The sequence below is a fragment of the Lampetra planeri genome, chromosome 9 (assembly GCF_965212315.1).
Source record: "Lampetra planeri chromosome 9, kcLamPlan1.2.h2, whole genome shotgun sequence".
Classification (NCBI taxonomy): domain Eukaryota; kingdom Metazoa; phylum Chordata; class Hyperoartia; order Petromyzontiformes; family Petromyzontidae; genus Lampetra; species Lampetra planeri.
Genome location: NC_136115.1, coordinates 11,015,773 through 11,074,492, shown reverse-complemented (window position 1 = coordinate 11,074,492; position 58,720 = coordinate 11,015,773). Strand labels below are relative to the sequence as shown.

Below are 58,720 nucleotides of genomic sequence, written 5' to 3'. Positions count from 1 at the left end.
ACCAAAGAGTACATCTCAACCACTTCTACAACTATTACCACTACCTCAATCACTACCGCCAACAAAAACACACTTGATAAACCACTGTTACTGCCAAGGCAAGGACTGCAACGCAACCACTGGTCACGTCGATTGCCACAGCTGATAGCGTTCCGGGAATTGATACCACTGTCGTGTTTTTATTGCATGCGGACAACTTTTTCTTTATCTCCTGCGTCATGTTTTAGTTTTTTGTTTGCTGCGGTTACACCCGATTCAAGAGCCGAATGGCTCACAGGGCTATACCTAATAAATGAACTTGAACTATTCGAACAGAACTCCTCGGCGTTCAACACCACGTGGCTCCGCAGCAATTATCCCGCTTGCGCTGCCAGCCTGCTCTTTCTCTCACGCTCCTAGCCTCTCCACTGCTAGCCTCTCACTATACACTCTGCTAGCTTCTCCACTGCTAGCCTCTCGCTATACACTCTGCTAGCTTCTCTACTGCTAGCCTCTCACTATACACTCTGCTAGCTTATCCACTGCTAGCCTCTCACTATACACTCTGCTAGCTTCACTACCTATCACTATACACTCTGCTAGCTTCTCCACTGCTAGCCTCTCACTATACATTCTGCTAGCTTCACTACCTATCACTATACACTCTGCTAGCTTCACTACCTATCACTATACACTCTGCTAGCGTCTCCACTGCTAGCCTCTCACTATACACTCTGCTAGCTTCTCTACCTATCACTATACACTCTGCTAGCTTCTCTACCTATCACTATACACTCTGCTAGCTTCTCCACTGCTAGCCTCTCACTATACACTCTGCTAGCTTCACTACCTATCACTATACACTCTGCTAGCTTATCCACTGCTAGTCTCTCACTATACACTCTGCTAGCTTCTCTACCTATCACTATACACTCTGCTAGCTTCTCCACTGCTAGCCTCTCACTATACACTCTGCTAGCTTCTCTACTGCTAGCCTCTCACTATACACTCTGCCAGCTTCTCTACTGCCTCTCACTATACACTCTGCTAGCTTATCCACTGCTAGTCTCTCACTATACACTCTGCTAGCTTCTCTACCTATCACTATACACTCTGCTAGCTTCTCTACTGCTAGCCTCTCACTATACACTCTGCTAGCTTCTCCACTGCTAGCCTCTCACTATACACTCTGCTAGCTTCTCCACTGCTAGCCTCTCACTATATATTCTGCTAGCTTCTCCACTGCTAGCCTCTCACTATACACTCTGTTAGCTTATCTACTGCTAGCCTCTCACTATACACTCTGCTAGCTTCTCCACTGCTAGCCTCTCACTATACACTCTGCTAGCTTCTCTACTGCTAGCCTCTCACTATACACTCTGCTAGCTTCTCCACTGCTAGCCTCTCACTATACACTCTGCTAGCTTCTCCACTGCTAGCCTCTCACTATACACTCTGCTAGCTTCTCTACTGCTAGCCTCTCACTACACACTCTGCTAGCTTCTCTACTGCTAGCCTCTCACTATACACTCTGCTAGCTTCTCCACTGCTAGCCTCTCACTATATATTCTGCTAGCTTCTCCACTGCTAGCCTCTCACTATACACTCTGTTAGCTTATCTACTGCTAGCCTCTCACTATATATTCTGCTAGCTTCTCTACTGCTAGCCTCTCACTATACACTCTGCTAGCTTCTCTACTGCCTCTCACTATACACTCTGCTAGCTTCTCTACTGCTAGCCTCTCACTATACACCCTGCGAGCTTCTCCACTGCTAGCCTCTCACTATACACTCTGCTAGCTCCTCCACTGCTAGCCTCTCACTATACACTCTGCTAGCTTCTCCACTGCTAGCCTCTCACTATACACTCTGATAGCTTCTCTACTGCTAGCCTCTCACTATACACTCTGCTAGCTCCTCCACTGCTAGCCTCTCACTATACACTCTGCTAGCTTCTCTACTGCTAGCCTCTCACTATACACTCTGCTAGCTTCTCCACTGCTAGCCTCTCACTATACACTCTGATAGCTTTTCTACTGCTAGCCTCTCACTATACACTCTGCCAGCTTCTCCACTGCTAGCCGCTCACTATACACTCTGCCAGCTTCTCCACTGCTAGCCTCTCACTATACACTCTGCTAGCTTCTCCACTGCTAGCCTCTCACTATACACTCTGATAGCTTTTCTACTGCTAGCCTCTCACTATACACTCTGCCAGCTTCTCCACTGCTAGCCTCTCACTACACACTCTGCTAGCTTCTCCACTGCTAGCCGCTCACTATACACTCTGCCAGCTTCTCCACTGCTAGCCTCTCACTACACACTCTGCTAGCTTCTCCACTGCTAGCCTCTCACTATACACTCTGTTAGCTTCTCCACTGCTAGCCTCTCACTATATATTCTGCTAGCTTCTCCACTGCTAGCCTCTCACTATACACTATGTTAGCTTCTCTACTGCTAGCCTCTCACTATATATTCTGCTAGCTTCTCCACTGCTAGCCTCTCACTATACACTCTGTTAGCTTCTCTACTGCTAGCCTCTCACTATACACTCTGCTAGCTTCTCCACTGCTAGCCTCTCACTATACACTCTGCCAGCTTCTCCACTGCTAGCCTCTCACTATACACTCTGCTAGCTTCTCTACTGCTAGCCTCTCACTACACACTCTGCTAGCTTCTCTACTGCTAGCCTCTCACTATACACTCTGCCAGCTTCTCCACTGCTAGCCTCTCACTATACACTCTGCTAGCTTCTCTACTGCTAGCCTCTCACTATACACTCTGCTAGCTTCTCCACTGCTAGCCTCTCACTATACACTCTGCCAGCTTCTCCACTGCTAGCCTCTCACTACACACTCTGCTAGCTTCTCCACTGCTAGCCTCTCACTACACACTTTGCTAGCTTCTCTACTGCTAGCCTCTCACTATACACTCTGCTAGCTTCTCTACTGCTAGCCTCTCACTATACACTGTGCTAGCTTCTCTACTGCCTTTCACTATACACTCTGCTAGCTTCTCCACTGCTAGCCTCTCACTATACACTCTGCTAGCTTCTCTACTGCCTCTCACTATACACCCTGCTAGCTTCTCTACTGCTAGCCTCTCACTACACACTCTGCTAGCTTCTCTACTGCTAGCCTCTCACTATACACTCTGCCAGCTTCTCCACTGCTAGCCTCTCACTATACACTCTGCTAGCTTCTCTACTGCTAGCCTCTCACTATACACTCTGCTAGCTTCTCCACTGCTAGCCTCTCACTACACACTCTGCTAGCTTCTCTACTGCTAGCCTCTCACTATACACTCTGCTAGCTTCTCTACTGCTAGCCTCTCACTATACACTCTGCTAGCTTCTCTACTGCCTCTCACTATACACTCTGCTAGCTTCTCCACTGCTAGCCTCTCACTATACACTCTGCTAGCTTCTCTACTGCCTCTCACTATACACTCTGCTAGCTTCTCTACTGCTAGCCTCTCACTATACACCCTGCTAGCTTCTCTACTGCTAGCCTCTCACTATACACTCTGCTAGCTTCTCCACTGCTAGCCTCTCACTATACACTCTGCTAGCTTCTCTACTGCTAGCCTCTCACTATACACTCTGCTAGCTTCTCTACTGCCTCTCACTATACACTCTGCTAGCTTCTCCACTGCTAGCCTCTCACTATACACCCTGCTAGCTTCTCTACTGCTAGCCTCTCACTATACACTCTGCTAGCTTCTCCACTGCTAGCCTCTCACTATACACTCTGCTAGCTTCTCTACTGCTAGCCTCTCACTATACACCCTGCTAGCTTCTCTACTGCTAGCCTCTCACTATACACTCTGCTAGCTTCTCTACTGCTAGCCTCTCACTATACACCCTGCTAGCTTCTCCACTGCTAGCCTCTCACTATACACTCTGCTAGCTTCTCCACTGCTAGCCTCTCACTATACACTCTGCTAGCTTCTCCACTGCTAGCCTCTCACTATACACTCTGCTAGCTTCTCTACTGCTAGCCTCTCACTATACACCCTGCTAGCTTCTCCACTGCTAGCCTCTCACTATACACTCTGCTAGCTCCTCCACTGCTAGCCTCTCACTATACACTCTATTAGCTTCTCTACTGCTAGCCTCTCACTATACACTCTGCTAGCTTCTCTACTGCTAGCCTCTCACTATACACTCTGCTAGCTTCTCTACTGCTAGCCTCTCACTATACACTCTGCTAGCTCCTCCACTGCTAGCCTCTCACTATACACTCTGCTAGCTTCTCTACTGCTAGCCTCTCACTATACACCCTGCTAGCTTCTCCACTGCTAGCCTCTCACTATACACTCTGCTAGCTTCTCTACTGCCTCTCACTATACACTCTGCTAGCTTCTCCACTGCTAGCCTCTCACTATACACTCTGCTAGCTTCTCCACTGCTAGCCTCTCACTATACACTCTGCTAGCTTCTCTACTGCTAGCCTCTCACTATACACTCTGCTAGCTTCTCCACTGCTAGCCTCTCACTATACACTCTGCTAGCTTCTCTACTGCTAGCCTCTCACTATACACTCTGCTAGCTTCTCTACTGCTAGCCTCTCACTATACACTCTGCTAGCTTCTCCACTGCTAGCCTCTCACTATACACTCTGCTAGCTTCTCTACTGCTAGCCTCTCACTATACACTCTGCTAGCTTCTCCACTGCTAGCCTCTCACTATACACTCTGCTAGCTTCTCCACTGCTAGCCTCTCACTTTACACTCTGTTAGCTTCTCTACTGCTAGCCTCTCACTATACACTCTGCCAGCTTCTCCGCTGCTAGCCTCTCACTATACACTCTGCTAGCTTCTCTACTGCCTCTCACTATACACTCTGCTAGCTTCTCCACTGCTAGCCTCTCACTATACACCCTGCGAGCTTCTCTACTGCTAGCCTCTCACTGTACACTCTGCCAGCTTCTCCACTGCTAGCCTCTCACTACACACTCTGCTAGCTTCCCCACTGCTAGCCTCTCACTATACACTCTGCTAGCTTCTCTACCTATCACTATACACTCTGCTAGCTTCTCTACCTATCACTATACACTCTGCTAGCTTCTCCACTGCTAGCCTCTCACTATACACTCTGCTAGCTTCACTACCTATCACTATACACTCTGCTAGCTTATCCACTGCTAGTCTCTCACTATACACTCTGCTAGCTTCTCTACCTATCACTATACACTCTGCTAGCTTCTCCACTGCTAGCCTCTCACTATACACTCTGCTAGCTTCTCTACTGCTAGCCTCTCACTATACACTCTGTTAGCTTCTCCACTGCTAGCCTCTCACTATATATTCTGCTAGCTTCTCCACTGCTAGCCTCTCACTATACACTCTGCTAGCTTCTCTACTGCCTCTCACTATACACTCTGCTAGCTTCTCTACTGCTAGCCTCTCACTATACACCCTGCTAGCTTCTCTACTGCTAGCCTCTCACTACACACTCTGCTAGCTTCTCTACTGCTAGCCTCTCACTATACACTCTGCTAGCTTCTCCACTGCTAGCCTCTCACTATACACTCTGCTAGCTTCTCCACTGCTAGCCTCTCACTATACACCCTGCGAGCTTCTCTACTGCTAGCCTCTCACTATACACTCTGCTAGCTTCTCCACTGCTAGCCTCTCACTATACACTCTGCTAGCTTCCCCACTGCTAGCCTCTCACTATACACTCTGCTAGCTTCTCTACTGCTAGCCTCTCACTATACACCCTGCTAGCTTCTCCACTGCTAGCCTCTCACTATACACTCTGCTAGCTTCTCTACTGCCTCTCACTATACACTCTGCTAGCTTCTCCACTGCTAGCCTCTCACTATACACTCTGCTAGCTTCTCCACTGCTAGCCTCTCACTATACACTCTGCTAGCTTCTCTACTGCTAGCCTCTCACTATACACTCTGCTAGCTTCTCCACTGCTAGCCTCTCACTATACACCCTGCTAGCTTCTCCACTGCTAGCCTCTCACTATACACTCTGCTAGCTCCTCCACTGCTAGCCTCTCACTATACACTCTGCTAGCTTCTCTACTGCTAGCCTCTCACTATACACTCTGCTAGCTTCTCTACTGCTAGCCTCTCACTATACACTCTGCTAGCTTCTCCACTGCTAGCCTCTCACTATACACTCTGCTAGCTTCTCTACTGCTAGCCTCTCACTATACACTCTGCTAGCTTCTCTACTGCTAGCCTCTCACTATACACTCTGCTAGCTTCTCCACTGCTAGCCTCTCACTATACACTCTGCTAGCTTCTCTACTGCTAGCCTCTCACTATACACTCTGCTAGCTTCTCCACTGCTAGCCTCTCACTATACACTCTGCTAGCTTCTCCACTGCTAGCCTCTCACTATACACTCTGCTAGCTCCTCCACTGCTAGCCTCTCACTATACACTCTATTAGCTTCTCTACTGCTAGCCTCTCACTATACACTCTGCTAGCTTCTCCACTGCTAGCCTCTCACTATACACTCTGCTAGCTCCTCCACTGCTAGCCTCTCACTTTACACTCTGTTAGCTTCTCTACTGCTAGCCTCTCACTATACACTCTGCTAGCTTCTCTACTGCTAGCCTCTCACTATACACTCTGCCAGCTTCTCTGCTGCTAGCCTCTCACTATACACTCTGCTAGCTTCTCCACTGCTAGCCTCTCACTATACACTCTGCCAGCTTCTCCGCTGCTAGCCTCTCACTATACACTCTGCTAGCTTCTCCACTGCTAGCCTCTCACTATACACTCTGCTAGCTCCTCCACTGCTAGCCTCTCACTTTACACTCTGTTAGCTTCTCTACTGCTAGACTCTCACTATACACTCTGCTAGCTTCTCTACTGCCTCTCACTATACACCCTGCGAGCTTCTCTACTGCTAGCCTCTCACTATACACTCTGCCAGCTTCTCCGCTGCTAGCCTCTCACTATACACTCTGCTAGCTTCTCTACTGCTAGCCTCTCACTATACACTCTGCCAGCTTCTCCACTGCTAGCCTCTCACTATACACTCTGCCAGCTTCTCCGCTGCTAGCCTCTCACTATACACTCTGCTAGCTTCTCTACTGCCTCTCACTATACACTCTGCTAGCTTCTCCACTGCTAGCCTCTCACTATACACCCTGCGAGCTTCTCTACTGCTAGCCTCTCACTGTACACTCTGCCAGCTTCTCCACTGCTAGCCTCTCACTACACACTCTGCTAGCTTCCCCACTGCTAGCCTCTCACTATACACTCTGCTAGCTTCTCCACTGCTAGCCTCTCGCTATACACTCTGCTAGCTTCTCTACTGCTAGCCTCTCACTATACACTCTGCTAGCTTCTCCACTGCTAGCCTCTCACTATACACCCTGCTAGCTTCTCTACTGCCAGCCTCTCGCTATACACTCTGCTAGCTTCTCCACTGCTAGCCTCTCACTATACACCCTGCTAGCTTCTCTACTGCTAGCCTCTCGCTATACACTCTGCTAGCTTCTCCACTGCTAGCCTCTCACTATACACTCTGCTAGCTTCTCCACTGCTAGCCTCTCACTATACACCCTGCTAGCTTCTCTACTGCCAGCCTCTCACTATACACTCTGCTAGCTTCTCTACTGCCTCTCACTATACACTCTGCTAGCTTCTCTACTGCTAGCCTCTCACTATACACTCTGCTAGCTTCTCTACTGCTAGCCTCTCACTATACACCCTGCGAGTTTCTCTACTGCTAGCCTCTCACTATACACTCTGCTAGCTTCTCCACTGCTAGCCTCTCACTATACACTCTGCTAGCTTCTCTACTGCTAGCCTCTTACTATACACAAGACAGAGTCTTCTCGACAGACCTGTTCTCCACCTGATGACGGCTGCTTGCGTTGTGGCCGAAACGTCGTGAGAATAATTGTATTATGTTTTATTTTTAATTTTTTATTATTTCCATTCTACGTGACTTTACCGAAAGAACCAAGAAGATGAATCCCTGCAGTCACGAAAGCTTTAAATCGAAGTATTTTCGTTGTTTAAGTTGTATCAGGGACGTGCGGTCAGGGGAGGCAGGGGAGGCCAAGCCTCACCTGTCATACTCCAATGAAAATAGCTGTTACGAAAAGTAAATAATAAAACAAATATTAAGATTTCTCCACTAATCTGTGTTATAAATGTCATTTCTATATGATTCCAATCATTTTTTCTAGTCAAAATCGCCAAATTTGTGGAGCTTCGCTGCAAATACAGGGAGAGACGAGAGGTGAGGCAGCAACGCGCTCAGCCTCCCCTCTGATTGTGCAACACCTCAAAAACTGGATGGAGCGCGGGCAATAAGCGCGTGCCTGTTACTATCTCAGTATGTCACCAATGTAATGTTTGTAGACCTCTTCATTTCATGTCCTCGCCTGCCATAGTCCAGGTAACTTATTTCACGTATGTGTATAAAGATATTTAGGCCCGTTGGTCTCGTCATGAAACTGCAATGAAAAAGCACCAGGGGAGGCAGCTATCACATCTGCCTCACCGAGGGGGGCGTGTCAGACACGCCCCCTAAGTGAGGACACGCCCCCTCAGTGAAGACACGCCCCCCTCAGTGAGGACACGCCCCCTCAGTGAGGCAGCTATGACATCTGCCTCACTGAGGGGGGCGTCTTAAGCCCACATCATTGACGCTCGCTCTCCCTCCACGTTAGCCAGCTCTAGCAAAAATTTCCAGCGGCTGTAAAAATAGAAAACGTTATATCTAACCTTCAATTTTTTTAAATCAAAATTGGACTTTAAATCAAAACAAGGCGTGATAAACAATGGAAGACCAATGCCTGAACGTAAGGACCAACTTCAAATGAAGGGATAGAAAATAGCACGGTCGTTTCAAATGGAGTGGCACCAACGAAGCGACTGGCTGTGTGGCTGTGCAACGAAGAATCGCCTCTACTGCTTCCCTGCCTTCTGTTCTCCACTGTCGACAACGTTTGGACTAACGCGGGATTTTGTGACTTGAAAAATCTACCAAGGAGCCTCAACAAAACATGAAAAATCGGCAACTCACATTCAAAGCCAAATTGCTTTAAAAACTTTTGGAGCTTCAAGGATAGATCTGGCTTTGAATGAACAGCGGAGATTAAATATCAGCATCCACAATGCTAAGGTAAAGGAAACCCGTGAGGTTTTTAAATACCGTATTAAAGCGACCTACTTCCTAGCCAAACAGGAATTAGCATTTCGTGGTAACGATGAGAGTGCAAGCTCTTCTAATCGTGGCAACTATGTGGAGCTATTACATGCTTTTGCTGAGAAAGATGAAAAGTTAGCTACACATTTGGAGACATCCACTGTGTTTTCTGGCTTATCAAACAGAATACAGAACGATTTAATCGAAGCAGTCGGTGATGTAATTATAAATGATATCAAAGAGGAGATTAATGCAGCCCCATTTGTTGCAGTCGAAGTAGACGAGACACCGGATGTCACAAACAAAGCCAAGTTCTCTGTAAGTTTGCGTTATGTGGCTAAAAGTGAGGTGACTTGTGAGGTGAGGGAGGCGTTCTTGGGATTTGATGATGTCAGTGATAACAGACAAGCACCGGCAATTGCTGATTATGCTTTGGGAGTGTTGGGGAAATATAATTGCGTTGAAAAGCTGGTAGCTCAGACATGACGGAGCCTCTGTGATGGCATCAGATCTTAATGGGGTGCAGGCCAAGATGAAAGAAAAGGTACCTGAAGCCACGTTTACCAATTGTTATGCACACAAATTGAACCTGGTGCTCTCGCATTCAGCAAAATGTATGCCTGAGTGTAAAACATTTTTTAAAACAGTTGAGGGACTTGCGACGTTTTTCAATAAGTCGACCAAGCACACCCACCTACTGGACGATGTTGTGAAGCGACGTTTACCAAGAGCAGCGCCCACTAGATGGAGCTCAAATTCTAGATTAGTTCAGACGAACGGCATGTACCAATCTGATCTGCGTGCTGTTTTCCGGATTATGAGCGAAAATCCCGATGGTTGGGACAATGACACCCTGATGATGGCCGCCGGATATGATCTCTGGCTGTCAAAAGCATCAACCTGCTTCTTCATAATGGCATATGAGTGCATTTTCAATGAAACCAATGCACTCTTTCGTGTGCTGCAGAATAAAGTAATGGACGTTTGATCCTGCTGTGCGCGAATCCGCGACACAATGGGAGTTGTGGAACGCCAGAGACAAGAGTTTGACAGTTTCTACGATCGATTCGAGAAGAAATGCGTCACACTTGGCCTGACAGACAATGCACGAAGTAAACAACCGATTAGAGATGAGAGGTAAAGAATGTTTCATAACATTCTGGACAATATCAGTGTTCAAATGAAAGCTAGGTTTGATCATTTCGGTGAGCTAACTTTCCTCGGTCTGGTTGATTGCACGCAATTTTATGAAATGTCACAACATTTCGATGACACCAAACTGCAGAGCCTATCAAAATGTGCAAGGTACTTTGACTTTGTTAGACTAAAGGCTGACCGTATCGGATTGTATTGTTCACAAATGGTGAGGAACGAAGGCAAATCACCCGGACAGCTACTCAGCTTTTTGGCCCAGAATGATCTGATGCCGACGGTTCCCGAGGTGACAAAGTTACTCCAGCTGGTGGTTCTCACTATACCACTACAACAGCGTCAGTTGAAAGGTCGTTCTCTGCTTTGAAACGTCTCAAAACAGTCGGAATCGGACTGACCAAGGACGAGTTTCATCCCTGGCAATCATCTCTATTGAGACGGAGAGACTTTTAAAACTAAAAGAGAATAAAGAGGACTTCTACAACAAACTCACTGACATATTTGTCCAGAAGGATAGGCGAATCGACTTCATTTACAAGTAAAGGTAAGACCATGCAATATATATTTTAAGTTGTGTTGAATGAGTATGAATAGTGGAACTGCATTCGCCTATACATCGTGAATCGAATACGTAACTTACCTGTATGCGTGTGTTGTAAAAAATGCTGATATGAAATATTAAACACACGGCCGCCTAACCAATAGTCATTGTGCAACCTGCCAATTGAATGGTGAATTTAAGCTACCTCTATAGGATTCATATGTGTGTAAATCTGGTTCTGATACTAGCCAGTGCCTCCCCAACCATTCACCTCACCGCACGTCACTGAGTTGTATGTAGTGTATAATGTACCGTATATGTAATATTTGACACAAATCAAGAATAGCTACTTTTTTTGTCACGCACGTGGTGCCACTCGCCGGACAGGTGATAGTCTTTGGAGTGGTTTTGTCCGATTGGCTGGTCCGGGACCGCCGGTTGGAAGCATCCGGATAATTGTACGCCGGATAATTATCGACGATCAAGTGTACAACTATAGCACACGAGTTTTTTTTGCCCGTCCAAGGACGGGTGTATATTGCAGTAAATCTGAAATATTGAATAGAAAAATTGTTCAGCTAATGATTATTAATGAGGGGAGGGGTGCGGCATGTGGAGTAGGCCTCGGCAAGACAAGGTAAAAGTTAAACGGTAAAAAAGAACAAGAGAAACTTTACCCTACCTTTTACCTTACCACAATACAATCGCGCTACCCTACCTTTTACCCTTTAGCAGGTAAGGTAAAAGGTAAAAAAAGAACGAGCCTACCTTTACCTTACCTTTTACCCTTATCCCTTACACATTTCGCGATTACAGGGTAATTACTGGGGTAAAAAACATGGAATTTTTTTTTACGATAAATGCTAGTTAGAGTGCTTTATTCATTTTTCGATTTAAAGCTTTCGTGACTGCAGGGATTCATCTTCTTGGTTCTTTCGGTAAAGTAACGTAGAATGGAAATAATAAAATAATAAAAATAAAACAATAAAATAATTCTCACGACGTTTCGGCCACAACGCCAGCAGCCGTCCTCAGGTGAAGACCAGGTCTGTCGGGGAGACAGCGTCTGAATGAAACAGCACCATGCTTGGAGCGTATATTTAATCTGGGTTGGAAGGGGGGGAAAGGGTGCCTTGACAAAATAATTTGCATGTCAAGAGGAATTTAGCATATTTATGGGAAATGCAGGTATGTGATTAGTACTACTTATGCTCGTGCATTATGCAGGATTAGCAGCATCAAAAGGAGGGGATAGGGGTAGCATTAATAAAGGGAAGGAGTGTTAATAGTATGTAGCTGCAGTAACTAAAACCACCACGTAAATAACTAAAGTATAAACTACATAGTATCACCAGTATACTAAATATACTCTACAATAAGCTGAGTTACTACCAGTAAGTAATACATTACAATTCTACGTCGTAAAACATATAATATGCTTCCATCTAAACTGTATTCTCTTACATCACACAAGTCTACACCGTACTATATACTGCCATAGACAAACCCAACATTAAATTATATACTGTATTGCTATAAACCACCTTATACATTGTAATATTACACTATGTATTATTCTACCCACCCTAATGTATATCACACTTCTGTATATGGTACAGTGTATAATAACAAATAGTATAAAAATTATATGCTTAATACAATGTACAAAGTAATGTATAGTATCGTAATTATATAGTGAAGGATGTAGAGTGGAGGTTGTCTGGTGCCAAGATGTTGAGTGGAGTTTGTCTGGTGCCAGGATGTAGAGTGGAGTTTGTCTGGTGCCAGGATGTACAGTGGAGTTTGTCTGGTGCCAGGATGTAGAGTGGAGTTTGTATGGTGCCAGGATGTAGAGTGGAGTTTGTCTGGTGCCAGGATGTAGAGTGGAGTTTGTCTGGTGCCAGGATGTAGAGTGGAGTTTGTCTGGTGCCAGGATGTAGAGTGGAGTTTGTCTGGTGCCAGGATGTACAGTGGAGTTTGTCTGGTGCCAGGATGTAGAGTGGAATTTGTCTGGTGCCAGGATGTAGAGTGGAGTTTGTATGGTGCCAGGATGTAGTGTGGAGTTTGTCTGGTGCCAGGATGTACAGTGGAGTTTGTCTGGTGCCAGGATGTTGAGTGGAATTTGTCTGGTGCCAGGATGTAGAGTGGAGTTTGTATGGTGCCAGGATGTAGTGTGGAGTTTGTCTGGTGCCAGGATGTAGAGTTGAGTTTGTCTGGTGCCAGGAGATTGAACCACTTATACGGGGAAGTTTTAAGCTTATCTTTTTTCTCTCTCTCTGGGTTTTTTGTTTTCTCTCTCTGCCTGTGTCCTCTCTTTGGAATTTTCACACTTAAATTCTAACTTGGCAATCTTTGAAATACGTAATCAACCAGGCTATGCGTTAATTGTGTGTTGACCGACTCTCTGTTGCATTACATTACATTTCGATAATTTGCTAGGTTATTTAATTTTAGTGTGTCTCTCTCCCGTTAACCTAATTTTAAAGCTTGCGTACCGTACCACACGTCGTCGTACTCATTGACATGCTAATTTTTCTTTGCCCCCTCCCTCTCTCCGCCCCCGCCCACCCTCTCTCTATTTAAGGCCTCGTCACAGAGACGATCTCTCTCTTTGTGCCGATACGTGTTCTCTCTCTGTGTATCTTTGTGATATCTGTCTGCTTATATGTCTGTCTATAGTTTTCTGGTTAGATTTTTGTTGCTATTTATTTTATATCTGATGAAGATTGCTTGTGTTGCAATCGAAACGTCGTAGTATGCTATTATTTAATTTATTATTTTATCTTTATACGTGACTTCACCGAATGAACCAAAGAGTGGTGCCAGGATGTAGAGTGGAGTTTGTCTGGTGCCAGGATGTAGAGTGGAGTTTGTCTGGTGCCCTGATGTAGAGTGGAGTTTGTCTGGTGCCCTGATGTAGAGAGTGGGGCTTGCCTGGTGCCAGGATGTAGAGAGTGGGGCTTGCCTGGTGCCAGGATGTAGAGAGTGGGGCTTGCCTGGTGCCAGGATGTAGAGAGTGGGGCTTGCCTGGTGCCAGGATGTAGAGAGTGGGGCTTGCCTGGTGCCAGGATGTAGAGAGTGGGGCTTGCCTGGTGCCAGGATGTAGAGAGTGAGGCTTGCCTGGTGCCAGGATGTAGAGAGTGGGGCTTGCCTGGTGCCAGGATGTAGAGAGTGGGGCTTGCCTGGTGCCAGGATGTAGAGAGTGGGGCTTGCCTGGTGCCAGGATGTAGAGAGTGGGGCTTGCCTGGTGCCAGGATGTAGAGAGTGGGGCTTGCCTGGTGCCAGGATGTAGAGAGTGGGGCTTGCCTGGTGCCAGGATGTAGAGAGTGGGGCTTGCCTGGTGCCAGGATGTAGAGAGTGGGGCTTGCCTGGTGCCAGGATGTAGAGAGTGGGGCTTGCCTGGTGCCAGGATGTAGAGAGTGAGGCTTGCCTGGTGCCAGGTAGGGGTCGGCACGGTTTGAACCGACTCAAACTGGTTTCAAATTGAGCAATCCAAACCAAACCAGCGACGACTGAACCAAACCAAACCAAAACCAAACCAAACTAAGCTAAACCAAACCTCTTAAGTTGGCTTGAACCAAACTAGTTTGAGCCGGTTCCACCCTGTCCGAGCCAAACCGAGTCGGTTTTCGTAGCCCCAAACCAAACCGAACCAGTTCAAACAGAGCCAAACCAAACCGATTTGGTTCGGTTCAAACCGCGGTTTGGTGGTTTGAGCCAAACCGTGCCGACCCCTAGTGCCAGGATGTAGAGAGTGGGGCTTGCCTGGTGCCAGGATGTAGAGAGTGGGGCTTGCCTGGTGCCAGGATGTAGAGAGTGGGGCTTGCCTGGTGCCAGGATGTAGAGAGTGGGGCTTGCCTGGTGCCAGGATGTAGAGAGTGGGGCTTGCCTGGTGCCAGGATGTAGAGAGTGGGGCTTGCCTGGTGCCAGGATGTAGAGAGTGGGGCTTGCCTGGTGCCAGGATGTGGAGAGTGGGGCTTGCCTGGTGCCAGGATGTGGAGAGTGGGGCTTGCCTGGTGCCAGGATGTGGAGAGTGGGGCTTGCCTGGTGCCAGGATGTGGAGAGTGTTGCTTGCCTGGTGCCAGGATGTGGAGAGTGGGGCTTGCCTGGTGCCAGGATGTGGAGAGTGGGGCTTGCCTGGTGCCAGGATGTGGAGAGTGGGGCTTGCCTGGTGCCAGGATGTGGAGAGTGGGGCTTGCCTGGTGCCAGGATGTGGAGAGTGGGGCTTGCCTGGTGCCAGGATGTGGAGAGTGGGGCTTGCCTGGTGCCAGGATGTGGAGAGTGGGGCTTGCCTGGTGCCAGGATGTGGAGAGTGTTGCTTGCCTGGTGCCAGGATGTGGAGAGTGGGGCTTGCCTGGTGCCAGGATGTGGAGAGTGGGGCTTGCCTGGTGCCAGGATGTGGAGAGTGGGGCTTGCCTGGTGCCAGGATGTGGAGAGTGGGGCTTGCCTGGTGCCAGGATGTGGAGAGTGGGGCTTGCCTGGTGCCAGGATGTGGAGAGTGGGGCTTGCCTGGTGCCAGGATGTGGAGAGTGGGGCTTGCCTGGTGCCAGGATGTGGAGAGTGTTGCTTGCCTGGTGCCAGGATGTGGAGAGTGGGGCTTGCCTGGTGCCAGGATGTGGAGAGTGGGGCTTGCCTGGTGCCAGGATGTGGAGAGTGGGACTTGCCTGGTGCCAGGATGTGGAGAGTGGGGCTTGCCTGGTGCCAGGATGTGGAGAGTGGGGCTTGTGTGGTTTATAGCAATACAGTATATAATTTAACGTTGGGTTTGTCTATGGCAGTATATAGTATGGTGTAGACTCGTGTGATGTAAGAGAATAAAGTTTAGATGGAAGCATATTATATTTTTACGACGTAGAATTGTAATGTATTACTTACTGTTAGTAACTCAGATTATTGTAGAGTATATTTAGTATACTGATGATACTATGTAGTTTATACTTTAGTTGTTTACGTGGTGGTTTTAGTTACTGCAGCTACATACTATTAACACTCCTTCCCTTTATTAATGCTACCCCTATCCCCTCCTTTTGATGCTGCTAATCCTGCATAATGCATGGGCATAAGTAGTACTAATCACATACCTGCATTTCCCATATCCCCTCCCTTTAATGCTGCTAATCCTGCATAATGCACGGGCATAAGTAGTACTAATCACATACCTGCATTTCCCATATCCCCTCTTTTTGATGCTGCTAATCCTGCATAATGCACGGGCATAAGTAGTACTAATCACATACCTGCATTTCCCATATCCCCTCCTTTTGATGCTGCTAATGCTGCATAATGCACGGGCATAAGTAGTACTAATCACATACTTGCATTTCCCATATCCCCGTTTTTTGATGCTGCTAATCCTGCATAATGCACGGGCATAAGTAGTACTAATCACATACCTGCATTTCCTATAAATATGCTAAATTCCTCTTGATATGCAAATTCTTTTGTCAAGGCGCCCTTTCCCCCCCTTCTAACCCAGATTAAATATACGCTCCAAGCATGGTGCTGTTTCATTCAGACGCTGTCTCCCCGACAGACCTGGTCTTCACCTGAGGCCGGCTGCTTGCGTTGTGGCCGAAACGTCGTGAGAATTATTTTATTATGTTTTATTTGTATTATTTTATTATTTCCATTCTACGTGACTTTACCGAAAGAACCAAGAAGACGCTTTATTCATATAGAATACTCTCAAATCGGGCGTTCAGGCTGTCGACGACATCCGTCCTCCATAACCTCCTCGTCCCAGTTGTCTTGGTCGATGGCGATCTCATCAACAACCTGATCAAGTTCGTCATTGCCATCATCCTTGGACGGACGACAGGCAATAAGATCCTGCGCCGCTCCAGCCCAGTTAGACAGAACCTTCAGGCAGCCAGCCGTGATCCATGAGCGCAAGCACATGAACTTTATGAAGAGCATCGTTGACAGCGACTGGCGAACGCATGTGAACTCCCGCCCGGCTCCGCTATTCGCACGTTCACAGGGAGTTGACGTCGCCGGCGCTCCCAAGTAGTCGCAGGCCATCTTGTAGTGGGCGGGGAGCAGCTCTTTGCGGAGAGACCACCACTGCATTACGTCAATGAAGGCGCTGGCGGTCGTGACGCCCATGCTCAGCAAACGATCGACTTCATCGCCATCGTCTATGGAGTTGCCGACGTTGCTAAACAGGGTGCTGAACAGCGACCGCTCCTCCATATGGGCAGCAACTGCAGTCGGCGAGATCGTGAGCACGTCCGAGTAGCGATGCTGCAGGACAGAGCAGATCGTCGCCTTCAGTGTAGCCAGCTCGTCTTGGTCTGTCGTTTTCGGCAGCTGTGGATTCAAGTAGGATGCCACAATGGCGGGTTCCTGAACCAGTAGGTGGCGGTACTGCACCAGTTCGGCCTTCATCCCCGTCGCAGTCAAGGGCTCATCGATCGCTCTAACGGCGGCTTCACCGTGATCGCAATGACGGACGAGGTGCTCCAGGTCACCGGCACGAGATCCAATGTCGAATTGTGGTCCGCCGACAACGAGGCCATGAACTGGCGCGGCATTCGCAGGAATGCTGTCACGCCCTCGATGTTTGCCCACTGCAGTTCAGATAAAGCACCGACACCGATCACATCCTGGAAGCGCGCCATGATAATGTCCAATGGGACACGCTTCTTGAAGGCGTCGTCGCCCATGTCAAATGTCGAATGCCACCTGGTCGGCGAGTCCTGGTGTGTCGGCTCCTTGCTGGCCAGCTTGGCGATCTCAGCCTCGCGGCGGTACGACTGCCGGACGACCTTGCTGCACCTGATATTGACGAGCGCCTTGCGCAGTTCGGCATTTGTTGACTTGATCAGTTTTAGAACTTGGACGACACCGATCTGGACGGATTGATCTGCAAATCGAATATGGTGGCAAGCTCGCCACTGCTCATATCCGGCGTCCACGTTGACCAGGGCGAACAACGTCTTGACAGCACTGTTCGCATCGGAGCCATTGTCGCTGGTGACAGCGAGCAGCTTGGTCGAGATATTGTGCCCGAGGCTTTGGAGGTGCTCAAACAGAGCGGCCCCAATGCGCTTGCCGACACCCCTTGCGGACTGCAAATCGAGGATTGTCAGCAGCATGGATTTTGACGCACCAGATTTGCTGTCGATCCAGTGCACCGTGACCATCCAAAATCCCTTCAGGTTGCGGTTCGACCACCCGTTGATGGTGAGCGAGTTGGCGACGTCCAGGTTGGAGAAGAACGCCCCGAGGATGGGCAGCATGATGGCGTGATGCTCGACAATCCTGCGAATGATGGTGCGGGTCGATGGGCCCTCGTATCCCTGCGTCAATGTGTTGACCAAGGCCTTGAACTTGTCGCTGCCGGCGGCTCGCAAAGAGATTGCACCTTGGATAACAAAATCCACCACCGCGTTCTCAAACTTTACCAGGAGGCGATCCGGGATTGCTGGCCGGCTCAGCGTTTGCTGTATTAGGCGGCTCGCCGACGCCGACGTCCCGACCTCGCTGCCTGGGGCGAGCACGTTGTGTTTCTTGAGGTGGGCTTTCCACCCCGACGTGTTCGTGTGGGTGGAAAACCACTTGCGGCAGTGCACGCACTGCCGCTTCCCTTTCTGTGCATGCGGATCACCCTCCATCCAATCGTGTGTGTGCTCCAACAGGAACGCACACAGCTGCCTTTTTCGATTGCTGTTCGCAGCAACCCCAAAAAAGCCATTGCTGGCATCCTCGTCCTCTAGTATCTCGACCTCAAGAACGTGGACCGTCTCCATGTGCTCCGCCATCACTTTAAAATGGAGGCCACGGACTGCGTCACTGCGCCACGGAACTTTTAGCGGTAAACAAGGTACTGTATTTACTGGGTAATTATTCGCCCTACCCTTACCCTACCGGGTAATTCTTCTGAGCTACCTTTACCCTACTCTTTACCTTACCCCTTGGCATGTCGAAAACTTTACCCTTTACCTTTACCCTTTTACCCGGTAATAAAGGTAATTTACCTTACCTTGCCGAGGCCTAATGTGGAGTGCGCGACCTTCTTGTGCGTTAGTGTAAATTTCTACGTATGCATGAATATTAATGAAAGGGGGGGGGGGGTGGGCTCTTTTGCAGTGACGTCACGCACGGATGTAGCACTGTGCTGCGTACATTTATGTGTTACTGTCACTTTTTGTAAAGAAACGTCATTTTAAGCGACTTTGCGTAATAAATCATTTAATTTAGCTCGACCTTCCTCTGCGTTAGTGTAAAAATCTACCCACTCATGAATATTAATGAGGAGGGGTGGGCCTCATGTGGAGTGACGTCACGCGGGGGGTGGGCCTCATGAAGAGTGACGTCACGCGCGAGACGGACAGACATTTCTGGGTGATTATAGTAGTAGGTAATAAATGTTGGTTTGCTGTGCCGCAGAAGGCGTCAGTAGAAAGTGAGACTTGTGGAGAGACCCTATTGTCCAACAGGGTGCTCCGATGGTCAGGGAGACGGGCTGGACGCGTTAGAACAGGATAAAATGAATCCACGACAGAATGAATGATATCTTATGTCAATGGTGAACGTAAGCCAATCAGCATCAAGGGGCGGCCTAATATGAATTTTTTCGGTCCACAAATCGTCTCTTTAGATCCAGAAATCACGTGCTATTCAGAAATCGTCGGTTTCGATCCAGAAATCACGTGACAGAAATCACTTCAACAATTACAAATTTTGTATTCAATTATCACAGCTTGATCCATGCTTTATCCATGCTCGAACACATTGGCACATGTCTGCAAAATATCATGGCCATGTTCGATCTGTACTCAATCACATACACCAACGTACTCGAAATGTCATAGCTCGATCGGAGCTCGATCCGTGTTTAATCAGTGCTCGATCCGTGCTCGAACGAAGTTCACGACAGATATAAAAAGTACAAACATCCTAAGATTTTATCAACAAGCAAACATATTAACATTAGAAATCATAAATACCGATATTTATTAAAGACTTTTAAGAGCATATTAAAAAATTATTACCATTTTCATCCAGTTCTGCCAAACTCAAAAAACCTTCCTGTAGGAACGTAATTTAATCTTGACTTAAAGCTTTCGTGATTGCAGGAATTCATATTCTTTGGGTCTTTTAGTAAAGTTACGTATATAGCTTGTTTTTTGTTATTTTCTTTGAACCTATCTACGTGACTTTACCGAAATACCCAAAGAATATGAAAACGTAATTTTTGTTATTTGCCATTTTTATCTGTATCCAATCAATATAATCAATTGCTATGCGTCGCCATCTCCGTTGAATTTCCTTGGGGTACCTATTTATCCATTGTTCAACAAATGGTTATGAATTTGTATTATCAGCTCGCCTTCATGTACACCTGGCGGGCTGTAAATGTTATTTAACATATCGGAATTTGCTTTGATGATTTTTGTACATAGTTAATGATTCCATGTCTGTCCAAGGCCAACCGTGCATCGTTGTAGATGCTTCAAGTAAACCACAACAGAATAAATCATATGGGCTAATGTTTTATATTTTTTTGCTGTTGAACATGTTCACAAAGCAGATGTCTAACTCGCCCTGCTATCCCAAAGTTTACACAGCGTACAATGCAAATTTCTAAATATGCAGCTTGATTTGTGATGTTTATATGGAAGTTGTGAACTTTATTTGCATTACATTATTTGACCTGCTGCACCAGGGTAACCAAACATGAAACAGAAGAGCAATGTGATGTCTTCCCTCCCTTTGGTACAAACAATGTGATGTTTCACAACTGTAGATATGACTTCTAGAATTATCCTCAAACTGCACACGACATGGGTAGGTTTTTACAAACACACCAAGCAGCTGGAGATGAGAAAAAAATTATCATAAAAAAATACTTTGCTGTAAATTGTTTTGTTGTGTTTACAAAAAATTATAATTACAATGATTCTTTCAACGTGATTTGCCCAATGAATATAACATTTTAAGTCGTTCACATTCGAAACCGCTGTAACACCACAGTTTGATTTGTGCCTCGGGGTGGCTGCGAAGGCGTCCGAGTGAGAGATGTCCCCCTTCGTACGTTGCGATGAGCTTCTAGGATTTTAGCCACGCCGTTTGAGACCCATTCAGGGCGGTGGAAAAGGTGCACGTGGCTGTAAAGAGACGGCGTCACAACCCTCGGTTGAACTTTGCAAATGTAGCAAGGTCACGGTCTGCATGCTGTAAGAGGAAACAAGTGATGTTACAGTTGCCACAGATAACAGTGAGACAGTGAAGACACAACGAAACACGCTCTAATGAAACGCGAAGTAAACAGTAGGCCTTTCTACTTTGTATTTATGTCGCCAGTGAATAGAGATCAAAGCTTTTTGTGTAGGTGGGTGTACGACAGTACGTGCCGTGATTGTACAGTATGCGGTATTTTGTTTGCCTTGGCTCATTTGTTGAGTCGTGTCAGCTGATCTTTCATTGTTTTTTAGGCTTTTGGCAGTGTCCAAGGGGTTGTGTTGTGTGGACTTGAGTGTCATGGGGGCAGCATTTGAGTGCTTTGTTTTTTTGTTTTGTATTGTTTACGAATCCCTACCGTTGATAGATGAGACAGTTCAATTACTTTCACGGAAAGGCCAATAACATGACGAGGTTTTTCTTAATTAGAACACCATCTTTTCAGAGGTCACTCACAACAGCCTCGCCTAGTGGATATATCACGAGCCGCCACTGCTTTTAGGTGGATATTTGAAAAGACGCAAACGTGCTGAAGGAGAACGTGGCTTTTAACTAATCGTGAGTCGAAACTGATGATTAATCCAAGTGTTTAACTGCTACCGATGCCCATGTTAATGATGTTGATGATGATGTTACTGTTGTTCTTGACTTAAGACTGCAGGAATGCATATTCTTTGGGTCTTTCGGTAAAGTCACGTAGATAGGTTCAAAGAAAATAACAAAAATTAACAAAAACTACGATGTTTCGATAGCAAAGAATACTGTTGTTCTTACTGCTGATGGTGATATCACCACGAAGTAAATATATCAATTGGTTCAAGTTAATTTATTAGGTATAGCCATGTGAGCCATTCGGCTCTTGAATCAGGTGCAACCGCAACAAACAAAAAACAAAAACATGAACAAAAAAACATCTTAAAGTGGATATGTGACTGAGTGCAAACAGAAAATCCAAGAAAAGACAGCTAAATATTGCAGAAAAAAACACCGTACACCATCGCTGTGTGCAAAAATCCCAGTGGGATGCAAGTCAAACAACCAACAACAACCACAAGACAACTTAGATTAAGGCCATCAGTCTAACTCTGTACTACAACAAACAAACATCACCAAACCGAAACACTTTTCGAAAATCACCAAAATAAAGCCATAAAAGCAACGAAACAGTGATCATAGGAACTGTGACCGTATTTTCACAATAAAAGACGAAAACAACATGTACTACCAAACTCTGCAGCCATAGCTGGCTGCATGAGTCACACCACAACAGCAGGAGCATCAGTCGGAGTGTCAACATTTTTCAATGCACCTTTAAAATCAGCACACTAAATCAAAACACAGAGCAAACTCACAGGCCGGGTGCCTCCCCCGCCGGCGCTGCCCTCCAGGGTTTTAATCGGCGGACATGAACCACCGTCTCTCCACCCCTCTCCCCGCTCTGGATCAACACCGTCCACAAAGTCGGCTGCCCGCCCATCCAAATGCATATTTAGCTGCTGCAACGCTTGCGTGTCCGTCCAGCCATTAATATCCTTAGCATACGTGAGGTTCCGGGCAAACGATTTCCCTGCCCGGTAAACACGTACCTTATTTTCGCTTGGGGTGGGGCACCTCTCTCCCTTGGAGGCGTGGGGGGGGGTTGTACCACTTCTGACACCATTCTGTGAGGGCCGACGTCTGCCCCACCGCCTTCGCTGGGCAGGTGGGGGACTTGCCACCGAGGGGCCCTTCGGATGAAAACCCGTGGTGCCAGGTGATCCCCCGCCAGGACACTACGTGTGTGTGTGTGTGCGGCATGTGTGCGTTCAGGGCGGGGTTAGGGGGGGGGGAGTCGCGGCCTTTGCGGAGTGGCTTTGCGGTCGTGGCACCACAATTGCCTTCTCATTACTCATGGATGCTTGGCTTTGCCGAACAACATATGCTAATGATATAATTTGCAGTCTGTGGTGCTGTTCACAGCAGGTGGAGGAAGTGAACCAACCACTAGTAATATATCTTGCAATTCAAACTGCTGATTGTTCATGTTTAAATCACGTGAACGCAAGACAGGAAAAAAAAAACTTGACCTCATTGTTTACTTCTGTAGTGACTGTACCTGTCACTGTGTGGTGGCGGGACTTGCGAAGTCACGGCCAGTAATGTTGTCATTGCGGGCAGCCAGGGTTGCGGGCTGCGGTACCAACAGACCTGTTGTCACGTGACCGGACGATACTGGAGGGGGGCCACCGGTGGACGGGGGGCCAAGGGGCGGTCACGTGGTCCAGGGGAGCTCTCGGGAACATTCGAGAAGGAGCTCGAAGAGCCTGGAAGGTGGGCGGGGCTAAAGGCGGAGCCAGCCCCAGCCCGGGAGCATATAACGAGAGCTCCGTGAAGAGCTCGGGGTTCTTCAAGTGTTGGTGTTCGAAGGTCCACGTCGGGGAGAAGAAGCCTCTAGCCACGCGGTCCGGGACCCAGTTTCTGGTCCGGACCGGGATAGCGAACCGTGTCTAGTTCTGCCGTAGCGTGGCTAGATGGGCATTCGAGACCCGAGCGTAGGTTGTGTTATGTTCGTGCTGTTGTGTGAATAACACTGGTCAACACACTTTTTCTGGCATAAGGTATTCCAACGGGTTTAAAGGTAATTTTGGGGTGCTGATTTTAAATCTGGCATCACTTTTTGTCTATCACATCAGGTTTTTGAGATATCAAATATTGCATTTTCAATAAAAACTGCAGAAGAAAAATATTAAATAAATGTGGATATCTACATAAAATTATATTATAAACACACTATCCTAAAAATACAGCACCATATTTTAACACTAAAGCAGTCACTGACTCGCAACAACTTGCAATCATAAGTGACAGAGTTAATTTCGGGTAAAATCAATGAAAATGGGGTATGCCAATAGCATAAAATGACATGTGATAGAGCAAATCTGAGATCATATTTGTCATCAGCACCCTGAAATTAGTCTAAAACAGCTGCAAAAGTCCAGGTGTAATTAGTGATGCTCCCAAGATAACGTCTGTGACTTAGTTGGACTCACTACACTTCTGATAAAAATTTTGTTACATATGGAAAGCATTGTCGTACAAGATTTTCACTTTATTCTTACAATCATCACATATGTCATGTCGAAAGAACACATCACATCGTGATCAACTGTCAACACGTGATTTGCACCACAAGGCTACACTGCATCACAGCCCTGCAGGATTTACTATTCCACTTTGTACTAGTTACGTGGTCCTTTCCCGCACATTCAATTAGCACGATTAGCTACGTACGGTACGAAATAAGTTCTACATATATATACATACACTGCAGGCAAACATCACTTGCTGTTATTGTAGCAACATTGGATACCAGTGAGACACGTTTTTTTACTGTTCCACTTTAGAGAGCTGTTTAAAGCAATGGACCTTGTCCAGAAAAAAAACTTCTGATTCAAATGTGTACATGTGTTTGTATGCCTTGTGTGGATGTTCTGATTTTCTTGTGCTTATCTTGTTTCACCCTCGATGGAAACTTCTAAATTTTTCACCCGCTCGATTTCGCCATTAAATGCCTCAACTCATGTAATTAACCTCAAATACGTTTTTCCGTGGCAATTCTCAAATTTTTGGAAGATATATAGGTTAAATGTAGTTTTATCAAATTGATTTAAAAAGCGAAGATACATCATTGAAACATTAATATAAATGTGTGTATCTGTATGTGTAAAATAACTTTCCCAACATTTTTTAAATTGACGTTCCCTTATTATAATTCACGATGCATTGCATGGGTTCATGTATGTGCGCACGCACTTGTCCAATCATCTTTAATCCTGAAAAGGGCCGAGTGAGGTCTGAACGATCTCTAATCGAGTATGGATCGAGGACAGATCGACCTCTGATCAAGCACGGATTGAGCCCCAATCGAGCATGGATTGAGATTCAATCGAGCACAGATCGAGCTTTGACATGTTGAGTATGTTGGTCTATGTGATCGAGCATGTAACAAACATGGATCAAGGATGACTATGATATATTGAAGACATGTGCCTATGTGTTCGAGCATGGATCAAGCTTTGTTTCATAAACAAATTGGTCGATTCTCGTTCAATCGACTATTGGATCGTTCAAAACACGTCGATTCCTGTTCCAGTAGTCCTTATATGGGCATAGACCTGCCCAATTACTCCATATATGGGCCTAAAGTATTAACAGGAATTTTCATTTATTCTGTCGCGGATGCATTTTATCCTGTTACAGCGCGTCTACTATCTGCTTGCAGGAGTTGCCTGGAAGGCACTCTGTTGTCATTGTAAGAGAGATCACCAAGGTTGTGAGTTACTGCTCCCTTGAAAAATCTAATGGCAGCCAATGGATAGGCCTAACCATAGCCCAAACTGCAACCCTATTCAATCTTTCTTTCCTGGACATGAGGCACGCCAAGTAACGCATCCATAACAAAATAAACTCGGATTGCCGGCAGCAGTCTGTCTCACAAAAAGGTGGACAACTGGATTCAGGAAATGTTAAACAGGTGGTGGGAAATATTTTATAACACAGGTTGACACTGATTACAAGTCATACACAAACAAATGAAAGTAGCAAATGAGAACTAATCATTGGCCTGGAACAAATTAACTTTTATAGAAACATATCAGGACAATTACATTTACGAGTAATTTAATCACATACAGTACTATAGAAATGTATTTTGCTTGAAGAAGCAATTTTAAAAAGCCATTTTTGACTTTAAAAAAGTATATATATAAGACCAGAATCACAATCCACGCTATAAGAAAAAAAGCAATTAGCCACAAAATATAAGCCTATTCAAACAATTACAAATTGTATTGGCGAACTTTCCCTTAAGCATGCTATCACGTCTTTATTTAATATGTAAAAATAATGCACATTTAAACAATAATTTCTTGATTAAAATAATTATGAATGCAATCAAATTATACTGGCTAAACAGAATGGAAATCTGTCAAAAAGCTTGACAAACAGCACTAAGCTTGATCAAAGTTAAGTGCTCCTGGCTTTAATAAAAACATTATTTATGCAGTTCTGCGATGTCCCAGACAAATTTCAAATCGCAGCCTTCCATCTTCTTAGCATAGACCGTATCGAACGCCTCACTCAACTCCACGGTGAATTCACTTTTCCAGTTGCCAACTGTGCCTGAAAAAAAACAGATGGAAAGATTTAGAATGACAAAAACCACGCAAGTGTGTTTGTGTGACTGCACTGAGTGGTAGTGGAACGGTGAGCGCGCTGGGCTACAAACCCGGCGACTCGAGTTTGATTCCTGATCATGGCCAGTCCTGGGCCCTCCTAGGTCAACTACAAATATCGCCACAAGGGAGACAAAGGCGGCGAGGCATGGTGTTGGTCACCCATCCCATTGTCTGTTGTTCTGGCCCAAACAGGTGCTCGCTAAGAACATTGGCTCCAAAAGTCGGTTAAGGGGGATCTTTTTCTTTGGTTCTTTCGGTAAAGTCACGTATAAAGATAAAATAATAAATTAAATTAAATACTAGCATACGACGTTTCGATTGCAGAATAATTCCTGCGGTCACGAAAGCTCCAAATTAAGTTTGGGGATCTTTTTCTTTGCACTGATATATCAAATTCTTTGTGTTGTGCTGGATATAATAGTCACCTACATGGCATATTGTGGGGCACCTCAGTGTGGTTCTTTGACAATAGGGATGATGTAAATGTGATGTATCATGACCAATACGTATTAACAATCCACATCCCTTGTTCACTTTATCTAGCCGAGTGGTGTTGTGGTTACATGTTCCCACCCCGCAGATTCAATTCCAATCAGACTTTCGTTCCAAGTGTAGTGACTGGCTCAGAGACAATAAGAGAAGGAGGCACTCTGTTTATTAACACGGCCTGACAGTAACACTTAGTAACTACGGTTCCCAGTCAGGACAGCTGGTAGACTGCCTGACGGTGAAGACTCCAGCAGCAGCACGACGGGATCCCACTCCAAACGACAGCCCCGAGCTCCCCTCCCGGGGTCTCTTTTACTGTCAGCGTGCCCTGGCTCCGCCCCCGGCCACGCCCCCTTCTGGGACCTACTAGCGGGTTCTCGGTGTGCCCTCTCCGTAACCCCCTAGATCCCTCTCGGGTCTATCACATGGCCTGCTGTCAGTCAGGGCTGCTGTAAGCTACAGATCCCCTCCCCTGCCAGCAACCAGCGCTATGCTGCTACGTGACCGATTCTACGTCATTACAAAAGTACCACTTGGCAGTAACAAGACAGCAATAGTTGTTCTGTGTCCCACCAACGAAAGTGAGCAACACCTCATATCTTTACTGACCAGGGAGATGCTTTAGCAGATCTTGCATGTCACAGTTTTGAACATTTTACCTTTTCGCATGAATGTTCCAACATTATGGTCTAGCCATTTGTTAGGGACGAGCGAGTAGTTGGCCATCGGGCTCTTCTTCATGCTGGAGAAGGTGCAGTGCTCTGCGATGGTGTCCAGGGCCGACTCGCTGAGTGGGCGCTCCAGGAAGTCTGCAATTCGCTTCACGCTACCGCGCAGATCCTACACAGGTGCTCCACGCCACCCCGACACAATCATTCGTTTAGGATCGTCAACCGTCAGATCGAAGGTGTCTCCCTGCCCCCAACTCACCACAACTCAAACGAGTGTGGAATGCTGCCACTGGCTTAGGTGGCCCTGGGACAGCAGTGCAAACCCCACGTGTCTGTCTAAGAGTCGCGCTATTTTTCTTTTATCATTGGAACAACTTTTATTCACAAACGATTTGGTTTTCATGATGGTAAACTTCCAATCCTAGATTAGACACATTTCGAGTATTGCTGTGGTTAGAGTGTCTGGCTCACGAAAATAAGTTTACATCCTGATCAGGAACTTATTTGGCACATCATCTCTCCACAGTGTATCAAATGAGTGCCCTGTTGAGGACAGTTAACAGTGGTCAGTTTGAGGATAGACTGGCTAAAGCATAACATTGCGTAAATACCACACACAGCTTACGACTACCAATGGAGATGAGCACTGCACCACAGCTCCATTGAGCAGGGAGACACTTTGATCTTCGCCTTGACACACTGCACATGATAACAGACACTTAAGTGTGTACGACGTAACACAGATGCTTTACAGCTGACGACACTAACCATAACCATGCCTTCAAACGAGATCATGAAGATGTTGGGGGCGTCCTTGTGTTCGTGCCATCCCCGTACATGGGTGAACCACGACCCTCCCTGTAATTGAGCTGCGGAAACATAACAAAGACATCAGACAATGAGATGTCAACGGTTTTCATACATGCAGTACGCATTTACATCATAGTCAAACTCCCCCCATTCCCCCCCCCCCAAATATACACCAAAAAACTCACAAACAAAAAAGGGCTCTGCAGAATGTTCCCGTGTTAAGATATCCCTTTAACGAAGCCCCCAAGATTACCACATAGCTATTCAAAATATGTGGTAATTGCCCACCCTAATGTTGAATTTTACACATATGCAAAATAAGTGTTGCCATCGTCAATCAGGAACCCATCTCTTCATTTAAAACATGCAATAAAAAGACTTTTGATTCTTCACGTCGTTGTGAAAACGACCCTGTAGAACGCTGATTAGTTATAGCGCTCTTTATTCTGGAGACATTTTTTTTTAAGAAAAAAAAAGAAAATCCAAAAATCTTTACGAGTGAAAGCACGCAGCAGCAGCGGCTGTCTTTGATTCCATTTGCTCGGCCAAGGAGAGCGACAAACACTCCGAGCCAACCAGCTCCCCACGATTCGATTATCACGATTCGTGGTCACGATAACATTTAAAATATATAAAAAATGTTACCAATTTTATTGCAGTGTTTGTTATGTAATGTTAGTCCAGTACGCTCTAAGCCACGCAGCACCCGCCAGTGTTTTTACTCAGTCTTGGTTTCCCTCTTACTTATCTTCGCGTGTTTTGGTGAGCATTTTAGACCCATAATCTCTGGAAAGAGACCTGCAAGAATTAGTGCTGCAAATGTGACCAAATGTTCATATTCTTAGGTTTTTTCTCATTTGGAATTTTTTACCTACGTGACTTTACCGAAAAAAACCTAAGAATATGAATCCTTGCAGTCACGAAAGCTTCAAATATAGAAGTGACCAAAGGTGTCAAGGCAAAGTATCACTTTGGATGCTAAAATGCAAGTGATGAGGCGAGTCGAGGCGGGTGAGCATCAGATTGATGCACTGGTGAGCACAGTACATCATACTGACGTTATAATTACAATAAAAAAATATATTAAATAATGGTTACCATCTGTATTATTAACGCTGCTACCGATAACCCAACAAAGCCCTCATGTTTTGCTTATATGTAAGAAACAACACAATCGGGAAAGCATCCCCATATATGATCGCTTTCGGCACTCATTCAATAAGCGCTAATTTATCCCAGAAACCACCTTGAGTGCTAAGCGAGGTCTGCCTGTATATATTGATTTATTCTGATAGAGTTGAATGCAACAAACCTTTATTGCTCACAAAATTGTGGAAACATTCTTCAAGAGTTCCCGTATCGGCAAGAAACTGTGCAAACTTTGAAAAGTGATGAACTGACACCATAACATCCTTCGGGTTGCGAGTAACATAGATGGCCTAAAATACAGAGACAAATAAGTAGGTGTGAATTACCATACACATCTCAAACAGATGAATCAATTTAATCAATGTTATAACCATATAAGGACCTCTGAGATTGGATTACACTGGTCAACAAAAAAAAAAATTCTGGCCTGGACTTTTGCAGCTGTTTTAGACTAATTTCCGGGTGCTGATTCCAAATCTGATCCCAGATTTGCTCTCTAACATCATTTTTATGCTATCGGCATACCCCATTTTCATTGATTTTACCAGAAATTAACTCTGTCACTTATGACTGCAAGTTGTTGCGAGTCAGTGACTGCTTTAGTGTTAAAATATGGTGCTGTATTTTTAGGATAGTGTGTTTATAATATAATTATATGTAGATATCCACATTTATTTAATATTTTTCTTCTGCAGTTTTTATTGAAAATGCAATATTTGATATCTTAAAAACCTGATGTGATAGACAAAAAGTGATGCCAGATTTGGAATCAGCACCCCAAAATTACATTTGAACCGTTGGAATACCTTATGCAAGAAAAAGTGTGTTGACCAGTGTTATTTATCAAGAATTAAATGTAAAGCAAGCTAATGGCTTTTATTTCGATTTAAAGCGTTTGTGACTGCAGGGATTCATCTTCTTGGTTCTTTCGGTAAAGTCACGTAGAAGGGAAGTAATAAAATAATAAAAAGAAAACATAATAAAATAATTCTCACGACGTTTCGGCCACAATGCAAGCAGCCGTCCTCAGGTGAGTCCTCAGGTGAGGACGGCTGCTTGCGTTGTGGCCGAAACGTCGTGAGAATTATTTTATTATGTTTTATTTTTATTATTTTATTACTTCCCTTCTACGTGACTTTACCGAAATAACCAAGAAGACAAGCTAATGGCGTTCAAGTCATTGGATATCTTGAATAAAAAAGCGAGGCAATAGAAATTGTGTGGTGGTGTTGCGTATAAGTTCTGACCTTTCCCTTGCCCTCTTTGAGCTTCTTTGGTGCTATGGAGTATGGTGCGTGGGTCGAGATCAGGCGTGGAGAGGGGCGGTTTTCCAAATATCCTTTTCCAGTGATGTTCTCCACCCAGGGCACCCTTTCCCAGCTCGGTATGGTCTTTACTGGAGTCAAATCTCCTCCACTGACAATCAGCGTCGTTATCTCCTGCATCCATGTGGTGCCTTTTTTGGCCACGTGAGTGACACGCGTTCGTGACACAACAAACAACAAACGAGGCACACTTATTCTGCTCAAATATGACGGCAATGTGAATGTGATATTGTAATGAGTGTGATGCGTTTATCACGTCGTTGGCCAAAATAACCGATATAGCCCCACAGAGTTTTGGTAACTGTTAGCACTGCTTCCGGTTGCCTTCACATTATGGCTGTGTCTTCTTGGTTCTTTCGGTAAAGTCACGTAGAAGGGAAATAATAAAATAATAAAAATAAAACATAATAAAATAATTCTCACGACGTTTCGGCCACAACGCAAGCAGCCGTCCTCAGGTGAATAACAGGTCTGTCGGAAAGACAGCGTCTGAATGAAAATCATGGCTGTGGTTTCCTGGGTCTCCGTGCAAAAAACTGAGTGCCTTAAAACAATTACGGCGCTTTGAGATGCCATTTCCATGAATGACACTGCTATATTAGACATATTTTCAGTAATAAGTTGGGGTTTTCCCATTCTATCATTGCTTCGGGATTGATATATGGAGAAACACTTTGTAGGAAATCAACAGAAGTAGACTTATCGAAAGACTGCTCCCCCAGACATAAGAATGCTTACTTTCCACCACTAGCTCAGCAAAAGAGATGACCACTTTCTGTTTTCATGTTTACTCTAACATAGCTCAAATCTCAGCTGCCCTTCGAGAAATACACCTGGTAGCCTCTAGCATGGGAGTGTAATGGGCACTCTCCTCGCCAATATGCAGAGACAGGTAAGGGCTCAAATCCTTTTATTCCACCTTCTCTGTCACCCTTCCTTATCTGCAGTTTTCTCTCCATCCACAACTCTCTCATCTCTCGTCACTCCTGCCGACGACCCCTCTAATCCCCACGGCCGCCTCTCCCATTCTCTCCCCCTCCCCAGTGCTGGATTCTCCTAATAGCAAAAGTAGCTACATGTGGCTACGGACCCCGCACTTTCAAGGGCCCCAAACTAAACGACTGGGTGTTTAAGGTTAGCGATTTGTCATATTATCTGGCTGTATAGCAAATGAAAAAATACAATTACTTTACTATGCAAAGTTACTTTTTTATATTTACATGTTTTTTTTTAATTTAGGGCCCCTTTATAGCATATGCTACAGTCCCTGCACTAGCTTAATCTGGCACTGCCTCTCCCCTCATCCCTATCTCCTCCTACCCAGCCACCAATATCTTCACATCTCGAACCATGCCCCCTCATCTTTATCCACCAATTCCCTCTCTTCATGCTTCGGGGTTACTCCCGGTCAGCTGGGTTCAGGGATTGGCATCAGTGTGTAGGGTGTAGGGAATGCCAATGTTGTGGGGACCGTTATGGAGAATTGTTACAGGAGCCACGGACACGTGTTCTGTGCCCAGCAATGAGCATCCAGGGCCGTGTATGAGGTGTCTGCAAATTAATTGAGAGGCTCTATTAAATTTCGATTTAAAGCTTTCGTGACTGCAGGGATTCATCTTCTTGGTTCTTTCGGTAAAGTCACGTAGAAGGGAAATAATAAAATAATAAAAATAAAACATAATCAAATAATTCTCACGTTTCGGCCACAACGCAAAGCCTGAGGATGGCTGCTTGCGTTGTGGCCGAAACGTCCTGAGAATTATTTTATTATGTTTCATTTTTATTATTTTATTATTTCCCTTCTACGTGACTTTACCTAAACAACCAAGAAGAGGCTCTATTAGTTTCAGCAAAATGCAGAATAAATTCACCCGTTTTTATGGCAGGGGCTTTTTTGAGCGAGGGACAACCACTGCTGCACGCATTTTATTTACCCTGGAGAGATGACGGGCCGAGTCTAATCGGCAGTGTTGCCATTTGATTTCATGTATAAAATGTAAATATTTACCTGATTTGGGATAAGTCACCACAAAGACGTCATCGTCACGCACGTCAAAATCCTCCGAGTACTGCAGGCTTTCTGGTGTTTGTACACTGGTAGGGAAGGAAATGCCTTTGTATTCGCCAAAAAGCTGGCAATCCACGTTGCTGTTTTCCTCTCCCATCGTCTGGAATATAAAAACAACAAGAACAGTTAAATTTCGATTTAAAGCTTTCGTGACTGCAGGGATTCATCTTCTTGGTTCTTTCGGTAAAGTCACGTAGAAGGGAAATAATAAAGTAATAAAAATAAAACATAATAGTGAGAAATTATTTTATTATTTCCCTTCTACGTGACTTTACCGAAAGAACCAAGAAGAAGAACAGTGAATCTACATTTTTGTAAGACGAGGCATACAGAGTCAATCTAGTTGTGGATAATGCAACAACGTTCGCTGAGCTCTCTTCTCTCAGCAGGGCCAATGGGACCCCCCCCCCGTTCCATGTTTCCACGGCGGAGTCATCGTTGGCGCGCCCTCGCGTAAACAGCAGCCTGGGGTTGTTTTGTACATTTTACTTATTACGGTAAGTTTGTTGAGCCAGCTGTATGTTTGTTGAACTTCGTTCGTACCGTACGAAGCCAACAGTGCTAATCGGAGCTGGCCAGGAATGGGGCAAAACCTGTTTCACATTTCACTGAGGCAACAGGAGAGCACAGAATTAACGTTACTAACCAAACATTAAAAGTTTCGCGTGCTTGCTATATTCTCGGCTGCCACGTCTTCACCAACCAGCACTGACCAGCGTCAGTGCTGGTGGTCAAATAGCCCTGACCCACGCAACGTGGGGAGGCCCTCACCGAGCGGTGGATTTTAAATACGATGCACATGCCTATCTAGAGTTCTAGACTAAACAGGATGCAAAATAGACTGTACAGGATGCCAAAAGTGCACAACACTTTTCTCATACCCCTTCGCATAGGCCCCTCGTTATAACTTGCATAATGTGCCATTGGAATGCAAGAGGTTAAGACGTGGTCATCTGACTTTAAAAAAATATTCATAACTGCATAATACATAATGTGTTACATCATGTATTATGTATACAGTGTACTAGGTAGGAGCCCATCTCTTGTTGACCGTGAGCCAGTAGTGAAAATTCTACATTCTCATGCCAGGATTTGTCCCTGTAGGATTACCACTTCTTCTTACCTTAAAAGTTGCATCTTCTGAGTACTGTCCTGACCATAATTTCAATCCGCAGCCTTAATATTGCTCCACCACAAACCAGAGGTGTGGACTCGAGTCATGTGACTTGGACTCGAGTCAGACTCGAGTCATGAATTTGATGACTTGCGACTCGACTTGGACTTGCATAACAATGACTTTGTCCCACCTATGAGATGTGGACTCGAGTCATGTGACTTGGACTCGAGTCAGACTCGAGTCATGAATTTGATGACTTGCGACTCGACTTGGATTTGCATAACAATGACTTTGTCCCACCTCTGCCACAAACCACTACCCAGCCAACAGCCATTTACTGAGCATTTGTTTCGGTCAGATGCAAACACCAGTTTGCAATTTTTATCTGCATATTTATGGACAGCCAAATGAGACACAATAAATGCATTGCTGCCTTACACTACGATACCGTGTGTAATTTGCAATGTTCTGAAAAACTGTTGGGGCCTATGTTGTACGTGGGGCCTGTAATCCAGCACTGGAGGCGAGGGTTGGTGGATCAGAACTAGATTTCGTGAGTCTGCCCTCCGACTCGTGGGGGTCAAGGTAATAATTTCGTTGATTACCGGGGTACGATGGCAGTACAGCAAGTAGGATTCATTTCCACCTGTATTCCATGTGTACGGGGATTGAGTGTTACCCCCTTCGCACGCATCTCGTTTTCTCCAGATACTCCAAACATCCCAATATACGGTTCAACGTACGGCACGTGCAATCACTGTTGTATGTTGAACTTCTTTCTCACCGTACGTAGCCAACCGTGTTAATTGGAGGTGCGGGGTAAAGACAACAACTAATTACTCTTTGGTTCTTTCGGTAAAGTCACGTATAAAGAGAAAATAATAAATTAAATACTAGCATACGACGTTTCGATTGCAACACAAGCAATCATCATCAGGTATAAATTAAATAGAAACACAAATCTAGTATACTTAGAAATGTAATGTAATACGACAGAGTCGGATAACATAACAGTCAACACCCAACCTGGTTGATTACGTTCTTCCTGAGAATGCTAAATTTGAGAAAGAGATAAAACACAGAACCAGAGACATATAGACAGACATATAATTTAGCATTCTCAGGAAGAACGTAATCAACCAGGTAGGGTGTTGACTGTTATGTTATCCGACTCTGTTGTATTACATTACATTTCTAAGTATACTAGATTTGTGTTTCTGTTTCATTTATACCTGATGATGATTGCTTGTGTTGCAATCGAAACGTCGTATGCTAGTATTTAATTTATTATTTTCTCTTTATACGTGACTTTACCGAAAGAACCAAAGAGTAATTCCTGCAGTCACGAAAGCTCCAAATTAAGATACAACTAATGACAAAAAGCAGTTCTCAAGAAATGAGTTTTCAATCTAGATATAAGTGACTTGAGACCGTGTTTGTTCGATGGCTAGCCAACAGCCCCTGTTGTTGGCGTCCGTTCTACCATTATCATTGCCCTGAAGTCGAACGTGTTGTTCCTAGAATACATCATTGTTCTTTTTGCTCTCAGAGGCGTTCCCATGTGTCACATTTACAGCTTCTATGCAATGGTAATCTGTAAACTTGCAAAGGTCATTTTGACGTGAACTTAGTACAACATTCAACAATGCATTATCTAACACACAGGTAATGCAGGTAGCAGACTGAACTTTGCACCCGAACCCCAAGTACTGTATATGTTCGTGTTTATTGATCACGTGCATTGCAAGTATTTACACGTTATCATAAAAAAAACATGAAGAACAGTGGCCTGGCAACTAGATGTATATTTCATTGCCAGAATCAAGAGTCATACACTGGTAAACTGATAGGCAATTATAAATGTACTTGCCACTTTCCTCAATTACATGAGCATCTTTGCAACGAATTGGTTAAGAATTAAGAGGCACGTAAACTAGTAAAGTGACCGTACAAAAGCATTGCGTGAGTGTATCTCAGTATGCACCTTTAGAGAGTATGGCTCGTGGCTGATGGGAGTGCAGGCAGGAGACGTCTCGCTGCTGTGCTGGTCACAAGTCGAGTGCGGACGTGCGAAAGTTCTGCGTCGTTTTGTTAGTCGCCTCTGGGAGCCTCCCACACGTGACCTCTCTCCATTCATGACCCCACCCACCTCATCATTCCCGTATCCTGCCTGCATCGTATTGTGCCAAGCAGCCCAGGGCTCTAGAGATTTGGAATGACGTGTTTAAGGGGCTGTCCATAAATGACGTCACGCGATTTTGGACGATTTTTGACCCCCCCCCTCCCCCTCTCGTCACACGGCGTCACAAAAAGTCAGACCCCCCTGAAATATGACGTCACAAAGCTCTGCCCCCTCCCCCCCCCAAAAAAAACACACATTTTCATTTTGAAAATGAAACATGCTTCAAATCACTTTAAACTATTGTCATTGTAGTGCGTATTTAATGTGGCGCTGCACTCTGCAAGGATTCATAACTTTTAAGTTTTTTCGGTAAAGTCACTTGGGTAAAAAAAATAATAAAAAGTAAAATAATAAATGAGTTATTTTCATTTATTATTATTTTTTTTTACTATTATTTTTTTACCGACGTGACTTTACCGAAAAAACCGAGGAGTATTTGGAATGACGTGTTTAAGGGGCCGTCCACGCGATTTTGGCAATCCTTCAACAAATTTACAAAATGTATGCTTCTCCATTCTCCCATGTGTTGTTATAACAATGTTATTAAGTTAATATTTATACAGGTGTTGAGGAGTGGAGTGCTGACGTCAGGTCACACTCGCCTCGGGGGAATGCCGTCAGGGTAAAGTGTCGTCATGCCCCCCGGGGTATTTGAGGGGAGACCCGTGACGTGGACGGGGTCTTCGCCGGGAGTCAGAGGAGTGAGTGGTAGGGGAGTAGGGGGCTCCGGGATAGAGGGTAGAGAGCCAGGCTAAAGGGGGCTGCTTTACCCGGCTGGCCGAGTTGTATGAACCCTCGGTCAGTGCTGTGGGAAGAGCCCGATAGCCTGGTGGGGTGTAGGGAACTCCCAGTATCCTTCCCCTAGGGAGCTTAGTTAATAACCCTCGTGTTAACCCCTTCCCCCGAGTTAGGCGTAAGCCCCTAATAAACAGTTTGGCGTCAGCCCCTACACGACCAGCTTCAGCGTCCTTTTCTACCACGCAACACAGGTAGGAACAACAGTTCCACCCTGCCCACCAGGGATTATTTGTCTGTCTGTCGTGCATGGCCCCGCCCCACCAGAGCCCTCCCATTGGCTCGGGGGCGCCGACCAATGGGAGCGGTGGGTTGGGGTTGGTAGAGGGGGGGGGGGTTAGTGATGGGGGGGGGGGCACCGCCGCGACTCGGGCCAATGAGGAGACGGGCGATGTTTCATTCACAAAAGGAAACTGGGGGAGGGTGGCTCCATTCATAAAATTGAAGCCTTGAAAAGAAAAAAGCGGATCTTTTTGCCTCGTGTTTCTTTCAACATTCCCAGCTTTAAGGTGATTCAGTTGGGGGTGGGAGGGGTGGGGCTGGGTGGAGAGGGGAGGATGGGGAGTGGCTTGGTAGGGAGGGGCTGGGTGGGGAGGGCTGGGTGGGGAGGGGCTGGGTGGGAGGTGGGAGGGGTGGGGCAGGGTGGTGTGGAGCTGGTCACCCCGTGGTGCCCTTATAAAAAAACTCAACGTTTAACCTACACACTACACTATATCCGACACGATACACTACACTTATACAGGTAGGAACAACAGCTTCCACACTGCCCACCAGGGATTATTTGTCTGTCGTGCACGAATGCGCTGTCCAACCAAGTTCCTGCCTGCCCACTCTGAAGGAACGTGTTTTAAAGTTGTGCATTTTGATGTGACGTCACATTTCTCAAACCCCCCCCCTCCCCCCCTCGTCACACATCATCACACATCGTCACACATAGTCACAAATGTCTGACCCCCCTACCCCCCCCCCTCGGTGCGTGACGTCATTTATGGACGGCCCCTAAGCACATAATGGGTCGAACCCCCGATAAACACAACATGACGTACACAATGGCACACAGCTGTGATCCTCAGCACACTGAAGGTTGGGGATTGGTGGACCATGCAATACATCTTCACAGGGGCAAGTTTCCCACCTGCAGAGCGATGAAGTAAGTCACCAGTAGATGTCAATACAAGTATGTTGCTTGTACAGGTAGTCCCCGAGTTACGACGGGGTCCGACTTACAATATTTCGATCTTACGATGGCGATAGCGATACGACAAAATTGCCATCAACAACCTAACATCGTTCAAGTGTGCAGACGACGGACAGAATCTTGGTGAGTAGAATACAATATGACACGTTACGATACGTTCAATGCATGTATACACTACACTATACACTACACTATGATACGTAGCTTTAGCGATTTCATTTTAAGGTTACCACGATACGATACGTTCAATGCATGTTAATAGTTTTTATAGCAGATAGGATTGTTTCCTGAAAAAAACTTTCTGTTAAATTGCAGTTAATATAGGTAGGCTAAGAATTTACCTTGGTTTTTTTACTTTACATTTTACTGTGCAATACAGTATTGTAATTAATAAATACATACAGTATATAGTTTATACAGTACTGTATTGTAAATTGCTCTGTTTTGCTAAATTATCAACATTCTTTAAGACTCCTGGGTAGGCTAGGCCACCTTCGACTTACGATATTTTCGACTTACGATGGGGTCGTCGTAACGCATCTCCATCGTAAGTAGAGGACTACCTGAACTTCCATGCACATCTCCAGTAACCCACACACGCCTGTGGTTGTTGATGTTGTTGTTTGACTTGCATCCCACTGGGATTTTTGCACAGCGTTGGTGTACGGTGCTTTTTTTCTGGAAGACTTTGCAGTTTTTTCTGGATTTTTCTGTTTTCCGCATAGTCACTTTAAGATGTTTTGTTGGTTTTTTTGTTTTTTGTTTGTTGCGATTGCACCCGATTCAAGAGCCGAATGGCTCCCAGGGCTACACATTTCATGAGCTTCTGTCACTTGCTCTTTGGTTCTTTTGGTAAAGTCACGTAGGTATAAAATAAAATAAACCAGTCACTTGCTCATTATCAGTCCGCTATCGCTACTACCAAAGCTACTGTGGCCATGTTGAGGATTCGGTCCATACTGTTTAACCACCGTACTGCCTGTAAAACAAGTTTCTGTTTTCTCCAAGGTGTTAAAACTTTTCTCAATTGAAGAAACGTGTTGACTTTGACCTATTACCACTATGATATTGCTGTATAAATTGCTGTCCACTTGATATTTGGGGCCTTTGCTTAGCAACTTTAAAGAAATATATATTTTGTTTTTTTAAATAGGTAATTTTATTATTATGAATAGTACTCATGTTTCAATAGTTACATTATAAAGTGAAATGCCTTGGTGTGGTCTTGGACTGTTGCTGTTACTCTGCCTTGCCCAAGCTTGCAGTTGATGTTGACACATCTGCAGGCATTTATGTACAAGTGCAATTTATACTTCTGTAAGGATATTATCCATAGTACAGTATATTTTGGGTTAGATCGCGTAAATACAGTATAACACGTTCCTTCGGAGTGGGCAGGTAGGAACTTGGTTGGACAGCGCATTCGTGCACGACAGACAAATAATCCCTGGTGGGCAGTGTGTAAGCTGTTGTTCCTCCCTGTATAAGTGTAGTGTATCGTGTCGTATATAGTGTAGTGTGTAGGTGAAACGTTGAGTTTTTTTTTTATAAGGGCACCACGGGGTGACCAGCTCCACACCACCCTGCCCCACCCCTACCACCTCCCACCCAGCCCTCCCCACCCAGCCCCTCCCCACCCTCCCCTGTCTACCCAGCCCCACCCCTCCCACCGCCAACTGAATCACATTAAGGATGGGAAAGTTGAAAGAAACACTAGGCAAAAAGATCCGCTTTTTTATTTTCAAGGCTTCCATTTTATGAATGGAGCCACCCTCCCCCAGTTTCCTTTTGTGAATGAAACATCGCCCGTCTCCTCATTGGCCTGAGTCGCTGCGGTGCCCCCTTCCACCACTACCCCCCCCCTCTACCAACCTCAACCCACCGCTCCCATTGGTCGGCGCCCCCGAGCCAATGGGAGGGCTCTGATGGGAGCGGGGCCATGCACGACAGACAAATAATCCCTGGTGGGCAGGGTGGAACTGTTGTTCCTACCTGTATAAATGTGTCATTAATTCTAGATTTGAAGCTTTCGTGACTGCAAGGAATCATCTTCTTAGTATCAAGTGATACAGCTAATCTGGCTGTGACGGTCCCACCTGATGACGGAGACTTGTGTTGCCTCCGAAACGTCGTGATTTTTGTTTTTATCACTTGATACAGCTAATCTGGCTGTGACGGTCCCACCTGATGACGGAGACTTGTGTTGCCTCCGAAACGTCGTGATTTTTGTTTTTATTTTATTTTACTTTCTACGTGACTTTACCGAAAAAACCTAAGAAGATGTGTCATTAAACCCGCCACCTCCGTGACTTTATCGAAAGAACCAAAGAGTATAGATTCCTGCAGTCACGAAATCTTCAAATCAAGATTGATTTCATTAACCTTGGCCCATGATTACATCTCAGGATGAGGGCGAGTGGGAGGAGTCTATCAACATCAGGGGGGGAGGAGTCTAATATGTTTTAGTGATTTGCTTAACGTTTTTCTATCTTACTCTCGTATCAGTTCTTGTACTATTTTCTTTGTTCCGTAGCTAACTGCATTCTTCCTGGAGTCTAAACAAATATTCTGATTACATCAACAACGAGGCGTGGGGGCCACCGTTTCAGATGTATTTTGTGTTTATTCCAAGAAGATTAACAATTACAAAACAACGTACATCACTTCACCAATGCAAAGTAACATTCTCAAATGCTGTACCCAGCATGTAGACAATCATCACCACGCTGCCCCTCACGATATCTGTGTTATCGCACAGCCCATACCTGCACATCAAGTCATACTTATTACCTACGCACACATCTTAACATTACAATGTTTTCTAAGTTTTATAGCTGTAAACATTTTATGAAATTAATTAATTTGTGATTCTAGAGTAAACATTTTGGCTGGCTCTATTACATTAGCACCATGTAGCTCCCAACTACACCTAGTACCCCTAACAGCAGCTTTAGCATCTCCTTTTCACTCACATTTCTTAAAGTTACTAAAAACATGCGGCAACACCTCTACACCGACCTTGAATATCACAAAAGTGGAATGCTGGTGGGGCACCCAAGCTGTAACCCGAGTAATCACGCAATATCATGTGTCTCAATCCTTGTGTGAACAGCCAGCAGTCCAGTGCAGTCTGAATTACTTTGCTTTATTTAGTTGGCTAGATGGAACATGGACATCAATTTAACCCACAAAATGTAAAAGTCGACAAGAGCACGTTCACATTTATCAAGAGATATCTGTGCATTATGATCATATCTACGTGCCTTTCAAAATACCCTGCGGAGCAATTGGTGCCCTTGATGAAATACGATTAGGGGCCATCCATTTAGTACGTATGCAAACATGTGTCAATACTTGACAACTTCAATCCTCCCTGTACACACGCGTACTTTTTACACCCCCACCTGCGTACATACAGCTTGCTGCACCCCCCCGAATCCTATAGAACGGACGATATTTAATCCACTCATTAAATATCGGCCTAGCTTTACACACAGCTTTGTACAGTTATATTTGACCGTGTTATCCATCCTGACTGGTTATTCAAAAACACGTCTATTATGATCTTAAAACACAATTAAAACTCGGTGAACTCGTCTCTATATAAAGTGCGTCGACTGAACATCTGCTGGAACAGTAGACCGATGTACAGACCTGTGTTAGTACTGAAGTCCAGGCAGCAGCAGCAGCAGGAGCACGAACAGAGCACCGTGGCAGCTAAAATCTCGAGCCAGTGGCAGTGTGGAGAGAGGCCAGATTGGAGGATGTGTGATCACCCACGGGGCAGGCCCCCAGACGATGTCAGACTCACTGTTGAGCTTGCATGACAGCTGCAGTCAGGGGCACGGTGGCACACGAAGTGACACCTCTCCCACAGTGCCACTTCTCCCGCTAGTACTTGTTGTCTGACAGCTGAAGAAACTGAACTGTGGCTCATTTGAAAGGCAACTTAGACAAATTATTATCGAGGCTTCACCCCCCCCCCCCCCTGTTTCCTATGCGTACATTGTCAATAGACCCCCCCCCCCCATATGCAAGCGAACGCATTTGGGTTAACTCCCCCTCCATGCGTACGTACTCAATGTATGGCCCCTTATCAGTGCCGTATTGCAAAAAGCGAAAAACTACACGGCGTGCAAACAAGACACAAAATATGTGCTGACCGATGGGGAATCAAGTTCAGAGTGTATGCGTTGCTCAACTGCAATGCTATATTTTTTTCAGATGCAGTCCAAGGCCAGAATCGGATCAGAATCCTTCATCCTGGAGGAATATGATGAACTATGAAGTTATTTTTCAAACACTGTATGCCCAGCTTTTCGGGTTATGAAGTCACTGGACATGTAACGATGAACTGAGGGACTGCACATAGTGCCAGGCGTGCGCGAAAAAAGCAACAAGGACTTCAAACCACAAAGACATTTGTCATTTTTGTCAAGGAGATTTCAAATGTCCAAGTCCTGCGGTATTTGCTTGGATATAACTTTAAAAATTACGTTCCGCGCAAGCAGTGCACGGCGTTCATTTATTAGCTTATGGATTTCATTTCTTCAGCAACGGCACTTTGCGGGCGACTTGTTCGTAAACGCGTGGCGAGCTGTAAAGGAGCCGCCGCACTTGCAAGCAAAAACACTGTCTTAGCCGGGAGAGCTTTGTGCAGATAGAGAGAGGCGAGTGTATTTGTTGTGCAGATTCGCAACACAGGGAGTCGAGAATTATAGCCGTTGTGAGGCTCCGCCATTTTCAAATCAGCTGCACAAAAAAAATATTTCGATGGCAAAGAAACGTGCAACCAAATGCGCAAACAGCTGCCTTCATGTCGATGCATACCTTCGCTGCGTAAGACTGGCTGTCCTTGACACTAATCGTCCCGAGAATAGCCCGCATCAGAGCCACATAGCGCCCTCTGGTGGTGCATATCAGACCCGCGCCCTCTTACAAGGTGAAAGCTGGCCTGGTATGCACCACCAGAGGGCGCTGTGTGGTGGTGAAACTCACTCCACTTTCGAATATGGAGGCCAGCGCGTGCAGAGGAATGAATGTTTAATGGGCAGCACGCCATTCTACAACTCGGGAGCCAGGATTTAAGATAGCGATGTCAACAGAGCAATATTGCAATCTTGGCATGATTGCAGGGGGAAAGACTAACTGATTGAAACGTGTGCACCTGCGCTCACTTCAGCAGGTACAACTCCTTGGTGAGCATGGACACCATGCACGGTATCTGCTTGCTGTTGTTGTTGTCAGCGTCAGTGGTGTTCGACGTGAACTCCGTGGCGACCCGCCGGTTGACTCGCGTGAGTATCTTGGTGAGCTCCAACCGCTGGCCATGCTCCTGCAGCTCGGAGCACAGCGACTGGATGAAGCATGAGCCTTGCGCCGGGTTACGCCACGAGAAGTACCCTGCGGGGAGTCGCACGCTCGCGATATCAGAAACCTATGGGAGAAGTTTGCGGGGGGGGGGGGGGGGAAGCAACCCCCCGCCCAAACTGGATACCTTCATTGATTTATTTTCAGAAGTTTACAATTCAGATAAAAAATTAAGATATTATATGCACCCGCAATTCCTAATGTGAGGGTCAATGCGAACCGCCCTCCCCTCCCCTCCACCAAATATAGAAGTCAAACTCCACCGGAAACCCTATTCACTCTTTAATTGCTCGCACCCAGTGACGGACTGGGACTAAAACAAAATCGGCCCAGGCCTTTTTGTAAACACACCGGCCCAAATTCGGGAAATGGGCATTTACTTATTGATTTTAAATGGGTTGTGCGACGAACTGTGTACTCATCGCTTGATTTACGATATGACGATGTTTCGGCGTGATTTTGCCATGCATTTTCATTGGACCATTTGGGCTCGGTCCAAAAAACACAAATGGGCCGGTGAGGAAAAATGTTTGGGGCTGTCAAAGATTTTGAGAGCGTAAATAAGTCATGAAGAGTACACAGAGGTAATCAAATATTTAAATAAATTTGTTTTACTCTAATCACATTTGAAAATTCCCCACACACACTGGTTTTCCAGCCCTCAGAATGGACCGACCCACCAGGCATTTGCCCGGACTGCTGCCCTATGGCCAGTCTGGGCCATAGGGCTGTTTGTTACTGGCCGTTTAGCGTTTTAGGCCTTCAGGCCTGTGCTCGGCAACTGTGATTAAAGTATATATATTAAAAAAACCACAGTTCAGAGTAAAGCTCAATGTTCAAGCTCAATGTTCAAGCGTCTCCCAGTCCAAAAGCACGTGTTGCGATGCGCGTCTGTGGCGGATCCTGTCAGTGGGAATTCCACATTCCCTTGATGGGGGCCAGTCTATTCGAAAGGATGGTCATTGTTGGCTTGGCACAATATGGTCAACATTTTATTCAAACAGGAGCGATGATGGGCCTCGTCAACCTCCATCAGGAAAACTGAACGACGTTATAACGGTGAGTGGAATGTTATATATGCGGCCACCTTTAAAAAAGGACATGCTCGGCTGCATTTGAAGGTATTCTTTGTAGTAATAGGCTTTTACCCTTTAAAATGGTACAAAAACTGACACCTTTATACAAGGCATCATGTTTGCAATAACCACAACACAAGCAGTCAAAATGCAAACAAAAAGAAACAACTCTGATAATGATAAGCACTGTCCTTATCATTATCATTATCAGAGTTGTTTCTTTTTGTTTGCATTTTGACTGCTTGTGTTGTCGTTATTGCAAACATGATGCCTTGTATAAAGGTGTCAGTTTTTGTACCAGTTTAAAGGGTAAAAACCTATTACTATATTTTGCCACTGGTAAAGGAGGTTTCATAGTGGTATTCTTTGTGGTCAGCATCATTGCTGTGATTCTCTTGTGTAGTTATGAGAATGGTTCAAGTCATTCCAGGAGTTTTGCTCAGAAAAGAGAGTTTTAGTTCCGGGATTCTGGTATCCACATTTTGTCGCAGATAAGTGTGGAATCACCCACCAGCGCTTGCCGTGGGTGATAAACTCATCATGCGGTCTGCGAGTTGTCATAGATAAGAGGAGTCATGTGGCACATTCGTCCTTTTAGCCGGAAGGTCATTTTGCGGGGAGGGAAACTTTTTTGCGAATAGTATCGGAACTCTCTCATCTGCAACAGACAACAGCGCTACATCAGCGGCCCGCACGACAAGATTTTTCCGCTGTAATAGTCGTGCCGATTGATTGAGCAAAATTTGTCATATTTTTTGGGTCTTTCGGTAAAGTCACGTAGGTAGGTTCAAAGAAAATAAAAATAAACTACGACGTTTCGATCGCAACACAAGCGGTCGTAGTTTGTTTTGTTATTTTATTTTCTTTGAACCGAGCTACATGACTTTACCGAAAAACCCCAAAAATATGAATTCCTGCAGTCACGAAATCTTTAAGTCAAAACAGAATTTGTCAGTTACTACAACCTACCATTTAAGTTTGGAAACTTTTGTTCTTTTCTGGGAAACATCAAAGAATTCAGTGAACATGGATACGATCTTGGCTGCGTGCTGAAAGCAAGGCACGTGGCTCCTCACCTGAGACGGTGGCGAATGCGAACAGGAAGTCTGGCTGCATGAGATCGACAGTGGGCAGCAGAGAGGCTTCCTTCACATCCGGGTCTCCATCGCATTCAACCACGTCCACACCTTTGTCCAGCAAGGTTCCACGGCAAGCCTGGGTGGAGAAACACAACAACAGCCTTATCAGCATCATCTACCTATTCCAGGAACGACTCGCCAAGTCCCGAGACTATTTCCAGGATCTGCTAATCGTGTGGTATTTGACCAATTCCTCCTTAATTCGTTCATCGTGTACCCAGGAAAAACCCAGTGTGCATATGAGAGGCTGACACTCAAACCCAGAAAGGGCCATGAACGAACACGCTTTGCTGCCCTTCTCCCAGTCACCCCACAGCCCAGAGGGCTGGGAGTTTCACAACTCTATATTTAATACAACAACCTTCATATCCGGAATACTGGATTATAGGCTTGTTCTACCGAATACATATATTTCAACGTCACTCAAATTATCCATCAGGACAGGTGATGATGCGTGCAGTCGAGTGATTGGCTCACAGGAGGTTTTGAGTTAAAATTCTGTTGGAGAGTCAGCTCAGCCTATCCTTTGTCACGAGACAATAATACGGTTAGCTTTTTTTAAGCACACATTTGGCTACTGAGGGCACGAAGGAAGTTCAACATACATATACATGCATACATTGCGGGAAGTCAGCGGTTTTCCTATGACGAGTCTGGTCCCCTGACACAGATGCCGTGTGCGGAACTCCCACCACTGTTTGTTGAAAGCAGGCAGTGACACTGTCATTGAGTTTGACTCGGTCATGTGCCCTGATGTGACTTGCACCACATGCTGTTTTGCGTGAGCCCGCAAAACACACGGCAACGCTACCCCACAGCACAAGCGCAACAACAACAAAAACCTACACTTTTGGCCGACCCCAAATTCCCAAGCCGACGACGTTGCTCTATTTTTTACTGGGACCCCCCCACGGCTGTGCACGTTGGGGCAGCAGCAGCAGCACAGACGCACGGGGGGCGAGTTAAGGCGTTGGCCGGGCGGACGCACCTGTATGAAGACGAGTCGAGGCTTGCCAACCAGCGAGGGGCAGCTGCTGTCGGAGAAGGGCTTGGCGATGTCGGAGAGGGGCATCGGGCCGTCCGTGCCATACACCACGCCGTCCTCGCCATGGCTCAGCACCACGCACACGAGGCAGGCGCACTTCTTGAGATTCTCCTGTGATACTGTGGGCGGAGGGTGGGGGGGGGGGGACACGTGTCTCCTCGTTGCCAACCGCGCCTCGTTTTACCAATGCCGCCGATGATGTGCAACCTGCCTTGGTGGGAACTACCGTTCGATGGCGAGCATCATGGGCTGACAATTGCAAGGCGACGAGTTAAAAGCTCATTTCATCGTTGCAGCGTCAACCGTTTTTCGCACAATGTTGTGGGAAGCCAGGATTGGTTGTCCTGCACCAAGAATGGCCACTATCGTTGGAATGTGACATTGTAGCTTTGGATGGGAATTCCGGGCAGGTTACGGTCAGGGTTAGGTGCTGTATTTGCACTCCCTTGACTTTATCAGGCTGGGCGGTTAAAGTCCATCCTGCATGGCCCTGGTAGACTCATCCCGTTATCGTCATCCCTTTAGCACTTGGTGAGAAACCAACAGTGGATGTCCAAAGGACATACTTGCCTTCGCTACACGAATGTGGAGTCTTCACCACGAGCTCATGGCTGCCAAAGGAGACGAGCGCTGCTCGATCACTTGCATCACCATGGAGACACTCTAACTTAAAAAAACTGTATTCTACATAATTTCATAAAACCTCAACTCTTCACGGAAAAAAAGCATTAGATAATAATACAAATATCTCGACAAGTTCGGTTACACAATGGGTGCACAGGACTCACTAACACCTCACCCGTGTCTCTGTTACGGTTCAAAGGGCTACCTCGTGAGTTGGAAGTCGTGTGACAGTGATGGCTAGAATGGTTCGGGATGTGGAACCCCTGCCAGTTCGTTGTCCTTCCCGCACACCTCTGATTAAGCACGATCCAACATACGTACACACGTACACCATAGGGGAAGTCGTACAAGCGGAGGAGCCACCTGTAGCCAATGCCACCACAGTGGGCGAAGAGTAGCTGGCGCTCAATGCTCTACCGGCCCCTCGGCACTCCGCCGTGCCCATGCCCTCCCGATACAATCTCCACATGAGGCCTCGTGTGGGGCCCGGGTTCACGGACTGGAGCAAGAGGACGAAAACACACAATGGCTTAATAAGGGTGACGCCGATGCAATTTGAATACCTTCTTTCAAAAAGGTTCTCATCTCTTCACACGTAAGGTCTTTTCTGTATTTCACCTCGAAGCCCAAACTGTGGAAGCAATCGGAGAGGCGACTCGCGTCCGTCTGCGTCCCGTTCCGTTTCGCCATCCCTTGGGTCACGTGGGTCGAACGGACGGACGTACGGATTGAGGCATTAGCGCAGCTTTCACCCCACGTTAAAGACAAACATCTGTAAAGTCAGACTTATTTGCATTCCACACAATCGGTCTAAAGAAATGAAATTAAAATTATGTATTTTATTTTATTTTTATTAATTTAAATTTCATTTTTTTACCTACGTGACTTTACCAAAAGAACTAAGAGTATGAATCCTTGCAGTCACGAAAGCTTCAAATCTAGAATCCGTCTAAACACAGATTTATTACACGAGTACATTTGTTGTCCTGCGGAGTGATTTGCTCCCTCCAAAGGAATGTGGATTCTTCACCACTTGCTCAGCGCCACCAACAGGGGTGGGCACCACCGCATATTTGCCACCACTTGATATTATTACTATTATTAAAATCGCAAATTGCATCGTCAATGCTATTTAAGTCACGTCACGTGGTAAAAAGGCATGTTACACCAAAAAATTGTTTGTTGAATTTCAAGCTAATGTAATCTTGTTTAACACGTAGGCTTTCGTGATCAAATCTGGCTGTCCCCTGATGAAGCTAGTTGTCATTACTGGAAAAACGTCGTACTCAGATTGTAAATGTTGTGGCTTTGCTCCCCAACACACCGGTGTGCTGTACTAGTAACGAATTGGCCACGTTCTGTTTACGTGACAAACCTCACTAGTTGGCTGTGTTGGGTGGTGGCAGGTTTAACGACACATTCATTTATTTACGCGATCTAACCCAAAAAACCTGTATCATGAATGTAATATTATCGTCCACTATATTTACTCATTATTTATTAATGCATTCTTTGCTACCACTTTTTGTGTCACAATGTATATATGTATACATTTTTTTGGGGCAAAACTTAATCTTAACAACAAATGTTCGCATCCTGCACCTCCGATTAGCACGGTTGGCTACGTACGGTGTGAAAGAAGTTCAACATACATCCGTACAAATGAACAAATATAACGCATTCGTTTCTGAGCCTGTGAGCCATTCCTGGCTGCGTGTGTGAAACCAATGAGTTATACCAAGGTGAGGGGAACACTTACCAGCTCTGGGAAAAAAGTTCTCATTGTTGATGATGATGCAATTGCCGATGGACTTGTAATGCATGCTGTACGAGTGTTTCTGCGAATCCATGTCCTCCAAGTGTCCGTCGGGCTTCATGCTTGCGTCTCCCATGCAAGCACTCTTGATCACCACGCGGGATATTTTTCTTTTGGGGAACACAACAAACACTTAGAGCACAGTCTCCAGGAAAGCATTTAAGTGCACAGATTAATCGCTTTCCTTTCAATGGTTTATTTTTGCCAGGTAAGGCCCATTGAGCTGTATAGCTCTTTTTCAGAAGCGACCTGGTCACAAATGATAGCTCAACGAAGTGGCTTATCATGTGGAAATATACAGCAGCCAACTAATATAAACGTACGTTGATTCTAAATGTTGAGGGGAAAACCGGAGGACCCGGATAACAATCCACGCGATTACGGGGAGAACATTCAAACTCCAAATATACTGGTGTATACTAAGAGTCTGCTCCTTACAGCGATCGTTCTACACAGCAGGTTTTAAATCGTGGTACAACCCGGCGTTAATGCCCCTTCAAAAAGCTCAACACACTCGTCAATAACACCTTGGCCTTAAAACGCAACGTAGATAATAGCACATGAAGGGGCATTGGCCGAAACGTCGCCTATTGTATATTTTCCCGTTTAATGCCACACGCGGTTGTTATTGACATGGAACATGCTGAGTAATGTTTTTTATTGTGCTTGTGCACCACTGCCAATGCAGCAGCAGCAGCACCATCACCAGGTAACTAGCGCCTCCCAGTGGTTTACTACATCGCAGTACCGTACAGTACACTGCATGAATAGGTTTATTCTTAAACTTGGCATCATTGAAATTGGCATAGAGCTCTTGAACATTTTGCCACGAGCAAGATTACAATATGTTTATGTAAATATAGTTTTATTTTTCACTTTGCTTTAAATAGATTTCCATGCTTGGAAACTACGGAAGAGATCAGCAAAGCCACCGAATGGCAGGGCACCCAGCGGCATAATTATTACCCTTCGAATTCACGATGACGACAATGACGCTGATGCAATTATGGTTTCATAATTTGCAAGAACGCACTGTCAATTGATTATGCTTTCCTGCAGGAGCTGAACTCGTGCAGCTGCACTTTACTGAAGCTGCACTTTAGTGAAAGGATTTTTTAAAAGATCTATTTCCCTGACACGAGTTCTGACACTCGGTCCCACGAGTCTCAGACTACGCAGGTAAACCCGCTCAGAGCACTCAGCCGTGGTGCGTTATGCGAATTTAGTGCAGCTGCACTTCAGTCACACTGGAAAGAATGAGAATATTTACGCTGGAGGGATGCGATGAGCTGTATGACGCTTCTTTTTCACGGATGTGCAGCAGGGGCACGGGGACAGAAATTGGCTTGGGCAATAAATCGACGGGACCCACGCGCAACGTGCAGCCTTGTGACGGGGTTGACGACTGGGGGCAGTACAAGCCAAGCAGCTCATGTGACTTTACGCTGGATGAAGCAAGACCGTTGCCCGAAACGTCGACTATTCTCTCTCTCTCTCTGTGAGCCACGGCCTTCTCCCGTTGAGCTCTGTCCATGATATCACCGTTACACGTGTTTCCTTTTCTTATATGGCCACACAATGTTATTGGCGAACGTGTGATGTTTTCGCTAATGTGATTGTTTGTACGTGGAAAGTAAAACCTCGACGGTGCTCGTGTCAGGGAACGAGGAGGGATTATATATGTGGCGAGATGTTAGCTCCCTCGCCTGGTATGCAGGAGGTTCGTGGGTTCGATCTTGACCCTGACGCTTGTATGTTTGGAGTTTGCATGTTCTCTCTGTGGTCACGTGGATTTTTCTCCGGGGCCTTCGGGTTTTCCCTCCACATTTAAAAAAAATAGTATTTGGTTGCTTTGAAGGTTCTACGCGATAAGCCACTTCGTTGAGCTATTATGTGTGGCCAGGTCGCTTCTAAAAAATAGCTGCATAGCTCAGTGGGGCCTTACCTGGTAAAGTAAATATAGTTTAGTTTAGTTCTGTATATGTTTTGCAAAGCGTATATAGAGCTTGTTGCTATGACGGGGTCGTCATGGCAATGGCTCCGGATATCTCCAGTTTCAATAAATAGTCTGATTCTGGTAACCCGATGTAATTGCTCTGGCGACAAGTCGGTTTCTCGCTTGCGGTTTCAAAATTGCACCAACAGGAGGGAGTCGAGCCCCGTGGATTGGGACCAACTCTATTTGCAGCGCTTCTGTATTATAATTTATTGAGTAGAATAGTTTACCTACATGATCCCTCGCGATGGGAGACAGTGGTGCGATTGTGGCCATGCAACACAAACTATGGACCATATAATCTAGATTTGAAGTTTTCGTGACTGCAGGGATCCATACAATTGCTGAAGTGGGGTTTTGCCCACTTCAGCAATTGCTTCTTGCTGTGGTTGTCCCACCTGATGGCGGACGCTTGTGTTGCGCCCGGGACGTCGTGATTTAATTTATTTTATTTTATTTTATACCTATGTGACTTTACCGAAAGAACCAAAGAGTATGGACCATATAGTAAACTCAAAGAGATACATAGAGATATATTGATACTTACATAGATATAAAGACCATATTGACATATATAACCTAAAAACAGTGGATTGATCATGGCTGAAGGTATTGTTATTTTGAAGTTAATAAGGATTGGATTACGTGTCTCTGAAAATATTTTGTTTAAAGTTCAAACCCTTGAGAAACCATAGTGAGTGTCGTCAGAACCAGTGATTGAACAGCACATGCTCCCTGAGTGACAAGATACCCCCTGCATGGCAAGCTGTTACCCTCATTCACCTGTTGACGCAAGCCCCATGTGCAGATTTTACGATCACCCAATGCCAGCCTCACGACTTCAGCTGCTGTTGCAGTTAAACGTATCGGATGCACTTACGTTGTTGGCTCGATGGTAGCCATGCCATTCCGACTGAAAGCAAGCTGCCCATTGATTGTGTGTATAATTCGTGAGATTCTTTGAATTTAGTGTGGCTTAAAGAGTCAAATAGTGGCACTTGAACAATTCCATTCCGGTCTCAGCCGCAGACATTCAAGGAATTCAGGTGTGGAAATCCACGCCCAAATACCCCTACTGTACTGAAGAAGAATGGAGATGTGTTGAGGCTGTTGGCTTTGAGGTGATTGTAAGAAGAGCAGGGAGTGGGACGAGGCATCGATTCGTGAATATAATTTCCCAAGCTCTGAATACACGTTTTGAATCACGTGTCTAAGAATCTACATTGCTATATGTATGTATGTTGAACTTCTTTCGCACCGTACGTAGCCAACCGTGCTAATCGGAGGTGCAATTAGCATCTGAGCCCATTACATGCAACATATATCCGTATATGTTGCATGTAATGGGTTCATATCTACCCTGCAACCACTTTAGAGGCACTGCCATTCATTACAATGGTAAAGGAATTCCATTCTTCAATTGAACTTTGAACTTGAATCACAATAGTTGAACACATCATCAGTCTCTAACTGAACCAGGTCAGTGGCACCGAAGCCTGATTGGCCATGCTGAATGTGCGTTCATTTTTTGCACCGATAGTGAAGCTCGAATCGGTTAGCCATGTTAACCAACGCAGGGTTCACGACGAAACGTCTGCGACTTGGATACAATGCAGTCGCATTCAGCATATTGCGCTCATAACGTCGACCGTTGTAATTATATTCCGGTCAAGCATTAGAATAACTTGCTCTAAATGGGATATATTACAACGCAAATCCTGCAAACTTGATAAATGCTGGTTCGAATGGAATGGCATCATCACTATTCAATAAAAAAAATGATAACACGAATCCCTAAAATATGAGAAGTTTCTTTGGGTTAGATCGTGTAAGTATTAATGTGTCATTAACCCGCAACCAGGCGACACACCCAATTAGTAAGGTGGGCTGAAGTAGTAACGAATTGGCACGTTTTGTTTAGGTAACAAACCTTACTAATTGGCTGTGTTGGGTTGTGGTGGGTTAACGACACATTTATACTTACACGATCCAACCCAAAAAAAACCTTAATTATGAATAATATTAGTCGCGAAATCCTACGTATCAAACTCCATAAAAATATTCTCCGAGAGAATAGTCAAAGTCAAACTGGTCCAAGCGAAAAAACCCACGGCATTCTACAGAAATACAGCACAAATCGTTGGCCAGTGTCATGTGAGTGAAAGAGGGCATGCACAAGGTCACGATTGTATTCATGACTTTGTAAATGGTTCTATTTCTGGTGGAGAGGTGGTAATGGAACATATCTCACTTAAACCATTATTGATAACTCTTGACGACTGCGCTCAACAAAGACATTTTCACACAAAAGGTCGTAGACTGTTTCCGTGAAGATGGTTCGACCGAACAGCTTGTATGAAATCCAAGTTCAAATGATTTGTTTTGCTGGTTTTTTTTGTTCACTCGGGGTTGGGCCCTCGATCAGAAATTCTCGACCGTCATCATATTCCAGAGAGATAATGTTCAAGCAATGAGTGATGCTCTGCATTCTGCAGTAGTTTCAAATGGAAATCTATTCGTTTATGGAATATGATCGAGATAGAAAAATGACATAATTACATGTACCGTCATATATTTTGGAAGCACATGGGTATAACCTTGACTCACTTGATCATCGTCTTAATGTCCTTCTTGAGATGTCCATCAAGAGCATCATCCTCTTCACTGCGGTCTTCCTGGCTAGAGCCTGTGGCTTCAATGTTGACGTCATCGTTGTCCATGCTGCAAGCCATGATACAAGAGATACACAGAGGGAAAAGTGTCGTCATAAAAAAAGACTTTATATTGTACATAATAGAGTTTTTGGGTTAGATCGCCTAAATATATAAATGTGTCGTTAAAATCCGCCACCACCAGACACAGCCAGCTAGTAAGGGTTGTCACGTAAACAGAACGTGCCAATTCGTCACTAGTACAGCACAGCGGTGTGTTGGAGAGCCAAGCCGCAACATTTACAATCTGAGTACGACGTTTCGCTAGTAATTACAACTAGCTTCATCAAGCGACATCCAGATTTGTGGAGAAGTCCACCTGTTTCGTTCCTTATGTAGAGGCGTAGATGTGGTGACCACCCTTCTGTGCTCTTGCACAATGTGGGGGGGGGGGGGATTACTGAGGCAACGTACATTATGCATGTGCATTATGCGAGCCCTTTGAACTTGTCCTTCCTACCTATTGTGTTTATTTAACTGGCCGTATCAACGGTAATCCCTATTGACGTACGCTGCCCTTTGTAGGCATGCATTTAAATAATGTATTATTTGATGATTCGCTTCCACGCAGCACTAAGGCGGTAGCCATCAGAACGGTTAAAATTATTTTGATTTATTTCAATTTCGATAGATTCTCTGATTAGTCTTGACCAGTAGTAGCTAGTTTTGCCGAAAACTTCAACATTATAAAAATAAATTGAGCGTCCTTGTTGGCACGCATGTTCTGCTACTGCTGACAGTTGTATTTGGGAGAATTTAATATTTCTCTGATGTATTTTTAGTCTCGTGCTGATCATTTGTCCTGTTTGCCCAACATAATATTTACCACACGTGCAGTTAATCCTCTACACACCTTCTGTTGATAGCTTCGGTAATACATCTTTTGTACCAGATATAAATTTCTGTATTATATGTACCGTGCCAAATCTGACTCGGATGTTTTGTTTTTCCAAACATCTGGCTAGTTTATCAGTTACTCCCGCAATGTACGGTATTTGATCGTTTTAATTACTTGGGCAGTTTCAATGCTCTTGTTATTTGATTTGGTTTTGGTATTCAATGCCCTGTTGATTTGTGCATCATTGTAACCGCTCATTTGCAGGGTACAGTACACTAGTATATTCCTGGCTTCGAATCTCCGCGAAGCTTCTGGGCTACAGCCCTGAACCGCACCCACCACACAAACCATGGCAAAAGTTGCGGATACTTGATGCACAAGTGTATAGGACTGTGGCCACCCACAACTGAACCATGGAACATATAACGACTCCGTGACCGATTCGCAAGTACAAAGGAGGAGGCATCGCCACAGCGATGATGAACCACTCCCGCTACTGACGCAATCATCATCAGTGCCGGCCCGAGCCTCTTGGGGGCCCTAAGCAGAATTTGATTTGGGGGCCCCCCTCCCACCACGCAGACTCATCTGTGCTAGAAGATTATTGACACAAATGTCACACTATAATGTTATAGCGAATATTATAAACGAATACAGTGAGGTTTTCACTTGTTTAAGTTATTTAATTGTAAAAAAAAAAACGATTCGGGGGCCCCCTGGTGGCCAGGGGGCCCCAAGCAGCCGCTTAGTTCGCTTATGCCTCGGGCCGGCCCTGATCATCATCGCCACCTCTACTCGGAGACTCGTGCCCGCAGAGTCCTTCTTACCAAGAACATCACGAGCTGACAGGAGAGATCAAAAGGCATATGGAAGTTGATGACTGAAAGCAGTTCTGCGTGCTAGAAACGATCTGTCATGTGAGGATAATGAAATGACGTGAATGTAATGATGACGATGATACGTCTGCGCAATTCATAATACTACTGTTGTCAGGGGAAGTGATGCCGGTGTAAAGTGATGGTAACGCAATTGATGTCGATGTCATTGATGTAATTCAGCTTTACGTTATCGATGTCTCCACGAGGGTGCAAATGGGAGCAGAGGCAATGAGTGGGTGATGATGACGACGACGACGACGTTAACGTGACGTGGCGTGGCGCGGAGAGGAGTGAGGGGAATGGAAATCAGGTAGAGCAACCGATAAAGTGAAGGTGGGGGCGGGTGTGGTGTGGTGTTTAAATTAGGGGTTGCTATTGTTTGGCTGGAACGGATGATTGGGAAGGTTGATTGGGTGGTGATGCAGGGGGTGGTGATGCAGGGGGGGGGGGTGTAATAAGGGGGTGAGTGGAAGATGATTGGAGGGGTTATAAATAGGGAGGGTGTGGATTTGGGGGTTTAGAGTGCGAGCAGCGGTGTTATGTAGCGAGCGGTTACATCGTAGAGAGGGGGGGGAATGATAGCTGCCGCGATGAACGTTTGTGTTTTTAAAGGACATTTAGCTTAAGTCTTTAAGCACGCACACTGACTCTCACTTGGTTAGTCGGCCTGTTCTCGTTTTGCGAGTGGTGGCCAGCATTAATAGCAAAATGTGGCGAAGTTTGAGGTTGTATTTCCGTGGTTATTACACCGGTGGTGAGGCGAGTACCATTTGTCCAACGGGAGATGAGTGGAGGTGAACCTTGGGGAGAGCGTCATTGGGGTCGGACTAGGGGTGTAAAGGGGAGGCAGAGGGCAGGAGCGAGACTGGCAAATGGAGTTTTGACTCCGAGGAGAGCGAGCAGAGAGATGCGTATTCTTAGGTTTTTTTCGGTAAAGTCACGTAGGTAAAACATTAAAATTAATAAAAGTAAAATTAAAATAAAATATTATTAATTTTGTTACCTACGTGACTTTACCGAAAAAAACCTAGGAATATGAATCATTGCAGTCACAAAAGCTTCAAATCTAGAATCGGAGAGATGCGGTCATGGGAGAACAGAATCGAATTCAATGATTCGATTTAATTTGCGTAATACGTTGGCACCACTATTCGACTGCACTCTGCTCCACTAATCTCACCCTTGTTTCGCTGACGTCGCTGTTTTGTGTGGTTTGCGCAATAAGCCTCCTTTAGATTGTAATGCGATGTTTATGTAGGGTTACTAGGCGGCACTTTCTAGAGAATCTAACTTGCCCAGGCTCGCGGCGACTGTGCGCGATCAACATTCTAATCGTGTCACGCGTCCCAGCGCCGGCAGCGTGGACGTTAAACCGAGTCCAGAGACATCGCACGGAGGGGGATGACCGCTTCCGATTCGCCTGTCGGTGTGGTTAGACGTCTTGCTCACCTGGCAGCGCGTGTCTGGCGATCTCCCTTTACTAGTGTTAACCGTCTTTACCTGGCAGGTGGAGTGTAAGAGCGCGCGCGTGTTACTAAGCTCTCTTACCTGCCTTTAGTGGCGCTGCCTTGCCTGACAGAAGGGACGCGCGCCTGTGTGTGTGAACCCTTCCTCACCTTACAGAGTGCAGTTGACCGATTTGCTTGGCAGGCTTCTGTGCGAAGAGCAGCGAGCCCTCGGCCGAGCCCTGGACGCGAGTTCGTCTGCTGGCGAATGTATTTCGCACCGCGCGCAAAGTCGCCCCAACCGGTGCTAGTCGCCGCTGCGGGTTTGTGCGGCCGAGAGCGACACTCGTGGCACTGACTTCTCTGATGCCATGCGCCTTGCAGGAAATCACACTTCTGGTTTCGTTCGTGGGGCCCCCTCTACCCCCCCCCCCCACTATGTTAACGGGGCCCTTCGCGACTTCCTCCCCGTGTGCGTCGTCGTGCATCAGGAAGTTTATGACTCGCCGTGAGTCACGGGCCGTCGTGACTCGCCGTGACCTCACCCCACCCCCCCGGTGCGCCGCGCCGCCTACTTGAGCTTGAGCCACGGGGGTGGTGGCTCGGCACGGGGAAACGAACGCGCAGCGCGCGGTTGGCGACGTTCTAGGTACGGTGCGAAAGTTGAACGTGGTGGGTTCCTTAACCTGGGGTGCGAGACACGACGGATATATATTTTTTAGAAATTAAATCGCTCAAGGCCCCCCCTCCCTCCCCCATGGATTCATGAATGAACAAACTGCGGTGAACCAACTCCGCAGTTTGTGTGAACTTTCCCACTGTACGTAGTCAGCCGTGCTAATCAGAGGTCGTGCAGTCCTCTTGTGTATCGGCTCTTATACAATCCTTGTAGACTTAGCTGATTCATGTGACCAGAGCGAATTCATTTGTCGCCGAGTTTTGCCAACTCTTGTCTCGCGCTGTCTTTGTATTTTGTCCATAAATGTGTGATTTTATTACATCAATCTCCAGTTCCTCGTCTTGGGGGCCGTCCATAAATGACGTCACGCGATTTTGGACAATTTTTTGACCCCTCCCCCTCGTCACACGGCGTTACAAAGTCGGATCTCCCTCAAATATGACGTCACAAAGTTCTGCCCCCCCCCCCAAAAAAAAATATAAAACATGCTTCAAATCGTTTACACTATGAGATCTCTTTTACCAGTGGCAAAATATAATGGTAGGTTTTTACCCTTTTAACTGGTACAAAACTGACACCTTTATTCAAGGCATCATGTTTGCAATGACCACAACACAAGTAGTCAATAAAGCAAACAAAAAGAAGCAACTCTGATAAGGATAATAATATGCACTGTCCTTGAAGTTGATTGGCCCACACCCGAGACGGCTTTCTTTAGAGCCTAGTCCCCATTGGTGTAGGGCCAGATGACACCAGAAGGCGTACAACTCAAAAACAGTGCAATATCAGAGTATTGAGAGTTCGGGGTAAACATTTACACTATGAGATCTCTTTTACCAGTGGCAAAATATAATGGTAGGTTTTTACCCTTTTAACTGGTACAAAACTGACACCTTTATTCAAGGCATCATGTTTGCAATGACCACAACACAAGTAGTCAATAAAGCAAACAAAAAGAAGCAACTCTGATAAGGATAATAATATGCACTGTCCTTGAAGTTGATTGGCCCACACCCGAGACGGCTTTCTTTAGAGCCTAGTCCCCATTGGTGTAGGGCCAAATGACACCAGAAGGCGTACAACTCAAAAACAGT

At 45.7% G+C, this 58,720-nt stretch overlaps 2 protein-coding genes across 4 annotated transcripts; both read right to left on the bottom strand.

The window, feature by feature from the left end:
* Nucleotides 1-25,490: 25,490 nt before the first annotated feature.
* On the bottom strand, nucleotides 25,491-41,988 carry LOC144720668 (sulfotransferase 2B1-like). 3 transcript variants are annotated; one of them, XM_078597603.1, is made up of 7 exons: nucleotides 41,821-41,988; nucleotides 32,658-32,817; nucleotides 30,572-30,780; nucleotides 29,488-29,614; nucleotides 28,134-28,234; nucleotides 27,354-27,534; nucleotides 25,491-26,149 (listed from the first exon to the last, which is right to left on the bottom strand). In XM_078597603.1, exons 1-7 carry the CDS (start codon nucleotides 41,944-41,946, stop codon nucleotides 26,022-26,024), a joined length of 1,032 nt encoding a protein of 343 aa, XP_078453729.1. In that variant the 5' UTR covers nucleotides 41,947-41,988; the 3' UTR covers nucleotides 25,491-26,021. The 3 variants fall into 3 exon arrangements, with proteins under 3 accessions (XP_078453729.1, XP_078453730.1, XP_078453728.1); XM_078597604.1 differs by having other exon boundaries at nucleotides 41,664-41,919; XM_078597602.1 differs by lacking the exon at nucleotides 41,821-41,988 and adding an exon at nucleotides 35,819-36,025.
* Nucleotides 41,989-43,039: 1,051 nt separating this feature from the next.
* On the bottom strand, nucleotides 43,040-57,416 carry LOC144720670 (caspase-3-like). The gene is made up of 7 exons (XM_078597605.1): nucleotides 57,119-57,416; nucleotides 53,683-53,796; nucleotides 49,023-49,189; nucleotides 47,827-47,955; nucleotides 46,583-46,758; nucleotides 45,532-45,670; nucleotides 43,040-43,412 (listed from the first exon to the last, which is right to left on the bottom strand). The coding sequence occupies exons 2-7, from the start codon at nucleotides 53,793-53,795 to the stop codon at nucleotides 43,183-43,185; spliced, it is 954 nt and encodes a 317-aa protein (XP_078453731.1). The 5' UTR covers nucleotide 53,796; nucleotides 57,119-57,416; the 3' UTR covers nucleotides 43,040-43,182.
* Nucleotides 57,417-58,720: the final 1,304 nt, after the last annotated feature.

What these genes read in the sequence shown, in the direction of transcription:
- LOC144720668 (XM_078597602.1), bottom strand. Translation starts at nt 36,010, where the DNA reads ATGCAGGCAGGATACGGGAATGATGAGGTGGGTGGGGTCATGAATGGA. An exon ending in GGTGACTTATCCCAAATCAG is followed by an intron (nt 30,781 to 32,657) that starts GTAAATATTTAC and finishes TGGCCAAAAAAG; the next exon opens with GCACCACATGGATGCAGGAG. An exon ending in CGTTTGAAGGCATGGTTATG is followed by an intron (nt 27,535 to 28,133) that starts GTTAGTGTCGTC and finishes GCACCTGTGTAG; the next exon opens with GATCTGCGCGGTAGCGTGAA.
- LOC144720670 (XM_078597605.1), bottom strand. Translation starts at nt 53,795, where the DNA reads ATGGACAACGATGACGTCAACATTGAAGCCACAGGCTCTAGCCAGGAA. An exon ending in CTCGACTCGTCTTCATACAG is followed by an intron (nt 45,671 to 46,582) that starts GTGCGTCCGCCC and finishes TTCTCCACCCAG; the next exon opens with GCTTGCCGTGGAACCTTGCT. An exon ending in CGCATTCGCCACCGTCTCAG is followed by an intron (nt 43,413 to 45,531) that starts GTGAGGAGCCAC and finishes GACTCCCCGCAG; the next exon opens with GGTACTTCTCGTGGCGTAAC.